Source organism: Sus scrofa, chromosome 3 (genome assembly GCF_054392235.1).
Source record: "Sus scrofa isolate SSC_HxYL_T2T_F1_AM1 chromosome 3, Sscrofa_HxYL_maternal_Yorkshire_Landrace_v2.0, whole genome shotgun sequence".
Classification (NCBI taxonomy): Eukaryota; Metazoa; Chordata; class Mammalia; order Artiodactyla; family Suidae; genus Sus; species Sus scrofa.
In genome coordinates, this window is record NC_139385.1 from 3,733,582 (window position 1) to 3,802,069 (window position 68,488).

A 68,488-nucleotide genomic window follows, 5' to 3' on the forward strand; every position below is an offset into this window, starting at 1 on the left:
GATTTTTAAAATTATAGTTTATTTATATCTTCTAGCAGCTTTATTGTTTTACCTTTCATGTTAAGGTCTATGCTCCATCTAAAATTAATGCTCAAGTATGGTATGAGGTTGGGGGGTCAGCATCCTTTATAAAAAAAAAAAAACTATTCTTTCCTCAATGATTTTCTTTCTTTTTTAAATTTTAATTATTATTATTTTTGTTTGTTTGTTTATGGCCACACTGCAGCATATTGAAGTTCCCAGGGATCAGGGTGGAATTGGAGCTGCAGCTGAAGCCTACACCACGGCCACAGCAACATTGGATCTGAGCCACATCTGCAACCTATGCCACAGTTCTCCGCAATGCAGGATACTTAACCCACTGAGCAAGGCCAGGGATCAAACTTGCATCCTCGTGGACACTACATTGGGTTCTTAACCTGCTGAGCCACAAGAGGAACTCATTTTTTTTTTTTAAGATTAAATTTTTTTTCAGGGCGTTCCCGTTGTGGCTCAGTGGTTAATAAACCTAACAAGGATCCAGGAGGATGGGGGTTCGATCCCTGGCCTTGCTCAGTGGGTTAAGGATCTGGTGTTGCTGTGAGCTGTGGTGTAGGTCACAGACGTGGCTCAGATCCTGTGTTGCTATGGCTGTGGCATAGGCCAGCGGCTACAGCTCGGATTCGACCTACACCACAGCTCACGGCAATGCCGGATCCTTAACCCACTGAGCAAGGCCAGGGATCAAACCCGTAATCTCATGGTTCCTAGTCGGATTCGCTAACCACTGCGCCACGACAGGAACTCCATGTTTTGCTTTCTTTTAATTGATGTACTTTCTTCAGTGATTTTCAACGCATTCTTGGCTCCGTGGCTAGAGTTAACAAACTTGATCGCACCATTCTGCGTTTTCAATGGTGGTGCATTACTCTTAGTACAATGACCAGTCTCTTGCTTAAGGTATCTTAACACCCAGCTTGATCGAGTCACCTATTTCGCAAGCCAAATCCTGTGTCTACTGTACCACTCCAAGCACAGACACAGGGCACAGAGTTCCTTGGCCAGATCATACTGTCATCTTAAGAATGAGAGCAGAGTATGACCTCCGCCATACACAATGCGTCCATCCCCTAAGGTGGTTACCTACTACTCAAAACTTCAGTTCTCACCTCCTCCAGGAAGCCTTCTCTGGCTGCACAGTCCCAGTGCCCTAAGTCTAGGTTAAGTGCCTTCCTTACATGCTCTCCTTGCACCCTGGCTTTGTAATTGTGCTTAAGTATTTCTCTCACTGCAGCTTCGCTGAAGGAAAGAAGGAGGCCTATTTAGTTCACACGGAGGCACTCCCTAAATGTTATTGAATGAAGGAATAAATGTAAAGGAGAATCCTCTCCAGGGACCCAGAACACGTGGGCCTTGGAGAAATAACGGGGTTTCCATTCTCAGATCTTATACGTAGCACATAAGTTAATACTCCAGAGCCTCAGTTTTCAAACTCGTAAAGTGGGAAGGCACCACGCTCTCCCAACAGCTGCCACGAGCACCAAGACAAAGCACGTACCGGCACCAGGCTTGGCGCGCAGCGGGCCCTTACAACATCGATAAAAATGACAAGGGCAGGAGACTCGGACCGCCTACTCCTTCCTATGCGCAAGCGCGGCCCTCGACCGCCCGCAAGCCCGGCCCATCGCGCCCTCGTGCGTCCCCACGCGTGCGCGTGTTCGACCGGAACTCGGGCCGGGGCCGGAGGTGCAGGGGCGGGACCTCCGCAGTGCGCCTGCGCCGTGACAGGCTGTGCGCCGAGGGGGCGGGGCTGCGCAGGCGCGCCAGGCGCCCCGGTTCTGGAGCGTAAACAAGAGCGGGGCCGGGATGAGGCGGCGGTTGATGCCCGCGCGACGAGTGGCGGCGAGCGAGGCGGCGAGCGGGGCCCGGCGCCGACCCTGAGCTCCCCCGAGCTGCCCTCGAGCGCGCGAGTCCCCGGCCGGGCCCACCCGCCGCGCGCCCACCATGAACCTGGCGAGTCAGAGCGGCGAGGCCGGCGCCAGCCAGCTGCTCTTCGCCAACTTCAACCAGGACGTCACGTAAGGACGGGCGTGGGCGGGGTCGGGGGCCGGGGCCGGGCCTGGGGGCCTAGAGCCGGCGAGCGCGGAGGCGTCCCCCGGGCGTGCGGGCGGGCCGCGGGGCGCGGGGAGGGGGGGCGTCCTCCCCGGGGTCGCTCGGGTTCGGCCCTGGCGCCTCGGTCTCTGGGTGGGCAAGATGATGGGGATGGGGAGGTGCTTCACCCACCTCGGGGAGGTTTTCTCTTTTCAGGCCTCACGTCTCGCGGAGTTGGGGGCAGAACTTTGGGGCCTGACCTGTTGTCCCAGTCGCTTCTGAGGCGGTGGGAGTAGGTTTCAGCCCTACCCCTCCCTTCTTTACCCTTTTCAGGCCCTTCTCGTCTCTTCCTCATCCTAGCGTTCCTTTGATTTCCTTTTCTTCCTGTCTCCTTCTTTTTGACAGGTAATTGTGATGTCCTCCTGGAGCAAGAACCAAACTTAGCAGTAACCCTGGTCTCTGATCTGGGAGAAACTGAGCGAACGGGGAGGTGACAGGAACACCCGAGGGGGTCTTGGCGCTTCAGGGAATGAGCCATCCTTACAGGGGAAGAGGGGCCCTTAGGGCAGCCCTTGGGTTTGGACCGCTGTTTGTTCACGGCCGATTGGGTGTGGAGCCGATTCTTCAGAGGCTTTCTCCGGTGATGCGAGAGGATAGTTAAGAGATGAGGTTCCTGGAGAAGGAAGGATGAGTTGTGGGCTGGAAGGGAGGAGAGCCATGTTGGGAAGTGAGTAAGAGGAAGTGACCTAAGAGGGGCGAAGGCATAGGTCATGGGCCTCACACTGAAGAGCCAGTTGAGTTGGTCTTGGCCGAATGGAATCAGCAAAGTAGAACACGAGGGTTGTTGGTTTTTTTTTTAATTAAAAGTTAATTGTCGGAAGTTCCCCTTGTGGCTCAGCGGGTTAAGAATCCGGCTAGTATCCAGTGAGGGTTTGGGTTCAATCCCTGGTCTCGCTTAGTGGGTTAAGGATCCAGCCTTGCCGTGAGCTGTCATGTGGGTCACAGAGGAGGCTTGGATCCCACGTGGTTGTGGCGTAGGCTGGCAGCTGTGGTTCCAATTCCACCGCTAGCCTGGGAACTTCCATATGCCACAGGTGTGGCCCTAGAAAGAAAAAGAAAAAGGTAATTGTTGGATGGCAGGCCTCAAGTCAGTGGCATGCACCGAGTGCTCAACAGCCCCTTCCAGATCATGGAAGTAGTGCAGGCAGCTCTGCAGTAGGACCTTCGACACTTGGGAGGAAGCAGATCATCTGCTCCAGCTGCAGGGGAGGAAACCAAAGCTGGGGAAGGTTCGGAGCAGAGCCTCAGTTAGTGGAGTCAGGGCAGGCGTGGGATCTAGGTTTCCTGAATTCTCTTCCAGTGTCCTCTCCAATCTGCCATGCTCTTGTCTCTCCCTACAGAGTAGGGTCTGGAGGACATGCAATTTAGGAAGCAGACTGTAGCAGTCTTTAAAAATGCAAGCTATCCAGCACCATAGCTTTCTGTGCGACCAAAAACCAGTGTTTAACAGAAACACTTTGGACAACCTGTTGCTGGTGGTTATAACTGAGCTGGACTGTGTTGTATTAATCCGGGTAGGGGAGATGACATGTCAAACTGACACATTTGGTTTTTGAGTCCTTTGTACTTTGAGACCGGTAAGAACGGTAGCTTTATGGGTTTTTTTGTCTTGTGTAAGTTAGAGGATTTCCAAAACATTTTTTTCTACCCTTCTTTCAGTCTTTCACTGCTCCTCATTTATATTGAAAGGAAGTCAAATATGAGAAAGCGGGAGTTCCCGTTGTGGCTCAGCGGTAAGGAACCCAACTAGTAACCATGAGGATGTGGTTTCCATCCCTGGCCCCACTCAGTGGGTCGGGGATCTGGCCTTGCCATAAACTGTGGCGTAGGTCACAGACGAGGCTCAGATCTGGCGTGGCTGTGGCTGTGGTGTAGGCCGGCAGCTACAGCTCCGATTCAACACCTAGCCTGGGAACTTCCATAGGCTGTAAAAAGACAAAACAAACAAAAAAACAACCAAACATGAGAAAGCATTCTGTTTTGCTGTTATTTCAAATGGTATTCAACTTCCAGCTTCCCTGCATAGAGAAGGTTGTCCCTCTGGTTTGAAATAAGGTCTTTTTCAGACTTGAAGACCCTCTGCTTTCCCCCTCTTCCCTGAGTCCTGAAGTTACTAGTTCCAGGCAAGATTTGTGTATGTTAGAATTTTGACTTGCCAAAGAGACCTTGCTGGCGTATGAGCATAAATTGTAAGGAATGGTAAGATAGGATCATACAAAAAGTTTATTGACCTTGCAAATCAACTACAGCAAAACTTTAAAAAAATGAAAAAAGAGGAGTTCCTGTCGTGGCGCAGTAGTTAACAAACGACTAGGAACTATGAGGTTGCGGGTTCGATCCCTGACCTTGCTCAGTGGGTTAAGGATCTGGCGTTGCCGTGAGCTGTGGTGTAGGTCACAGATGCGGCTGAGATCCCGCGTTGCTGTGTTTCTGGTGTAGGCTACATCTCTGATTAGACCCCTATCCTGGGAACTTCCATATGCTGCGGGAGCAGCCCAAGAAATGGCAGAAAGACGAAAGTAAAATAAAAATTAAAAATGAATAAAGAAAGTTTACTGGTAAAAGTGACTAATTTGTTTTAAATCTACATCTGCAGGAAAAACAATAGCTCCTGGGAGAGGCTTTACAGTTTCCTCCTTCCTCTTCCTTGTCCATCTCCAACATTAATTTTAAAAGAGGAATACACAGTTTTTCAATAAAGAATATCGGTCTACACCCACTGTATTCAGTGAGAAAATCTGGAGGCCATTTCACTTAATAAAATACATACTGTGTCTTAAGCAGTAGTATTTCTTTCAGACCAATTCTGTCTGTCCTGTCTGTTGGTCCTGGTAATATGGTTTCGAACATGGTAATATTTTTTCTGTGATTCTTACCCTAGAAGGGTGAGTATTTTGTTGTATTATGACTTTATTTTATTTATTTATTTTTTTTAACTAGAATTGGGAACGAGGCATCCAGAAAAACTGGTCCCTGTGGTCTCCTTCCTAGCTGGTTAGTTCCAACCCTAGTTTCTGAAAGTAACCCCTTGGGAAGGTTTGTGTTGGAGGAATTGAAGTTTTAACATGGGAGTTAAAGAAACTCGTCAGGGGCCGAGTCTCACCTGAATCTTAGCTGGAAGTGTCCGGGACTGGGGACTTGCAGGGGACCCCCCTCCGCTGGGGGAGGTCCGAGATTCGGCAGTGTCCGCATCATTGAGCGGCTACGTTTCTAAAAGGGAGAGAAAGAGGGCAGGCGCCTGGCTTCCCTGGCTTCTGTCTGCAGCGTGGATGTTGTTAGTGTCTGCAACTCACGGGCGTAGAGAGGGCACAGCTGACTGCTTTCTCGAACCCGCTTTCCTTCTGCCCGGGTACAGCTCCTTTTCCCTCATCGGTGGATTGAGGGGCTTGGAAGTAGGTGGTTTTGAAAGATCCTTCAACCTTAACGTTGTAGGTTGTTCTGGAGTTGCCGCCATGGCGCAGTGGGTTCAGAATCCGACTGCAGTGGCTCGGGTCGCTGCGGAGGTGCAGGTGTGATTCCCGGCCCAGCACGGTGGGTGAAAAGATTTGGCGTTGCTGCACCCGTGGCGTGGGTGGCCGCTGAGGTTTGGATGCAGGAATTTCCATATGCCACAGGTGCAGCCATAAAAAAAAGAAAAAGAAAAGGTTCTAGGTCCTTCTGCCTGCTGTGTAAAGGGTGTGTTGAGAAGGACAGGACGGTCCCTGAGCAGGCTGTGGCCCCGTGGCCGTGGCCAGCAGAAAGGAGACCGCTGAGTGTGAGGGTTGCTGTGACCCGTGGCACACGCATGATGCGGTTAAGCGAGAAGTTACGTTGCCCCCGAGTCTCCTGCCGGCCTCTAAGTAAGAGGTCCTAGCCCATTGCTGGGGCGCGGGCAGAGGGAGCTCCCGGCTGGGGGAGGATGAGCTCTTCTTTGGCTCTGAGTTTGCAAGGCCTCCGCAGTCCCGGTGGAGGCCTGGGGTGGAGCTGCGCTGAGGGGGGCCCTGCAAGGCCACGCGCTTACGGAGTAGGGCCCCTGGGTGCTGGTGCAGTTGGAGTGGCGTCCTTTTTACGGGTGTGGACTGTGTCCGCTGAACCCTGTCATGACGTGTGGCTCTTTGACGAAGGTGATGAAAGGAGAAACTTTATGGACTTCTCACAGGCAAGAGGGCAGAGAAAAGGGGGTAAGAAAAATGATTTTCTTTTTTTTTAAATGTTTTTAATATCTTTAAAATGTTTTTTAAGAAAACGTTTTTGTTTTTAGTAGAAATCGGTGTCTTTTAGGTACGGAACACGCCAGGTTAAGTTCCGTGACAGAGACCCGCAGTTCAAGGTGGTGGATTTCTTTCTGCTCCCTCTCCAAACTCAAATAAAACATCAACAGTATTTTAAAAGCCTAGACCCATAGAATGCGGAGAACGAGAAAGGAGGCACTAGCCACAGCGTTTTGGCAAGTGGTGAGGGAAGTGGGTCCTGCCTTGCTAGTGGAGAGGCAGAGAACCAGCCAGGCTGCTTGGAGCCACAGGGGGTCAGGTCCGGGGCAGCTCTGCCCGTGGGGCGAAGCGGGCTGTGATCAAGCGTGATCACGTCCAAGGGTTGGCCCAAAGTACGTCTCAGAAGCAGGCACGGTCTCCTGCCCTGATGAAAATACTTTGCAACGCAGCAGTGCCGTGTGTATCTGACGTAGGCACACAACCCTAGCCCCTCGTTAGGGTCCGAGAGGGTCGCCTGATCACAGTGGCTGTTTAAGGGCCTGCGTCCAGGCAGGTGCGGAGGACTTGCCATCCCACGCAGAAGGCTGCATAAGGATGACTGCCTTTTCAGCTGCCCCCGCAGCATGTGGAAGTTCCCAGGCCAGGGATTGACTGCGAGCCAGAGCCGTAACCTACGCCGCAGCTGCAACAACGCTGGATCCGTAACCCACTGCACCAGGCCAGGGATCAAAGCGGCGCCTCCACAGAGACAAGCTGGCTCGTTAACCCACTATGGCCCAGTGGGAACTTCCAAGAATGACTTCTTTAAAAATCAGAGATGGTGGGGAAAAAAGGCTCTGGTGCTTAAAACAGGGGCCCTTAGTTACCCGGAAATCGTTGTCCGGAACATCCGTTTTCCAGAAGTCGGGAATGGTTGAGAGAGTCTTTTATTTTTATCTCCCGTGAATATTCTTGTATTTCTGTGGGTTCCTTTATTGCTTTTCAAAATGCTTACATGTAATGATACCTAATTACTTCATCAGCGTAGTTAATACAGTGAAGTATTTTTGCAGAGAAAAATTACATGAACTGATAGGGTTTCGTTTGTGTTTATACGTCTAGGATAAGCCAATTGCAATTTTAAATTTAAAAATTTTTTCTTTCTTTTTTTTCATTTTTGGCCACCCCTAGGCATATGGAAGTTCCCAGGCCAGGGATCAGATCCGAGCCATAGTTGCAACCTAAACCGCAGCTACAGCAGTGCCGGATCCTTAACCCACTGTACTGGGCCTGGGATCCAGCCTGAGTCCCAGCACTTCCAAGACACTGCCAGTCACATTGCGCCACAGTGGAAACTCCTTGATATTTAAAATTTTTGTTTAATTGCAGTTTAATAGTGCTTATAACGGTTCTGTTGTTGGACTGTGTTTCTTCTACGTAAGTGTAAAAGAGGTGGAAAAATCGCAAGTTTTTAATAGATGAAACGGTCATTAAAATAGCCCTGCCTTTTTTTCCTCTCCCTTTTGGCCTCCCCGCAGCATATGGGATTCCCAGGCCAGGGATCAGATCCCAGCCACAGCTGCCACCTGCTCTGCAGTTCTCAGCCCACTATGCCGGGACTGGGGATGGAACCTGCGACCCAGCGCTGCAGAGACGCTGCCGATTCTGTTGCGCCGTAGCAGGAACTCCAAAGCAGCCCTAATTTTTATCTCTGTGTACACGTTCTCCTGGGAAATGGCCAGTCTTTGCTATCGCCGGTCTTCTGGATTGTCTTCTGCCGCCTCTTCTCCCGAGATGAAATACAGTCCCAGGGTCCTGTTCTTTGTCCTGCTGCTTCTGCTTTGTGCGCCCATCCTCTGCTTCCGAAAGCGGTCCTCCCTTCCTTCTCCCCTTGCTCGGCCCCGTTCTGGAGAGCCCTGATCTTCTGCGAGGCAGCACTTGGCTTCCTGGCTCAGGCTCCTGTGCTAGGCGCCTGCAGAGCTCGGAGGGCCCCAGGCTCCTAGAAGAGCAGACGGGTTGGGTGATGAACATGGGACCTGCCGCACCAGGCTGGCCTCGGCCACCTGTGTCGTCTTCCCATTCCAGATGGTGAGCGAGCTCTTGGGTCTCTTGGGTTTCCATCCTGCTGCTCAGCGGTAGCGTCACGTATGCGACTGGGCCACGTCTGTTACGGCCTCGCTGTGGCGCAGAAAGGCAGAAAGATTGAGCCACCTACCGCGGGCATAAACCTCTCTCTGTCAAACGTGCAGTGTTGTCTCCACCCGTGGGCTCATTGCCCCGCGCGGGTGTGTGCCAGCTCACCTGAGGACCCCCACCGGGTCTCAAGGGCGTCTTTGTCTTAGGGCCGGTCACTTACTTATATGTCAGATTTACCTCCATAAAGTTTTCTAGGTTTTCCCTGAGAAGACTGTCGTCTAGTGTACTGACACCCGCCTTTTCCTGGCTCCGAGGTGTGGCGTCTCCTCTGCCGCTCTCCTCCACTCGCCGCCACCCCTCACCTGGGACCAACTGCGGGAAACTCTTGGTGCTAATTTTGGGTAGAGGTGATGGTGGCTGGTTGGTAACCGGAGCGCGTTTGTGCTTTTTTTTTTTTTATCACTGCCTACACGTATCAGCTCTTATTTCTGAATTTGGCTCTTTTGCAGGTCTCTAGCTGTTGGTAGTAAATCCGGTTATAAATTTTTCTCCCTTTCTTCTGTGGATAAACTGGAACAGATCTATGAATGCAGTAAGTGTTTGCTTTATTTTTCCCCTTCTTACAATAGACAAGTGATGCTTGAATGAGGTTTCGTTCTTAACTGCAGACGTGATGATTGCACTCCAAACACCCCTTGACCAGTAATCTTTGCTCACCTTAGTCTCCCTGGGAGGTGATGAAGTGCGGTCTGTATGTTCCCCCAGGTCTTTTTCTGTGCATTTGCCGATTTAGAAATGTACACATAGAAAATACTTGTCTGTTTCAGTACATGGTATATACTATATGCATTATTCTGTAATTTCTCCCCTTTTTTAAATGCCACTTAAACCATTTAGGTTTCTGTCATAGAGGCTTCTAGAATTTGAAAATTTTACATTCCCTAGGAGTGACTTATTTTCTCCAGATTGGCATTGTATGGCCTTTGAGCAGCTGTGTGTCAGTGGCCCCAGGGGTCACGGTAGGGCTGTGAACTTGGCCACTTTGCTTAGTCATTTACTGTGACTTTAGGTAGATGGCTCCATGGACTTCAGTTGCTTTGGGTTTTTTTGCGGGGGAGGGGGAGGGGGACCCAGTACTTGTTGAACAAATAGTAGATCCAGACCCTCCCCCAGTGAGAATAGCAGGAAAGCTTTGCCTTTATTTTCATTGATATGATGGCAGATGTACCTACAGTTGTAGGAAACAACACAGGTCCCCGCTCCCTCCCCCTCCTCCCCCCGTGGCAGCATCTTGCAGAGCGGCCGTCCAGTCGCACAGCCCGGAAGGCGACCCTGTGTTGGGGTTCCTCCAGCCGGCCTTGCACCCGCGTGTGTGGGTTGACGTCTTCCCACTCGTTCTCGCGTCCACCAGTGAAGCCTGGGGCAGTTCCAACCCCGGGGGATCCTTGTTGGCTTTTCGTGACCACACGTCCCTTCCCTGATCCCTGGCAGCCACGAGGCCGCGCTCTGGTTCTCAAATACGGTCACCGCACGGATGTGACAAACATGGACGGGCATCAGCGTTTGCGATGGGCTTAGCTCGCTCAGCACCATCCTGGCAATTCCCCTGAGCTGCGGTGTCGGCAGCGCCATCCTTTCGGTGGCCGAGGCGGGTTCTCTGTGGGGTGCGGCCCCACTGGTGAACCCTCACCTGGCGAAGCGTGTCTGGGCTGTTAAAGGTGGAGCTGCTGTGAACATGCGTGTGCAGGGGCTGGTGTGGGTGTAGCTTTTCACGTCTCTGAGATGAATGCCTGAGTAGAGTTGCTGGGTTGTGTGTTTGGTTGGTGGAGTGTTTTTGTTATTTAATTTTTTTTTTTAAGCGCTGAGCCGTTTTCCAGCATAGCTGTACCGTTGTTCGTTCCCACCAGTAACGTACGAGGGAGCCCGCGCCTCAGAATCCTTGCCAGCTTCTGATGTTCCCAGTTTTTTGTTTTTTGTTTTTTTCCTTTTTTTAGCTGCCCCACGGCCTGTGGAGCTTCCGGGCCAGGAGTCAGATCTGAGCTGCAGTTGCAACCTAAGCCACAGCTGTGGCAGTGCTGGATCCTTAACCCACCACACCACAAGGGAACTCCTATTTGGGTTTTTTTAATGTTGTGTTTTGAGAGTTCTTTATATATTCTAGGTATTAGTCCTTTGTCACATACGTGGTTGATAATACTTTCTCTGTATATGATGCCCTGAAGTGTGCCCGTGGCCCTGACCTTATTAAGACTTCTTGGGGAGTTCCTGTCATGGCTCAGTGGAAGTGAACCTGACTAGTATCCATGTGACCCCTGGCCTTGCTCAGTGGGTGAAGGATCCGGCGTTGCCGTGAGCTGTGGTGTAGGTCGCAGACTCGGCTCTGATCTGGCGTTGCTATGGCTGTGGTGCAGACTGGCAGCTGTAGCTCCAATTTCACCCCTAGCCTGGGAACTTCCATATGCTGCAAGTGTGGCCCTAGAAAGACCCAAAAAAAGAAGGTTTCTTCTTGGTACAGGAGTTCTGCTGTGATGCAGCGGATTAAGGATCCAACTGCAGCACCTTGGGTGGCTGTGGAGCCTTGGGTTCGATCCTCAGCCCTGTGCAGCAGGTTAAGGATCCAGTGTTACCACAGCATAGGTTTTGTTCCCTGGCCTGGGAACTTCCATGTGCCACTGGTGCAGCCAAAAAAGAACTCCCAGTACAGAGAATCGCCTCCACCAGGGGCATGTGTCCGGCTTCCCCTGAGCCCCCTGTTTGCTGCCCCCGGAGGCCAGTGCCGGGTTCTCTTCAGGGAGATGGCTGGAAGTGGAATTCTCGGAGTCAGTGTCCCTGAGTCATGGCTCCCACCTTCGATTTTTCTCCTTCGTCCTCAAGCTCACCTCCTGGTGCTTACCTAATTTTATTTTATTTTATTTTTTTGTCTTTTTGCCATTTCTCGGGCCTCTCCCGCAGCACATGGAGGTTCCCAGGCTAGGGGTCGAATCGGAGCCATAGCCGCCGGCCTGCACCACAGCCACAGCAACTCGGGATCCGAGCCACATCTGCGACCTACACCACAGCTCACGGCAATGCCAAATCTTTAACCCACTGAGCAAGGCCAGGGATCGAACCCGTAACCTCACAGTTCCTAGTCGGATTCGTTAACCACTGAGCCACATGGGAACTCCCGATGCTTACCTAATCTTGTCAGAAAGCCTTCCTCTTCGTGTGCAGCTGGCAGATGTGACGGAGTCATAACACAGCTCCACTTGAGGTGGTGGGTGCTCATCTCAAGTGGGTGTGTTTCTGAAAATCTCCAAATTGCCTGCCTTCATTTGATCCCCCCGGGATAGTTTCCTATAGAGAATTTCTTCAAAGAGAGGTAGCCTGATCTTTGGAAGAAGGATGCCCTTGGGCTTTTGTGAGTGACTGAAACATTTGTGAAATCGACATCAGCACGAGTGCGCCAGTGGTGCCACTAAGTTGTGGCTGTCGTGGTGAGAGTCACTGGGTTTGAAATCCACAGACTCTCTCTCCCTTGGGAGGCCCGGAAATCATGAATGGCTTTATCTTTGAGCTTGTGCTCCGTGAATGAGGTTTGAGGGTGCAGTGGAGCACGCACTGGACAGCAGGGCGGCGCAAGCGCAGGTAAGCCAGGGCCCGGGAGCTTCGATAGCGTGTAAGGACACCAGAACCTAGTCTTGATACGTCCTCAAATTGAATCAGTTTCCTTCATGTTTCTTAAGGGGTTTTGGGCACCTCGTTTTTCAGAGGTTTTTTTGCGGCACAAGATGTGATGCCTCGCTAGCATCGTGAAGAGTGGGTGTTTGCTGCGAGGGCAACGTGGCGTATAGATGTCTTTGTTCTTGTTAACGTTGGCCCTTAGAAGTAGGTGCTGGCCTGCACAGGGCACTCTTGGACAGTTCGTCCTCGAAACTGAAGCGTTCTTTTGCTTCTAGAACATGATCCATCTTCTTTCTTTCATACCTTTTTCATACCTTTTATTAAGTGGGCAGAAGAGTGTCTCTCAGAGAACAGCTTAGCTACTGGGGTCAAGATCCTTTTCTGGCATTTTTCTACATGTCGTTTCGGAGCAAAGAGTAGTGTTTATGGCCTCCGTGTTCAGCCCAGGCTCCTGTGGCTGGTCGTGTCATGACTTTCGACCTTTCTATCAGAGCATCGGGTCTTTGCTGTGGGTCAGGCTGCTGTTACAGAAGGAATGAGCCGGAGCTCGTCTTGGGAGAAGCAGGTTGGACAACTGCGTGTTCTTTTGGTAAACAAACCAAACCCCCCTGTGCCCAGCAGCAGCAGAAGGTTGTTTTGAGGTCTCTGTTGTCGTCTCACATTTTAAGAAAGTTGTAAGAACTCCTGTGTGTGCTTTGCCCGCTCTCTGCTCCATGTGGTTTTATGGTTCATCGTGTTCCCTTTCCCTCTCCGTATGTCCTTTTTTCCTTTTTTTTTTCCTTTTTTTGGGAAGGTATGTAAAGTGCAAACGTGGTCTCTCTCTTCCCTGAAATGTTACTGCCACACAACCCTGCCTGGTTGGGCCATGTAAATAAAGGTGGTAGACTTGGTGCTTGTAACGTGGCTGGGAAGTTTTGAAGGCGAGGTTGGCCTTTTCACATCCTGCCTCGGGTGTCCTCTCTGCCTCTGCGCTTCTGAGCTGGGGAGACGCGCCTCCCGGAGCACCCGCTTGTGCAGTGACGCGTGAGCAGACTGTCCGCCTGGGTTCCGACTGGGTTCGCTCGCGGGGGGTTTTCAGTGGGGGCGCCGACGGGGGCGAACGCGGCAGCCCCCGGCCGCGTCTGCCGGGTGGAAGGGCCCGGGCCGCCAACAGGCCGCCTGGGCAGCGTGCTGCGTGGTGCCCGGCCCTGCCTCCTCCTCGCTGGCCAGCCCGGCGGCTCCAGCAGAGGCAACGCCGCGCTCCTTCTTCCAGGAAGTAGTTCCTTCAATTACATGTTGGACGCGAAAGCTCAAGGAGGAACGTTTGGCAGGGACCGTGGCCGAGGCCACCTGGCACAGGCTGTGACAGCAAGGCCTGGGCCACTCGCGGTCATCGAGGTCCCCGAGGTCACTCTGGCTGCCTTCTGCCCGCCCCCTCCCGCGGTGGCTGGGCTCCCGTCCCTCCGTCCCCCCCGGGCGGCCTGCGCGCTGGCTTCTCACCGGAGGCGGAGGCGCGTGCGTGCGTGAGTCGCTCGCGGGTCCTTTGGGTGCTGGTGTTTGGAAGCTGTGGGGAGTGAGGTGGAACAGGAATGTTGAAGTGCCTGAAGTGATGCGGCGGCAAGGGAGCCGCCCCGCGGGCCCCCGGTCCCAGGGCCGGCAGGGGTCGGAACCCAATCCTTCCGAGTGGCTTCTTACACACGCGGGGACAGCAGTGGGCTCACTCCAGGCTGCCTGGCAGGCAGTTCATTGCCTTGTGCAGATGGCCTCAGCGGGGTTCTGGTTCCTGGGAAACTGCCGGAAGCTGTGATGCTTCCCAGAGAAAACCTGATATGTAGTCTATGATTCCGGCAGTTCAGCAACCCCGAAGGCTGCTCTGAGGCCCAGGGCCTTGTGGTCCTGGAGGCGGCCGCGGTGACAGTCCCTCCTCCCCGCCTCCAACTCTGCCCTCCGTCGGTCACACTTGTCCTCACGCAGCACAACAGGGTATTTCAAGGCCCTGCTGCCCTGGCAGTCTTACTCCAGAGCTTAATATGTTGGCCCGAATGCTTATCGATGCAGTAGTTGCCTGTATGTGTGGGGTTTTTTAATAGCGCTTTTGAGATGTAATTTAGATGCCACGAAAATTACCTTTTATAGTTCAGTGGGTTTCAGTGTATTTACTGAGTTGTGCAACCTACCTTAGTCTAATTTTTAAACATTTTTTTCTCACTCCCCAAAGAACCCCCAAGTCCATGGGCAGGGCATCTACTCCCCGCTCCCCACCCCCTCAGCCCTGGGCAGCCGCCAGTCTCCTTTCTGCCTCTGTGGATTTGCTGCTCTGGACATTTCAGATAAATGAAAGGGGTTTTTATTTGTTTGATTGTTTGTTTTGCTTTTTAGGGCCGCACCTGCAGCACATGGAAGTTCCCAGGCTAGGGATTGAATCAGAGCTGTAGCTGCCAGCCTACACCACAGCCCCAGCAACGCCAGATCTGAGCCGCGTCTGTGACCTACACCACAGTTTATGGCAACGCTGGATCCTTAACCCACTGAGTGAGGCCAGGGATTGAACCCGTGTCCTCATGGATACTTGTCCAGTTCCTAACCTGCTGAGCCACAGTGGGAACTCCCATTTCAGAGAAACAAAATCACACGCGACAGCTTCCTTCACTTAGCGTATCTTCGAGGTTCCCCGTGTTAGAAGCACGTTTGAGCCCTCCCTTCTTTCTGGTGTCCAGTGACATTGCCCCGCGGGTGTGTTGATGGACACTTGGACTGTGTAACTAGTGCTGCTGTGAACGTCTGTGTGCGGGTTACCCGCCCTGTGGACGTGGTGCCATTTCTCTTGAGTAGGTAGGCGCTGCAGGAGAGGAATTGCTGGGCCAGCATCTTCACTTTGCCCACGTGTGTGGCTCCAAGATCGGCTCCCAGAGGTAGAAAGACAGAGGCAACAGAGAAACGCTTCAATTGATAGATGTTGCCAAGTTGTCTTGGAAGAAGGTAGTAGCGGAGCTCCCGTTGTGGCGCAGTGGGTTAAGGACCCGACGTTGTCTCTGTGAGCATGTGGGTGGGTCCCTGGCCTCACTCGGTGGGATGAGGGTCGGGTGTTGCCGCAAGTTGCAGCGTAGGTTGTAGCCGAGGCTCGGATCTGGTGTTGCCCTGGCTGTGCCCTAGGCCTCAGCTCCGGCTCCGACGTCACCTCCGGCCCAGGAATTTCTATGGGTGCGGCCGTGAAAAGGAGAAAAAAGGGCACCCCCCCCCCCCTTTTAACAGGGGCTGAGTGCCTGTTTCCTCATTTCCACAACACCGGGCATCATCAAACATTTCAATGTTTCTAAGTCAGATTTTTTTTTTCTTTTCCCACTGTACAGCAAGGGGATCAAGTTATCCTTACATGTATACATTACAATTACATTTTTCCCCCCAAGTCAGATTTTTTTAAATGTTCCTCTGTCTTTTTTACATTTCTTGTGACTGAAATGAAACTTTTTCTCACACAGCCGTTTTTCCCCTTTGCCTGTTCTCCCGCTGGATGGCGTGTCCCTAGCCGACGGCAGGTTAGCTAGCCGCGTGGTGTGGGTTGCACGTCTGTCTTCGGGGTTGTCGGCGTTCTGACCTCGTGAACGGCTGTGTGCTCACGTGGGCCGCCTCTCGTGAGGCTCCTGAGCGGGACGAGCTCCTCCCGCGCCCACGATGCCTGAACGCTCTCTTCCGATGTCTTCTCGGCCTTTGGATTTGTGTTTTACCGTAAATACTTGCTCCACCTGGAATCGCTTTTGCTGTAAGAGACGGTGCACGTTTATCCATGAGCTGGAAGACGTTTTTCCTGTGTTTATTCGGAGAGGCTTACCAGGCTATTTAGGGGAGAGGTGTCAGGATGATGAGCCTCTCTCTGAAATTTGACCAGAGAAAGAGATAGTTGAAGCTAAATGGCAGAAAGACAGTATTGGTTAAATCTAGGTGATGGGTATATGGAGGTTCATTATAATGTTCTCTTTTGTGAACATTTGCAGTTAAAAATAGCTTTGCTGACTCCATACTGCACTTACCCTGTTTGTAAAATTCTGAAAGTGTCTTCTGCTTTTTGTCGTTAAAGTTAAAAAAAAACAAAAAAAAACAAAAAAACTAAATACAGAACTACCACATGACCCAGCAGTCCCACTCTTGGACATATATCTGGACAAAACTTTCCTTGAAAAAGACACAGGCAGAGGTCCCGTCATGGTGCAGCGGAAATGAATCCAACTAGGAACCATGAGGTTGTGGTTCAATCCCTGGCCTCACTCAGTGGGTTAAGGATCCAGTGCTTCCGTGAGCTGTGATGTAGGCCAGTGGCTATAGCTTTGATTGGACCCCTAGCCTGGGAACCTCCATATGCCTCGGGTGTGGTCCTGAAAAGAAAAAGAAAAAAAAGAGATACATACACCTGTATGTTCATTGCAGCACCATTCACAACAGCCAAGACATGGAAATAACCTAAATGTCCATTGACAGATGAATGGATTAAGAAGATGTGGTATATACACCTAATGGAATATTACTCAGCCATAAAAAAGAACAAAGTAATGCCATCTGCAGCAACATGGGTGGAACTAGAGATTCTGATACTAAGTGAAGTAAGTCAGAAAGAGAAAGACAAATACCATGTGATATCACTTATATCTGGAATCTAATATACAGCACAAATGAACCTTTCCACAGAAAAGAGACTCATGGACTTGGAGAACAGACTTGCGGTTGCCAAGGGGAAGGATGTGGGATGGACTGGGAATCTGGTGTTAATAGGTGCAAACTGTTGCCTCTGGAATGGACAAGCAATGAGCTCCTGCTGGACAGCACAGGCAGCTATATCCAGTCATGTGTGATGGAACATGAAGGAGGATAATGTGAGAAATAGAATGTATGTGTATGTGTGACTGGGTCCCTTTGCTGTACAGAAGAAATTGGCAGAACACGGTAAACCAGCTCTAATGGAAAACATAAAAGCCATTTTTTGAAAGTCAGACTTAGAGTTAAGTGGGAAAGATGACTATTTCTCTGCTTTCTCTACACTTGGATTCACGCAAATGTATGATGCAGCCTTTTTTCTTTTTCTACCATTTTATTATTGGAAGTTTCCAAACACAGAGGAAAGTCGAAGTGTTTTAGAGTCTCTTGCTAGCACTTCACCCCCCGTCCGTCCGTCCGTCTGTCCGTCCGTCCATCTTACCCCTCGTGCCTTGCATTTCTCTGTACCTTGCAGGCATCCGAACCCACAACCCTGAGCTACTTCAGCAGAGATGTCAGTAACTGCTGTTTGAAGAAGCATTTACATGCAGCCGAATGTGAGGTCTTGAGTAAACATTCCGCGTTTGGACAACACATCCATCTGTGCATCCTGAACTCCTATCAGGGTTCACCGTCACTCCAGAAGGCTCCTTCATACCCCCACCCCCACCACTCCCAGCTTGCTTCCGCCCTCCACAGGAGGCAAGCAGCGTTCTGGGTTTGTGTCCTGTGGTTTAGTTTTGCCTGTCCGACCTCAAAGAGGTGCCGCGTGTGCTCTCTTAACGAGGTTCCTTTTGCTCGGAGTAGTGTTGTAAGATTTGCCCATGTTGTTGTGTCTCCGTTGCCCGGTCTGTGAACGAATGCCAGGTGCTGATGGAAACCTGGGCTGTCCCAGTTGTCAGCTGTTGTGAATAAAGCGGCTCTGCACATTCTTAGAGAAGTCTTCTGGTGGACGCACGTTTTCCCTTGTCTTGGGTGAATGGAAGTGGGATCTGTGTTTCGTTCTGTAAGAGACACCCCGCCCCTCCGAAGGGGGTCCGTGGTGTGTTCCCCGCAGAGCTGTACCGTCTGGCCAGCGCCTGGTGGTCTCGGGCTTGTTCGTGTTAGCCCTTCTGCTGTGTGTGCAGCGATGGCTCAGGGGTTCAGTCTGAATCCCTGGGGGCGGATGACTGCAGACACACTCAGGCCCTCGCCGGCCCTCCGTCAGTTATCTTCCGCCAGTTATCTCCGCAGCGCTTGTGTCCCTTTTTACGTTTGATTGCTTTGTCTCTGTCTTATTGAGTGGTCAGCGTTCTTTACATATTCTGGATACCAGTCCTTTGTCTGATATGTTTGGTGAATATTTTTTCCCAGTCTGTGGCTTGACTTGTCTTTTGAGCAAGTATTTGGAAATTTGGTTTAAAGTCTGATTGACTTTTTTCATTTATGCGCGACGCTTCATGTATCTTTTCTAGGAAACCTTTGCCTGCCAGCAAGTCCTGGAGGTATTTTCCTGGGTTTTCTTTGAAATCTTGTAGTTGCAGCTTTTCTGCTTAGCCCACTGGTCTCTTGCGTTCATCCTGGCGTGTGGTGTGGGGAGGCTCAGGCCGCCTTCGTCCTTATGCGTTTTGGTCCCTACTCCATTTGTCAGCAAGACTTTTCTTCCCCCACTGACGTGCTTTGGTGCCTGAAAGCAGCCCTACTAAGTGTGGCTCCATTACTGCTCTTCATTCTCTTCTACTTGTTTGCTGTTTTTTAACCACGCCTGCGGGGTATGGAAATTCCCAGGCCAGGGATGGAACCCGAGCCACACCTGTGACCTGTGCCACAGCAGCAGCAGCGCCGGATCCCTCACCCACTGCACCAAAGCGGGAGCTTGCGATCCTACTTTTTTCTAGTGGTAGTCTGCTTGCTCTGTGAAGTCTGCTTACTCTGTGAGAGGCTTGTTTCATGCCGTCCTGAGTCGCAACCTTGAGCGACTCCCACCTTTGTGCCCGTCAGAGCCAGGAACCCCTCCGCACGCGTCAGAGAAACTGATGCTTTCCTCAGGGAGTCCATCTTCTCATCTCCCACGTGTTCCGCTGGGAAAACCAGTCCTGCCGGACCGTCCTGCCTTCCAGATTGTCTGTGGTCCGTTCCTTCACTCATTCTGTCTCTACTGCATGGCCAGTCTCTCCATCCGTTCATCTGGGAGCTCATTGGTTTCAGGCCCGAAGCTTCCTCTGAGCGCAGGTGTCCTCCCCGTGACCGCTGTTCACGGGGACCTGGGGCCCGCCCTGCCCCGACTGACTCCCGCAGCTCTTCCGCCGCACCTCCTGCTGGCCGCCCCGGCCCTCTTCCGCTTCCCCACTCACTGCCGCCACCTTTCCTTCTGCCTCCACCTCTCCATCAGGATTCGTCCTGGGTCTCCTGGTAGCGCCCGCGTCAGCAGGTTCAGTGAGGCAGGCAGTGTCAGACCCACTCCTGCCCCTGGAAGCGAGGCCCAGGGCTGGGGACCGCTGCTGAGCCAGGGCCCAGGTTCGCAGGGTAACAGGACAGCTGCGACGGTGAGAAGTAGAGGATGCGTCAGGCCCTCGCGACTCCAGTCCCTCGATCTTGGAGAGAGAGGTGGCCGGAGAGCGGGAGTCCGACAGCATGGAGAGCTTGTCCCCCGCAGGAGTGAGCGTGGCCGGGGGGAGCCTCGCGTAGACACGGCCCTCCCAGCCCCTCCCAGCCCGTGGCGTCCACTGCTCACCCAGAAGGCCCTGGGCGTACTTCGTCCCCACACCCCCGGTCCTGAGGCACAGGGCCTGACGGGAGCACGAGGGTCTGGTCCCTGGTCCCCAGGGAAATTTTACTGCAGACTTCTCGTTCTGGGTGACGTCTCCCCTGACTGGTTGGCCTGACGTGGGAGCGCTGCTGTGCCCGGTGCTGGAGATACATCAGCCTATGAGAACAGGCTGAGCCCTGGCCCCTGTGCTGGCGGTCACTCCTGATTGTGCCCTTCAGTCAAGGGTCAGCAGCTCCCCTGAGATGCTGCCAGGCAGGCAGGCTTGAGACTTGCCTCTGTTCTTCTTCTTCTTCTTTTTTTTTTTTTTTTTTTTTTCTTTTTAGGGCCACACCCGCAGTATGTGGAGGTTCCCAGGCTAGGAGTCGAATCGGAGCTAGCCTGCACCACAGCCACAGCAATGCAGGATCCGAGCCGCGTCTGCAACCTGCACCACAGCTCACAGCAACACCAGATCCTTAACCCACTGAGCAAGGCCAGGGATCAGATCTGCAACCTCATGGTTCCTAGTCGGATTCGTTTCCGCTGAGCCACGACGGGAACTCCTAGTCTTCTAAAGCTTAGTTTGTAGCTGCCAGAGAGAGATGTGATTTTAATTTGTGTAAAAGTGCCTTTGATTAAACTGCTGTGAAGAGCGTAGAACCACGCACTTGATCTTGTCTCCTCTTCCATTCTGCGTAATAGCGAAATCTTGGTTTTTTCCACACATCCGTGCAGCATCACTGTAGATATGCCTGGTGGCTGCTGCCCAGCAGTCGGGACCTGATGCTGATGCTCGTGAGGCTTCAGACCCTTTGTGAGGACTGACGCCGGCATCTCCCTCCCTCCACACAGCCTGTGTCTCAGTACAGGGCCTCGGAGAGCCTTCTCGTTGGCTTTGGTAGTTTGGTTCCTAAACTCACTCAGGCGTGTTTTTAGGTTGAACAAGTGACTTCAGCCCCAGAGCTCCTCCTCTCCTGGAGGAGACTTTTCAGGTAGCTCTGTGCATGGTTGTGGGCGTGGATTTTCACAGACGGGGGTCCTGTTCCCCGGGGGGTCGGACCTCCCAGGTGCCCCGGGCTGACCCGTCTGGCCGGCTCTGTCCTCCGAGCCCCGTTCAGGTCCAGATGGAGTGTGGCTGCAGGTCGTTGTTGGGTTGATCACAGCACATGCTCTGCCCCCGGCTCAGCTGGACTCCCTGTAGCTCAGCTGGAGACAGCCGCACGTGGGAGTCGTGTAGAGTTTGGCTCTGGGACTTTCCTGCCTTCCAGAATTCTCTTTGTTGCTCAATCCGAACTTAGCCAAGCTATTACCGATAAAACAAAGGGGGACTAGGAGAGATTGGGGTGCGGGGGGGCTGTCGGTGGAGACGGGGGTGAGGCAGTAGCCGTGGAGGCACTGTAGCTGCTGTCTCCTCTGCAAGAGGCTCTGCGCACAGTTTATAATACACGGTCTTCTGAGTGGGGGTGTCCCCACCTCCAGCTGGAGCTGCCAGCCTCTCGTTGCTCCTGACAGTAGAGTGGCGGGAGCCCCACTTACAGACAAAGCTAGCCCTCCAGAGATGGAGTCATCCAAGGAGCGCCCGGGGCCCGTCACGGCAGGTGCCGTTCTCGGTGCCAGGGGTGTGGCCGTGAGCCGGCAGCTGAGGCCTCTGTGCTGGGGGGGCTCACGGTCCAGTGGGTTTAGGGAGCTCCCAGCGAGCCAGTGAAGAAGGTGGGCACAGGGGACCCGGGGAAGCAGTGGCAGGGTGACGGGTGTGGAACGGGGGGGGGGGCTTCTCCGTGACGCAGGTAGGGGGGCGGCCTGCACGCGGCTTGTCCGGGCCTGGTGAGCGGGGAGTTGGACCTAGCCTGCCTCCCCACGCCGCGCTGAGCCGCGTGCGCTGAAGCCGTGGGCCCGCTGGGCCTGTTGGAGGCACGCACACCCAGGTGGCTCTTTGCTCCTCTCAGCTGACACGGAGGACGTGTGCATCGTGGAAAGGCTCTTCTCTAGCAGCTTGGTGGCCATCGTCAGCCTCAAAGCTCCCCGCAAGCTGAAGGTCTGCCACTTCAAGAAGGGCACTGAGATCTGCAACTACAGCTACTCCAACACCATCCTGGCCGTGAGGTTGAACAGGCAGGTGAGCGACGCTCTGACCTGGATCCGCTGCCGGCGCCGCGCTGGCCCGCGTCCCCTGTCTTCAGTGGGGCTCGTGGCCGTCGCTGTCACCCCGGCGCCGCTCAGGGCGTTTCTGGTCCCCCCGGCCTTGCGCCGGCTCACCTCACCCCACCCCACTTGACTCTGTTCTCTCGTCTCACACCAGCCCTGTTCCTGGCAGTGCCCTCGCCTCTGCCCATCCCCGTGCTCACGCCTCAAGACCTGAGCCTTCTGGAGTTCTCTTCTGGCTCAGTGGGTTAAGGGTCTGGCGTTGTCACTGCTGTGGCATGAGACTGATCCCTGGCCTGGGAACTTGCGCATGCCACAGGTGCGGCCAAAAAAAGAAAAGAAAAAAGACACGAGCTTTCTTTTTATAAGTGTTACTTTTTAAATAGAAATCGGGCGTCTTTTTCCCTTTTTTTAACTGTTAATTTGACTTTTAATTTAAGGTGAAGGATCTATTACTTTTTTGTGTCCTTCCCCAAAGTTCATAATGCGAGTCTGGCCTGGAATGTGGGCCTGGTGGCTGGCACTTGAGTTTATTTTGTGAGGTGGTCGCGTGGCGTTTGCTTCCTCTCAGAATACAGCCCTGTCCCGAGGGCCTTTGGCACACCCTGGATGCAGGCAGGTGTCCTGTGCAGGCACCGCTCGCCACGCGGCTGACTGTGGGCCCTGCCTGCCACGCAGCCAGTGGTCTGTGAGGTGGGTCGGCCCACGTCTTCACAGTGGCAGCCACCGATGTGCATGAAGCCGGGTCTGTGGACGGCAGAGGTTGGTTAAGGGGGTAAATCATAAGACGTGGCGCGTCGTAACGTGTGCGTGTCCGTTCCCGTATCAGCTCAGGCAGGGACGCAGGTGGGCTGCTTGTCCCGCTTGGGTAAATCACCCTCCTGGCGCAGCAGCTCCGGGTTCCTCTTCTTTAGAATGGAGCAGGAACATAGACACCTGCAAAATAATCTGGGAGCAGAGGGAATTGTTACACTCCCCCACATCCCTGGGTCTGCCTTTCATCCCGCTGTGCTCGAGCAGCCTCAGTCCTGGACGGCAGGCCGCACACCCTCCCAGGCCCGGCCGAGGTTCTGAGAGCCGGACAGACACGCCACGTGTGCCTTGGCTGGAGTGACCGGTTTCTGTGCCGTCGAATGGCATCCCACAGTCAGAGGGCCCGACACAGCCGGCGGCCGAGGCCGCCGTGGGGGAGCCGGCGCCGTGGGGAGGGGGGGCGGCGCCCAGATGCCGGGCTCCGTCTTGGTGCCGGGTTTCTGACCGGGTGCCTCCTCCAGCGGCTGGTCGTGTGCCTCGAGGAGTCTCTGTACATCCACAACATCCGGGACATGAAGGTGCTGCACACCATCCGGGAGACGCCCCCGAACCCCGCAGGTGAGCCGCCGCCCGCCCGCCCGCCCGCCGGGCAGCCCCGCTCCGCCTTTTGAGGGCAGGGCAGGTGAGGGGTCTCTCTCCTTTGAGGTCACAAGTCGTCCCTCTGACGCCGGGCTTGTGACCGCGTACAGTACTTCGTGGATTGCTCAGCCTCCCCGTTGGAGGGGTCAGCATTTCTAACCGGAGACCGTCCGCCTGCGTTGACGGTCCTGCTGCCGCCTCAGCTGGAGGTCTGGGGGTGCGGGACTTAGGAGAACCAGCCCCGCAGCCGCCACGCTGCCTCGGAGCCCTCCTTGGTCTCTGCTGAGAGCAGGCTGACTTCGGCGGCGGGCCTGACCCACCTCTGTTGTCGCGCGTCGCCCGCAGGCCTGTGTGCGCTGTCCATAAACAACGACAACTGCTACCTGGCGTACCCCGGCAGCGCCACCATCGGGGAGGTGCAGGTCTTCGACACCATCAACCTGGTGAGTGCGTCCCCGGGTCGCCCCTCACTGCCCCTCCTCCGCCACGAGCCCCGCGGCGCCCCCCGCCTTCGCGGGTCCTGCTCGGCCCCTCGATTTCCGCCGCCGCCCGCTCAGGCCGAGCAGGTCTGGGGGATGCGGCGCCCCCGTGCTGAGCGCCCGCCTAGCAGCGAGCGTGCTGGCAGCAGTGGAGAAGACTGTCTGGAGAAATTGCTTTGCCTTTTGGTTAAAAGGTTTTGAGCAGCATCTCCTTGGGCCCCCGGCCCCAGTTAATCGGGTGGCCGTGGCACTTGTATTGACTGCGCTCGTGGGTTCGTACCCCTGTGGGTGTTTTCAGCCGGCGTGGTGTCTGTTTCCCCTTCCAGAGAGCTGCGAACATGATCCCGGCTCACGACAGCCCGTTAGCCGCCCTGGCCTTCGACGCCAGTGGAACCAAGCTCGCCACTGCTTCCGAGAAGGTAAGGCCGCTGCGGCCCAGTAGAAACTAGGTCAGAAGTTTCGACACTCTGTAAGACTCTGTTCATGCAGACGAGGCACTGGAGCAGTTTCTGCATCCACCAGCTCACGGCCAAGCACAGGCCACATCCCGCTGTCTGGGCGCGAGTCGGGGAGTCGGGCGGGGCCGTGCTGTATTCGGCCGGGATTCCTTAGCGTCCTTGGCGGGTGTTTGGTTGTTTCTGCCCTTTAGGGTGGGTTTCCCGTATTCCTTGGAGCCATCTGACTAGTGTGCTTAAGTCTCAGTATAAATCCTTTCTGTGCCTCTGCGTGTGAACCTGAGTCTCCAGTGAGAAGACCCCCCGGGTTAAGAGGACGAGGCCTTTTGAAACTCCCTACACGCAGGACAGAATGGCTCTGGCAGCGCCTCCCGCCGGCCCCTCTTCTCTCTTGGCCCCGTGGCACCGGCGGCCTCGTTCTGCGACCCCACTGTGTCTTCTCCCTTCTCCACCTTGTCGCCTGTGCCTTGGCTCGTCCTCTCTCCTCTGCTGCTGCCCAGTTCGGCGTTGACACTTTCTCACCGAAAATCAAAACTAGCCTCCCTCCCCGCGAACCAGCCAAGTGCGGGACAAAACGCCGGCTGGCTTCGCCCGCCTTCCTGCGGGGGGTTGACCCTCACGTCCCCGAACACCGATACCGCTCTTCAAGGGTCGCTCCCTGGGCCCTTGACACGCCTTCGTCTCATGACCCCTCGGCAGGCAACCTTCTCCTGCTTTACGACGAGGACTCGGAGAGTTGAGTCATCGGCCCAGGGCCACCCAGCTGGGCAGCGACAGCGGGACGGGACTCCAAGCCTGGCTGCCTCAGACGCTGGGCTGGACAGTCGCGGTGTCACCCGCCCTTTTCCCTCCGCCGGCAAGATCCCATCCCTTCGTTAATCCGAGCCTTATCTTCATGGTTTTTGCCGGGTCTTAGGAGGCCCTAAAGCACTTTGTGGAATTTCAGGGCTAGTAAAAGAAGACTTTCTCGTCTGGACTCTTTTTTTCTGGCCACACCCAGGGCATGTGGAAGTTCCCGGGCCAGGGATTTAGCCATTGCGGTAACCTTGCCAGACCCTTAACCAGCTGCACCGCAGGGGAGCTCCAGGACCCTTGATTTGCTTTACAGAAGACTCCTGGTTCATGGCATCGGGCCAACAGTGGCTTCTCGGCCCTGCTGTGCCCCGGGTGCCAGGGCTGTGCCGAGGTGTGGGGCTTGATCCTGCTTCCAAGAAACTGCAGTCTCCCTATGACTGACAGCTCTTAGTTAATTAGTTTCAAGCAGTAGGTATGCCATTAAAAGTATGCCTAAATCTGAAAGTTTAGGCTGCACCGGACAAAACTTTTGCCATGGTTCTTTTTGGTCATGGATACACTAGTTACTTCATTCCCCCTAGTTCTCAAGAATTACAAATTTGGTTGACGTCCTTCTATTCAGAGAATCGCTTTTTTTTTTTTTTTTTTTTTTTTTAACATGGCACCTGCAGCACATGTAAGTTCCCCAGCCAAGAGTCACATTGGAGCTGCAGCTGCGGACTGCACCACAGCCGTGGCCACACGGGTCTGAGCCACATGCTTGTGGCAATGCTGGATCCCTGACCCACTTAGTGAGGCCAGGGATTGAACCTGCGTCCTCACTAGAGGTGGTATCAGATCTGTAACCTGCTGAGCCACAGCGGGAACGCCCACGAGAATCACTGCCTTCATCAATATTTTCAAAAGGGGGCCCATTCTATCTTCAGCTTGATTTTTAATGCTGGTTATTATGCCATTGTAGGAATTTACCACCACTTATTTAGACAATTCCTGGTGTTCTACATTTGCGTTTTCTATAGGTTGGGTTTTTCGTTTGTTTTTTATGTTTATAAACACGTGAGATAATCTTTTTTTCTAATTCGAAGCATAGTCGACTTACAGTGTGGTATTCATTGCTGCTGTACCGGAGAGTGATTGAGTCGTGCGCATATGTGGAATCTTCTTTATAGTCTATCATGGCCTGTCCCGGGCCGTGGAGTAGAGTTCTCTGCTGTGTCGTCGTTTATCCCCTCCGTGTATAAAGCTTGCATCTGCTACCCCCTACCTCCCAGTCCCTCCCTCCCCGCTGGCAGCCACAGGTCTGTTCTCCTTTCCCGTGAGTCCACTTCTCTTCTGTCAATTCGCTCGCTTGTGGCATATGTTAGATTCCACGTAGAAGTGGTATCACGTAGTATTTGTCCTCCTCTGACTCATTTCACTTTGTATGAGAATCTCTGGTTGCATCTGTGTTGCTGTACATGGCTTTATTTCATGCTTTTTTATGGCTGAGTAGTATTCCATTGTGTATATGTACCACATCTTTGTTCGCCTGTTGATGGACATGTAGCTTGTTTCCCTGTCTTAGCTATGGCAGCAGTGCTGCTGTGAACACGGGGGTGCATGGATCTTTGTGAATTGTAGTTTTGTCCAGATAGATGCCCAGGAGTGGGGTTGCTGAATCATATGGTATCTCTATTGTCAGTTTTCCCAGGACCCTCCAGACTGTTCTCCACAGCGGTTGCACCAGTTTACATTCCCACCAGCAGTGCAGGAGGGTTCCCTTTTCTCCACAGCCTCTCCAGCCTTTGGTATTTGTAGACTTATCAAGTCCATTCTGACTGATGTGAGGTGGTACCTCGTTGGCATTTTTAGTGGCATTTCTCTGATAAGCCGCCACATTGAGCGTTTTTTCACAGGTCAGCGTGATAGGAAGTTAGCAGCGAGCGGCGAGTGTGAAGGGGTGGGCCTGCGGGGCCCCCGGCGCGGGGCAGCTGCCGTCGCGCTGTCCCTGCAGGGCTGAGTGCGCTCCGCTGAGAGCCCTTTTTCCGTCCTCTCTCCCGGCCGCAGGGGACCGTGATTCGGGTGTTTTCCATTCCAGAAGGACAGAAGCTCTTCGAGTTCCGGAGAGGCGTGAAGAGGTGAGGGGTGTGTCTCCTCGGTGATTCTGGGGCTTCCGTCTTCTCTGTGGCCCACGGTGGAAGCTCAGCCGCTGGGGATCCCGGTTCAGTGACCCGCGTTGCAGCCTGGCCGGGCGGTCCTGTGGGGCTCTGGCGTCGTGGGAGGGAAGGGGACCTTCCTGTAGAAGCAATCTGGGCTTTGTCTGTCCGAGGGTCCCCGTGCGCGCGGGGGCCCTGGCCGGATGGCCCGCGGGCGTGCAAGGAAGAGCTTGCGTGGCTGGACCCGGGGCGGACTGGGGGCTCCCTTCCCGTCAGCAGCCCCCTCCTCCTCTCTGCTCGGAAGACCTGTCACCAGCTCCCCGTCACCCCAGCAGATGGCTTTGGCCCTTTGTCTCTTCTTTTTTTAAGAAACCCCAAACCGCAGTCCCCATGCGGCGCCCCCTCAGCCTCCCCGTCTGACAGCTCCCGTCTCCGGGACCCGCAGCCGCCCTGTGCTGGGCCTGGCGCCCTCTCCTCCCCAAGCCCGCGCCGCCTCGTGTCGCCTCCCTTCCTTCCCCCGGTTCTCCTTCCTCGCTGCTCCTGCTCGTTCCCTCCATCTCTGTCTCGCCCGGGAGCTCCTTCCGGCCCCTCCCTGGGCAGCCCTGTCCCTCCAGAGCCTCGTCTCCCGTCTGCCTGTGGCCCTTGGTCTCTACGAGTGGCCCAGGCCACCTGCTAAGCGGGCCCACATTTCTCCTGCTCGCCGGGTGCCGGGCCCTCCAGCCACCAGCCCAAGTGGGGCCCCGTCTGTCCGGCCCTCACACACGCCGTCTCTGCGTGGACACCCGTCCTTGATGGGGGCCCGAGCCTGAGGGCCTTCCTGTCACCCGTGCACCCAGTCTGGCAGCGGGCAGGTGCTGGCCTCCCCCTGTGCACCCCGGGCCACGTCCCCACCGGCCTCGCCTTCGCCTTGGTCTCGGCTCTTGGCCCCCCGGGCTCCGTCCTTGAGTCTGAGCCCGAGCCTGGTCAGAGCTCGTTTCTCTGACGGGGTGGCCGTGATGCGAGCCCGGCCCTGTCTGGAACCTCCCACTGCCCTCCCCTGCCTGGGGCTCTGCTCCAGACCCCGGATCGCCGTGCCTCCCTTTCCCGTCACCCAGTTCCTCCCACGCTCAGAGGTGGCGCTGTGACCGGCCCAGCCCTTCCCGCCCAGCTCGTGTGGTGGCGCCTTCGCTCACAGGGAGTTTGGTGCCTGCACACACCCTGCTCCGAGCCCCACTAACGGAGTCTCAGCCCTGAGCCTCAGTACAGCGCGGGGCACGTCCTGAGCTCCCAGGAAACATGTTGAATTGACTAAAACCCCTCACTTGACCGGGCTAGATGCACCTTGTATTTCTGGGCTTATGAGGAAATAGGCTTTTATTTGGTGGCTTTGGGATTTAAGGTGATTTTCAAGGTAAACAGTAGTGTCTCAGCGTGTTGACCGTTTGCTGGAGAACGTTGTCAGGGCTGCCAGTTTATCCTCCTCCCCGTTAAGCATTGCGGTGATCGCCGTTACTGGGTCTCTGACTCACCTGACTGCTGTAAGTCCGGCCTAATTCACGAAGATGGTTGAGGTCCCGGTTCCCTTGGTCTCCTGGACGGTCAAGAAAGTCGTCCCAGGAAGGGTCCGTCGCCTTTCGGACGCTCTCCCTGCTTAGAAAGGTGTTTTGAGCCGGTGATGGAAGGGCCTAAGACGCCAGTGGGGCCCATGCGCCTGTCGCGGGGCCTCCCTGCTGCGACCGCCTTCCGCGCCCCCGGGAGGGTTGCGGGGGCCTCGGCCGCGTCCCGGGCGGGCGGCGGCGTGACCCGGCCCCTCCCGCCCGCAGGTGTGTGAGCATCTGCTCCCTGGCCTTCAGCATGGACGGCATGTTCCTGTCCGCGTCCAGCAACACCGAGACTGTGCACATCTTCAAACTCGAGACTGTGAAGGAGAAGTGAGTCGCACACATGCCCCTGTCAGAGGGGCACGAAGCACCTGCCCATGCCCGGGGCTGGCCCGCCAGGGAAGCAGGGAGCGGTGCTCCCTGAGCGGCCGGAGTCCTCGGGGAGCGCACTGCACGCGGGCGGTGGGCTGAGTCCCGGCACGTGGAGCCGCGCGGCTATGAGATGGCCGCCTGGGGGCGCTGGTCTCGCTGCCGTGGATTCGCGTGGTCGGGGGCGGCGTTGTTGCCCGTCTGACTGTAAGGAGCGGTTAGGCTGACCCCCCGTGCACACGAGAGGAGCAGCGTCAGGGCCGGCGGCGGTGGTGGCGGCGGGGCAGCAGCCGACGGGAACAGTGCCCCTGAGGCTCAGGGGCTGCCTGTTGGGAAGGTCGGGGGCCGGGGAGCCTGAATTTGGCCGTCCGTGTCCTCACGTGCTCCAGAGCAGGGGCTACGGTGGGCCGTCATCCCAGGCGGCCCCTACGGAGGCGCTTGAGAGGCCCCTCTCCAGACCCTCGAGGACACACTCTAACGTCCCCAGGGTTCCGAGGGCTCGTCGTCTCCTGTACCCTCTCCGCCCTGGAGTCTAGCAAGTTCCCGGGCTGACACCGGCCTCTGTGTGAGCGGGACGAGCTCGGGCTGAGCCGGCGTCCAGCCCTGCGAGTCTGACGGCGTCTCCTGCTTGCAGACCTCAGGAGGAGCCCACCACCTGGACGGGCTACTTCGGGAAGGTGCTCATGGCTTCCACCAGCTACCTGCCCTCCCAGGTGACAGAAATGTTCAACCAGGGCAGAGCCTTTGCCACGGTGCGCCTGCCTTTCTGTGGCCACAAGAACATCTGCGCGCTGGCCACGTGAGTAGAGCGGGTCCCCCCGCCCCGTGCAGCCAGCCCGGGGGCCGGCTTCCCCCCGATGAGCTGCGGGCTCAGACCTCAGGTCGAGGCAGGAGTCAGAAGGGCAGCGTGAGGTGCGCCTTTGCTGGCAGGAGACGCGGCGCTGTCTCTGCATCTTCTGCTTTCTTTCTGCTTTTGTTGAGGATGCGTAACACGTTCATGAGACGATGTCAGGGTCAAAGCCACGGGAGCGAGCCAGTGCTTAGTCCTGCCTTGGGGCCTCCGGCACCAGCAGCCTCGCCTGGCTGGAGGCCCCCTCACCGAGTCCGCTCAGGACACTTCCCCCGAGCACAAGAGGCTGGCTCGAAAATTCAGTGACAGCACATCTGTGATTCTGCGCATCTTAGGAACATTATTCTGCATGCTTTTTATCCAACTAGCATAGTCGAAAGCTTATGAAAACATCTGCCCTTAGTAAAATCAGAGAAGCCACGATCTGCCCTTGATAAAATCAGAGAAGCCACGACACCGATTTTGTTTGCACCTGCTGCGTGGTCGGCAGTGTGTGTTCACACTGAGTGCCCTGGCCCTGATGTCTCGGCCTCGAGGAGCAAAGTGGACGCAGCTTTTATGCTCTTAGACGTGGACGTAGGTCGAGCGCTCCGAACCGAAGTGTGCTTGTTTGGGGGTGCTCCCCTGGGCAGGGTGAAGGCCAGGCTGCCGGTTGAATAAGCACTTTGTGGAAGTTCTGGTCCTAGAATTTGGTTGCATTGTATTCTCACTAGAATCCAGAAGATTCCGAGACTGCTGGTGGGAGCCTCTGACGGGTACTTGTACATGTACAACCTGGACCCCCAGGAGGGCGGCGAGTGCACCCTGATGAAACAGCACAAGTAAGGCCCCGCCCCGGCCACGCCTCCCGCGCGACGGGCTGCTGGCAGGCGGGGTTGGAGGTTTGCCCTGGGACGCAGGGGGGCCCGGCGCTGTGCGCGCCCGCCCTCCGCACCTCTGCCCCTTGGCCGGCGCGCTGTTCCTCCTGTGGGGGCCTCGGGCCTCTGCTTCCGCAGGTCGTGCAATGACCGCGTGCGTGCCCGCATCAGGAGCCTGGCGCTGCTGCGGGCGTACACCCGACAGCTGCTCCCTCTCCTCCCCCAGGCTGGACGGCAGCATGGAGACCACCAACGAGATCCTGGACTCCACGTCTCACGACTGCCCCCTGGTGGCGCAGGCCTACGGCACGGCTGCGGCCAAGGGTGCGCCGGTGCCTTCATCCCCGACCGCACTTGGTAAGGGCGGCGGCCGGAGCCTGGAGGGTCCGCCCCGCTGGCCCCGCGCGGCTCTCGGCTTCCTGCTCTTCCCCTTCCCCAGGGTGGGGGCCTGCGGGGCGCAGGCAGGCAGGGACCCACTGTCGTAACACACCGTTTTCAGGGCCTCTTGAGGCAGAATTCACTGTCTTCATCTTTGAAGACAAAGCGGCCCTCAGGGTTTTGGGTGCACGTGAATTGTCTGTCCCCCGACAGGCGACTCTCCGCCAAGATCCCCCCCACCCCGGTGTCTGTCCTCGGTCCTTCCGGTCTGCCTCTGCGGGGGTTCCGCTCGCAGGCCTGGCCGCTCCTGGCGCCGGGCCCCTGTCCCCTTCCGGGGCTGGGCGCGGCCGTGTGCAGTCGGCCCCCCGTGTGCGGGTGGCCGTTGGGCCCCTTGGGAGCCGCCTCCCCCCGCGGCTCCCCTGACGCATTCAGCGAGGCTGCAGGTGGCTCGGAGGTGAGGTTCTCCGGCTCACAGTGACTCTCCTTTCCAGTTGGAGGCGCTTTGAGTGTCCATCCCCCGTCCACTAAGGACGGTGCCTCCCGTCCCCCGGGGCCCTGTCGCTGTAGCTCCTGACGCTCTGGGTCTTCACCGGAGTCTGACCTAGAGCTCACCCGTCCAGAGTGTCACTGTGACCCCCGCTGCCCCACATCCAGACCCGGGCGCCACCTCGGGGTCCTCGTGCCGGCCCGGCCCTGAGGCTCCCGCCTCTCTCCGCAGCCTACACGGACGAGCTGGGCGCGGCGGGCGGCGCGGGTCTGGAGGACGAGGCCAGCGCCCTGCGGCTGGAGGAGGACAGCGAGCAGCCTCCCATGATTCTGCGGACGGACTGACCTTGACCTGTGAACCCTTCAGAGCCCTGAGGCAGAGGACACTGACTGACAGAGGACTTCATGTGATGCTGCTATGAACTTTGACCCGAGATGGGGCGAGGACGGCAGAGACTTCAAGAGGAAAACAAAGCTTGTAGCTGTGGTCTCATCCCACGCTGTTGAGAAATACATCATTTTCACTTCAGTGGCTTTTAATCTGGCTCTTAAGTTTTAGCTTTTTGTTTCTTTTCTCTTTTTGCCAAAATTAACTGTCTGGTGGAGCCCTCGAAACCTCCTTGCTTTGCATGTATTCCTGTGCCAAGCCCGCCTGGGGGAGCTAGCGCCGCTTGGTAAGAAGCGCAGGTGGTGGGGTGTGACTCTGCTCAGCGTGTGGCGCGCCCGAGGTGGCGGGCAGCGCGGGTCTGGTTCTGCTCAGGCGGGGCCGGCGTGGGGGGGCTCGCTCCCCAGAGCCCCTCCGGGACCACTTTCCCCGTTTTATTTTGTTAATTAAATTTTTTCCAAATTGGATTCTTCTGGGATTTCTTCCGTGGTGGATGTTTGTTTCTGATCTTGTTTTCCGTGTGGTTATTAGAAGAGGGAGGTTCTCCCTGACGGCGAAAACTTTTCCTGCTAACAGCACACGAACTTGAAAGAGCACCTAGGAGTCCTGCAGGAGAGAGCATGTTGGGTCATTAGATTTTCTGGTCTTGCCTTTAATCTTCCTGTTGAGCAGCTGTGCGTGTGTATTTGGTTGTGGGGTTTTTTTTTTCTCTTTTTTTCAAGGACCCTTTGTAGCTGTTTCTGTGCCCATAAAGCACAGAATTAAGACGTGGTGGGCCCTCAGGTTAGGCTCTTACCTCGAGCTCCACGTCCACAGGGACGCTCCTCGCCCGGCTCGGGAGTGGGGAGGAAGCCGGCTGGGAAGGCCTCCCTACGGGGTGATCTGTGCCTGCTTCCACCTTAAAGCTTGTTCAGAGTCCTGAGAGATTGTGGTCACGGGTTCCAGGACTTGCCTGCTTTCCCTTCTCATTTTTGTAGAATTCAAACAACTTCCAGTACCTCGAGCTCTCCATTCCAAGCCAAGACACTTAGCAGTTGAAGTTTTGAGAGGTGTGGTTTTTTTTGTTTGTTTGTTTTCCCTTTTTAGGGCCACAGTCTCAGCATATGGAGGTTCCCAGGCCCAGGGTCAAATCGGAGATAGAGCTGCCAGCCTACACCACAGCCATAGAACACAGGTTCCGAGTCGCATCTGTCACCCATACCACAGCTCACGGCAACGCCGGCTTGTCACCCACAGGAACTGGGAGTTGTCCTTGAGCTGACCGTCCACTCTCACCGCTCGGCTCCAAGGTCAGTCCCCGTGCCTCAGGCTGCCTGTCCAGTGGTTGGCTTTGAGGTGCCCAGGGCATGCCTGGCTTGGGCAGAGATCTCTAGAAAGGCTGGTTATGGCTGCGACGTGCAGTGCTGTGGGTCGGGGGGAAGGCGGGAACGTAGTTGACTTTCCCCGCGGCCCCTGGCACGTCTGACTTGGGTCTCTGGAGCCCCAGTGGCGGGTCTGGTACCCAGGCACCAGCCGAGCCAAACAAGGGTGGCGGGGCCCGGACAGCAGGTGGTGTCTCTCTGTCTCTGGAACCAGGCCCGGGGAGAACCGCTCCCCTGTTCCCCGGCGCTGGGCCTGCTCGGTGGCTCCGCACAGGTGGTGGGAAGCAGCGGCTCTGCGTCGCCAGGTCTCTCCCGTCGGAGGCACCTGGTTTCGTCCGCCCTCAGCATCGGTCATCCCCTCAGCTTCCTCCCCGGCCCAGCCGGCCCCCCAGGCACTGTCTTCTGGGGTCTTTGCTGCAACCCGTCTGCTGCCGAGATGGGGGTCCGAGGATTGCGGGGCGTCGCGGACCTGCCCTCGGGGGGTGAGTGCCCCACCTCTTCCATCACCACGGGCAACACTCCGTCTGAGCTCCCTGCTCCTGCTGGGGGCTGGGAGCGGGCACGGGCTGCTGCATGGCGGATGGCAGGACTCTTTTTGCCACGTGGACGAGAAAGGGCTCGGCGGGACTGAACAGGACACGTGCCCCGATTGGCTGAACCGCGGCTGTACACCGATGTTAATTTTTTATGTCATATTTTTCCAAACTTAAGAAAAGACCATTCGTCGCTGCCAGGAAACTCACCTAGTGGACCTGTGGCTCTGGAACAGACCTTTTGTGCTTTCCGGCGTGACGGAGCCCAAGTCGGCTTGAACTTGGAGTTGGAAAGGGCTGAGAGCAGCCCCGACTCCACCCCATACTGCGGCGGGGCCTGGGCTCGGGGCTGCGCAGACGGGGCCACGCCTGCCCCATGGCGGCTTCAGGGCACCTCTCGGAGGGGACCGCAGGTGCCCGGCTCCACGCCTGGCCTGCGGCGAGCGTCTAGCACACACTGAGGCAGAAACTGGTCCTGCAGACCTGAACCGCCGTCATCTCCGTTCTGGCCCCTGGAGCGCGGAGCTGGTGGGAGGCGGTATGAGCCACATTCACGCACAGGGTTCTCCGTGGCTCTCCTTGTCCCTGGCCTTCCCACTGCTGGACCCCAAGAGCAGTGCTCAGACTTGGGCGTCGGTCTGGGGGCCTGGGGACTTGCTGAGTCCTGGACACCGGGTCCTGCCCTGCGGCTCCAGGTCACCACCACCTCCAGAGCGCACACCTGCTCTGGCCAAGACGGGACACGAACCCCTGCCTCCCTGGTGTTAACCTGCAGCACCCAGCCCTGCCCTCTGTCAGGGCTCCGGGAGCTCACGCCGCATGGACCAAGCCTAACCTGCTCACGGGCTCACTTGCGGAGGAGAGGCGAGAATCTCTCGCCTTGCCTGGGCCCAGCAGGGACCACTTGCCGAGGACCCCGGAAGCCTGGGCTCACCGGGCAGCGCTGGCGGCGTCTCCCCAGGCCTTTCCCGCCGTCACCTCTGATGCTCGGGTGCAGAGCTGCCCACGGGCTGCGCCTGGACGGGTGTTTGTCCCCCACCCACCCCCGGTCTCTGTGGCTCCTCTTTGCATGTGGGGACGGCGGGGCCCCTGGTTTAAAACGTCCGTGTGACACTGCGGGTAACACCGCTGGAGACCCAAAGTCGTCATTTCACAAGTGTCCTTGGTCTTCCTTCGGCTCGAGGTGGGTGATTGGATTTGTGGCGTCAGAAACGCAGAAACAAAGTGCACGCAAGCCTTTGGCGCTGTGCCCGGAGAGCACTTTCTACAGGATTCTCCTCGCCCGTCGCTCCTCCGCGGACAGTGTGGTGAGCGCTGACCCCCAGGCGGAGAGATTTCCCTGCTGTGTATTTTCGTTCTTACCCTGGTCAAAGTCCTTGGCCCACGTGGTACCTTTCTGTTCTGAATTTTGTCAAGCACAAAAAAAAATTGCAATTTTGAGGTGTGATCAGCCCAGCCCTTACCGTTCCCTGGCATCTGACCAGGAGAGTCTTTAATACGGGAGAATTAAATCTTTTTGAAGGTCAGAATTTAAAAAGACTTCTTTCATTCCTCACCTCTGTCTTCCTTCTTTACTGCGTTGCAATGTAGTTATTCCTTCTTAGGTGTTCTTTATAGGGGAGCCTGTTGTATGTGTTGCCAGTATGTTTGAGGTGCGGGGAGGGTGTGTGTGTGTGTGTGTGTGTGTGTCTAAGCCCTGAGCCCTGAGCAGTGTGCTTACTGATTACAGACCACACCAAAGCCTGTATATAACGTCACTTAAGGGACTTCCCGTTGTGGCTCAGCAGGATAAGAATCCAACTAGTATCCATGAGGACGTGGGTTCGATCCCTGGCCTCGCTCAGTGGGTTGAAGGTCCGGCGTTGTCCTGAGCTGTAGGTCGCAGATGGGGCTCAGATCCCTCATTGCTGTGGCCATGGCATGGGTCAGACTCTCCAGCTCTGATTAGACCCCTGGCCTGGGAACTTTTATGCTGCAGGGCCAGCCCTAAAAAGAAATAAAGGAAAATTAAAACCTGTGCTGGTTTTGGTTTTGTTTTGCTTATTTTCCTTGTTGTTGAGTTGGGTTTTTTTTTTTTTTTCTTTTTGTCTTTTTGTCTCTTTAGGGCCGCACCCGTGGCATATGGAGGTTCCCAGGCTAGGGGTCCATTCGGAGCTGTAGCTGCCGGCCTACACCACAGCCACAGCAACGTGGGATCCGAGCCGCGTCTGCAACATACACCACAGCTCATGGCAACGCCGGATTGCTAACCCACTGAGCAAGGGCAGGGATCGAACTTGAAACCTCATGGTTCCTAGTCGGATTCGTTAACCACTGCGCCACGACGGGAACTCCTCCTTTGTACCCTAGTTAAATGCAATGTAATTCCACCTAGAATATTACATACAGCCAAGAATCAGAATCCTGCAGCCTGGCCGAAGTCGAATCAAGGTGTTCCTCCAGAATTGCGTTTTGTCCGTTGTGAAAGAGGTTTTATGCTTCTTGCTACTGGCATTCAAGGCATATGGGGAGTCCCCGTCGTGGTTCAGTGGTTAACAAATCTGACTAGGAGCCATGAGGTTTCGGGTTCGATCCCTGGCCTCACTCAGTGGATTAAGGATCCGGCGTTGCCGTGAGCTGTGGTGTAGACCGGCAGCTACAGCTCTGATTCGACCCCTAGCCTGGGAACCTCCATGTGCCATAGGTGCAGCCCGAGAAAATATTAAAAAGATAAATAAAAATCAGAAGGCATATGGAGGTTCCCAGGCTAGCAGCCGGCCTACGCCACAGCCCCAGCAATGTGAGATCCGAGCCGTGTCTGTGACCCACACCACAGCTGGCTGCTTTCCCAGGGGTTCCCACTGCCGCTCTGGGACCTGGGCACCTGGGGGAGGGGGCGCAGGGCCTGGAGAAGGAAGCCAGCTCCTGGTCTGAGGTGCCTTCCCCACCCCACCCATCTGGGGTTCCCTGAGCGCCTTCTGGTGTGCAGCCTTGGAGCTGTGATGGCTGCCTACCCCCACCCTGCCGTCCCCCACAGCCGCCTGCACCCAATCCTGGGGCAGGGCCTCCTCCTCCCAGCCAGCCCTGTGCTGCCTCCCACCGCCGACAGAGGCCCCTAGGAGGCAACTTGGCCCCCAGGAGCCTCGTGCCAGCTTCTCGCCAGCTCGGTGCTAATTTCCATCCTGGGTTCCACAAGCAGGTGCATCCTGGGAAACTCCATTCCATCCTAGAAGCGCTAGAGGTGTCGCCTATGCTAGTGCCAGTGAATCGGGCACGCAAACGGGCGGGGAGGTCGCTGAGGCTGCAGCCTGGCCCATGGAGCAGAGAAATGCTTTGTGCCAAGCACGCTTTGCTCAAAGGCTGTGGTTCATTTTCTCTTAGTCAGCTTAGTCCTGATTGGTTTGGGTCAGTGGCTGCTCCTAACGCCCATGGTTGAAGTGTGCGATCAGCTCCCTCCCATCCCCAGCAGGTGGCAGGAGGCCCTCGGGAAGACCACCATGGTGCTGTTTCAGACGTGAAGACTGACAATCTCGGGCGGAGGGACCCATGAGGACCCGGAGGACAGATCCCCTCGTCGTCGTGAGGAATGTAGACGCTGGTGCCTCCGTTCACCAGCTTCAGGGCTGGTCGGAACCCCCGGCACCCGCCCCAAGAGCACGGAGAAGAAGGGAACGTGCAGAGCCTTCCCCCAGGGCCAGGGCGGTGCGCACACCTCGAAGCTGAGTCTCCCGGGCGGGCCAGCACCGCAGCTGCCGTGGACAGTCACTGAGTCCCGCCTGGGCGGAGGGCGTGCGCTGCCCACCCCGAGCGGAGGCCCCTGCAGCCCAGCCCTGGCTGCCCGTCCCAGGACCTTCCCTGCCCCCGGCCGGGCTGCTGTCCCGACACCAGTAAGACTGCAGACTGAGCATGGCGACACCCCAGTGACACTAGCCTCCACCTAATGAGCACCTACTCTGTGCAGGACACTTCCCAGCATCGGGTGTGTCCTCATTCACACCTGTGTCTGCACGGGCCGCTTGCAAACAGGACACAAGCCCTGAGGGTGGCGAGGGAACTGGAACTCGGCCGTGAGGTGGACGCAGCTGAGAGGGGCCTGCACCCCGCCCCCCAGGCCCAAAAGGCTGTCCCAGGAGGACACCCCCCTCCTGCCACCGTTACCCCGCCGGCAGAACAAGGCTCAGGGAGCCGTCACTTTTCTCATCCATTCTGGAATGTTAGCACTTGGACCTGTTTAAAAACAACCACTTCACTCCCATCGGGAGGGCAGGTATCACAACAGTGACAGTGACCGGTGCTGGCCAGGATGCAGGGACAGGAACCCCCCGTGCGGGGCTGGTGGGGGGATCGTCACCCACTGTGGAAACAGCCTGGAGGCTCCTGCACACGCGCAGCACAGGCTCACCCCCTTGGCCCGGCAGTCCCGCTCCTGCGTTGGTACCCAGAGCAGCAGGAACGGGGACTCAGAGGCCGGGACGTGGTGTTAGGAGCATTTTCACCGAGTTCAAAAGGGTGAGACAACCCAGGTGGTCTGTCAGCAGGTGGCGGGATCGAAATAGAGCTCGTCCATGGGATGGAATATTATTCAGCCCTGAAAACAATACTGACAATCTGGACGCACCCCGAAAATGTGGTGCTGCCTTTCCCACTGTGGCTCTGCGGGGGTGTCTCTGTGCACCCCTGTGAGTCTGACTCGTGTGTGCAAACATGTGTGCGTGTGTCTATGGCTCAGTCCATTCAGGCTGCTATTTTAAAAGTACCTGAGCTTGCAACACAGCAATGGGAGAAAAAATTATGTATACATGTGTGTGTAACTTGGTCCCCATGCTGTACAGTGGGAAAAAAACATTAAAAAAAGTACCAGAGGGTGAAGAAAAAAAAATAAAAATTTAAAAAAAGGTTCCAGAGGGTGAGTGGAGCTCCCGCTGTGACACAGTGGGTTAAGGACCCAGCTTGTTTCTGTGGCAGTTCCAGTTCCATCCCCCGGCCCAGTGCAGCGGGTGACGGATCCAGCTGCCGCTGCGGTGTAGGGCGAGCTGATAGGGATGGAGGAGGCACAGGTGGGTGTGGTCCCAACGGGGGATCAGAGAGAAAGAGGGCACCCGGGGGGAGGCGGGGAGGCCACGGTCAGTTCAAGAAAGCCGTCAGCACGGGCAGGCTTGCCTGATGGGCAGGCTTGCCTGACGGGCAGCCTGGCTTGACTGCAAGAGTGGAGGTGCGAGAATGGCCTCAGGTGCTTGGGCGGGAGATGGGGTGGGGCCTGCATTCCCACGCAGACCAGGGGCCAGACTTTGAGGACCGCCCTTCAGCTGATCTGAATACTAACTAAGGAGGAGCTGCTACGCCCAGAGAGGAAGAGGCGGGCCTTTGCAACCCCCACGCCCCTTGGAGGATAAAACCGTGGCCCACTGGCTCCTGGGGGCAGAGTTTCCGTGCCTGCCCGCCTGCGTCTCTCCCAAGCGTCCTCTCCTAATACATCTGTTTCTTTTTTTTTTTTTTTTTTGTCTTTTTTGCCATTTCTCAGGCTGCTCCCGTGGCATATGGAGGTTCCCAGGCTAGGGCTCTAATCAGAGCTATAGCCGCCGGCCTACACCACAGCCACAGCAACGTGGGATCTGAGCCTCCTCTGGGACCTACACCACAGCCCACGCCAATGCTGGATCCTTAACCCACTGCGCGGGGCCAGAGATCGAACCCGCAACCTCGTGGTTCCTAGCCGGATTCGCTAACCTCTGCGCCACGACGGGAGCTCCGATACATCCATGTCTTGCCCATCACTTTGTCTCTCGCTCAATTCCTTTTGTGCGGAGGCGAGAAGAACCCGAACCTCAGTGAGTCCAGACACAGGGTGAGTAGCTCGAATTTAAAACCATGGGTTCAACTCCCAGTCTGGGTTTAGTTTGGGTTTGAGTGCCGGGACGTGGGTTCAAGTCCCAGTCTGTGATCCGGTTTGGGTCTGGCCGTTAGTGCTGTCAGTTTCACGGCTGCAGCTTGGATTCAGCCCCTGGCCCGGGAACGTCCCCATGCCGCAGGTGCAGCCAAAAAGAATAAAGCCATAAGGTACCAGAGACCAGGCAGCTCCTACACAACACACCTGATTGCTCACGGCCCTGGAGGCTGGAAGGGGCAGGCAGCTTCCAAGCCTGGCGAGGACTCTCGTCCTGGTGTTCCCTGCGCCCGGGGGTCGGGGGGAGCCCCCTGGTGTCTCTCTCATTAGGGCACGAATCCCCACGATGAGGGTTCAGCCCACGTGACCTCATCCCCTCCCAGGGCCCCCAGCTATGTGGGGTTCGGATTCAACACAGGAATGTGGGGCGCACTCAGCCCACCGCAGTGTGTGGCATCTGTGCCTTTGTGTGGGCGCCGTTGGAAGGACCCCTGCCTTGACCCGGCCACCAGGACGCTGGTCTGGCCTCCCCGTGGCCGTGTGGCCGGGGTCACAGTTCCCAAAGTCAGGAGGGCCCTCCCAGCAGGTTTCAGGGCTAACGGAGGGTTTGGGGGCCACATCTGCTGTCTGTTCCCGCCAACTTCTGGCCTCGTGCCCACGTCCCTGGCTCAGCCCCCCCACCCCACCCCCGCAGGCTGCAGATGCCTTGAGAAAGGATGTGCCTTTATGGGCCTCAATATGCGACAGGTTCTGCAAAAGGATGAGGGGATTAAGGGGCTTTGTGTTGCGTTTGGCCGACACAGTCACACTGTCTCAGAGGATAAATGTAGAAAATGCCATCTAAATACATTTTTAACTCGGGCTTTTCAGAGAAGTTCTATAATCCGCCACGTAGCACCTTATAAACTCAATCTGCGTATAATCTCTCCCCTCCATTTGCTCAGGCAAACTCCCAATTTGCTGTTCTCCTTGCCTTTCCAGGCCTCGCCTTAGCCAGCCCCCTCTCCTCTCTTCTGACCAAGGTTGTTTGTTTTAATCTTTTTATTATTATTATTATTTTGTCTTTTTGCCTTTTCTTGAGCCACTCCCGCGGCATATGGAGGTTCCCAGGCTAGGGGATCGAATCGGAGCTGTAGCCACGGGCCTATGCCAGAGCCACAGCAACGCAGGATCCGAGCTGCGTCTGCAACCTACACCACAGCTCACAGCAACGCCGGATCCTTAACCCACTGAGCAAGGGCAGGGACCGAACCCGAAACCTCGTGGTTCCTAGTCGGATTCGTTAACCACTGCGCCACGACAGGAACTCATGTTTGTTTTATTTTGAACGCAGTAGCTTCCCAAGGACCCCAGCCATTTTCAGCCTCTTCTGCTTGGGCCAAACGGAAAATAGGGGACCCTTGACCCGGGCGTGGGTCCCACCTTATTTAACAGTAAATCGTCGGGGAGCACACCTGGTTCGAGCTTCTCGTGATCTCCAGACTTAGCTTCTCCGAATCCACGGCCTCCTGCCCCTTGATGGGGAAGGTGTGTGAGCAAAGAAAAAGCCACAGCTCCTCTGTCCTGTGCACACGAATCCCCGAGGGTGAACAAGGAGAGACGGTGAAGGTGACAAGAGAGAAAAGCCGAGGAGTTCCCGTCATGGCTCAGTGGTTGATGTATCGGACTAGGAACCATGAGGTGGCGGGTTCGATCCCTGGCCTTGCTCAGTGGGTTAAGGATCCTGTGTTGCCGTGAGCTGTGGTGTAGGTTGCAGACGAGGCTTGGATCTGGTGTTGCTGTGGCTGTGGTGTAGGCCGGCGGCTACATCTCCGACTAGACCCCTAGCCTGGGAACCTCCATATGCCGCGGGAGCAGCCCAAGAAATGGCAGAAAAAAAAAGACAAAAAAAAAAAAAAAGAGTGAAAAGCCGAATACTGTGGATCTAGCCATTTCTGGACGCCACGCAGCAAACTGTTCACGAGGCCCAAAAGCATTTCCCACGCCAGGCAGCCAGGAGTCCCAGAGCTCTCAGCCCGAAGAGGTCGGTGCCAGCCGGGATCGCTGGGGAAGAGCCACAGACTGACAGCGTAAACCACAGGCACGTACTCCCTCGGTTCTGGAGGCTGGAGTCCAATCCAGGGGGTCAGCAGGGCCTCGCTCCCAACCCAGGCTCCAAGGAGGAGCCCTCCCTGCTTCTTCCGGCTGCTGGTGGCCCACGCATCCCTGGCTTGTGGCCCCAGCCCTCCAGCCTCTGCCGCCCTCGTCACATGGCTTCTGTGTCTGTGTCCTCTTTCTTACAGGGACACCAGCCATCGGATAGAGGGCCCACCCCAAATCCAGGGCAATACGCTCATGGGATCCTTAATTCCATCTGCAGTGACCCTTTCTCCAAGTCATGTCACACCCATGTTCCAGAAGGACATGGAATTGGGCCAGGAGGGGGACGCTATTCAAACCATCTCCATGGGTTGCTGGGGAGTCTGTGACCGCCCCCCCCCGCCCCAGCCTTGGTTTCCCCACAGGTGAAATGGGGGTGGTAGCCCTGCTTCCCACCTGTAGCTCATTCATGAAGCGGAATAATTCATGGAATGCACCTGGCCTGACCCTCGGCTTTCAGCAAATGTCACTTTCCTTTTCCAGGAAATCTTCCCAAATCAAAACTGGCTGTGTTTTCCCTTTTCTCGGCGTGACCCCCAAGACCGGCCCCAGCAGGTGAAGACGGGACCGCTGCCCGGAGGCTCTGATGCAGTGGCCCCGGGTGGCGCAACGAGGCACGTCTAAGTTCCTGGTGATGCTGATGCCACTGGCATGGGGGCCACACTGAGAACATCTGTCCTAAGGGCCAGAGAGGGAGCCTTAAACACGACCCCGCAAAAAAGTGAGGGAGCAGGACCCCCTTTTGGACACAGCCAGTTGTCAGCCCGGCTTGGGTGCCAGGGAGGATCTCACTGTGGCTCTAACTCTGCAGGATGGACACTTTTTTTTTTGCCTTTTCTAGGGCTGCACCTGCGGCACATGGAGGTTCCCAGGCTAGGGGTTTAATCGGAGCTGTAGCTACCCGCCTACACCACAGCCACAGCGACACCAGATCCTTAACCCACTGAGTGAGGCCAGGGATCGAACCCACAACCTCATGGTTCCTTGTTGGATTCGTGAACCGCTGAGCCACGACGGGAACTCCAGGGTAGACACTTTCACCCTGGCGCCAGCGAGCTCCTCCCTGGTGCTCCACGAGGGGGCGGGGCGGGGGCAGGAAGTCCCGCCCACGGGGAGTGATGGACAGGCTCCCCCTGGCCAACCATCCACTCTCCTGGGTATTGCAGAGGCTTCCAGGGGGCCTCCCTGCCTCCACGCTGCCCCCTGCTCCGTGAGGAATGGTGTCCGCTTGCTAGACACTGAGACCCCACCCCACGCTCTCGTGTCTGGCTCTTTCTCTGGGGCGTCGCATCTGCCAGGCCCATCCTGCTGTGTGGCAGGAGCTTGCGGGTTCTCGCTGCCATGCATTTCTCCATCCTGTTAAAAGTAGCATCACTCGTCCTTTGGACAGACAGGTGGGTTTTTTTCAATGTGGGGCTTGTTACAAACGGTGTCCTGCAAACGTTCTTGTGTGCCTCTTTCGGGGCCTTCCCGTGGGCTTAATACCTAGGAGTGGGGTGTCTCAGGCGTGCAGTATGCAAATAGCCGCTTTAGAAGGTGTAGCCAAACTATTTTCCAAAACGGTTGTTGCAGAGAGCCCCCGCTGCACCACAGATCATCCCAAACTTGGCCTAAAACTAATTTCTTGGGGGTTCCCGTCGTGGCTTAGTGGTTAACGAATCCCACTAGGAACCATGAGGCTGCGGGTTCGATCCCTGGCCTTGCTCAGTGGGTCAAGGATCTGGCATTGTCGTGAGCGGTGGTGTAGGTCACAGACGTGGCTCGGATCCCGCGTTGCTGTGGCTCTGGCGTAGGCCAGGCGGCTACAGCTCCAGTTGGACCCCTAGCCTGGGAACCTCCATGTGCCAAGGGAGCGGCCCAAGAAATGGCAAAACAAAAACAAAAACAAAAACAAAAAACAAAAAACCTGCAATTTCTTTTGTCTGTGCAATCCGGCTGGCCCCTACTCTTCTCCATCGGCTGGAACATCCCAGAAGCATCTTGCCTCCTTTAGCTGGGGTAGCTGGGAGTTGCCCCACCACCACCACGTGGCTGCTTGGGCCCCCTCATGGCATGGCTGGCGGCACCCAGGCAGTAAGGCGTCGGACCTGGTGGCTGACTTCCAGAGGAGAAGTGGACGCTGCAGGGCTAAGGGTCCTGCATCGCCGTGGCTATGGCGTAGACCGGCAGCTGCAGCTCAGATGCGACCCCTAGCCTGGAAACTGCCATATGCTGCAGGTGTGACCATTAAAAAGAAAAAAGAAAAAAAAAAAAAAGGAGGCTGCCAGGTTTCTTTAAAAAATAATAAGACAGGAGTTCCCATCGTGGCGCAGTGGTTAACGAATCCGACTAGGAACCATGAGGTTGCGGGTTCAGTCCCTGGCCTTGCTCAGTGGGTTAAGGATCCGGCGTTGCCATGAGCTGTGGTGTAGGTTGCAGACGCGGCTCAGATCCTGCGTTGCTGTGGCTCTGGCGTAGGCTGGCGGCCACAGCTCCAATGAGACCCCTAGCCTGGGAACCTCCATATGCCGCAGGAGCGGCCCAAGAAATAGCAAAAAGGCAAAAAAAAAATTAATAATAATAATAAGACAATAGCTGGCAGTGTCACCTGGACCTCATTCTCTGGGCCAAAACAAGTCAGGCGATCAGGGCGGGTTTAAGGGAGGGAAGTCCATTCTACCTCCTGACCAAGGCAGGGGGCAGGAGGGGAGGGGCTGGCAGCTGCCACGCTGGGCGTCTGCCCAGGACTGTGCCACGCCCTTGCAAAGCACGTGACCATTCTGGTCGCTTTTCCATCTTCCCCAACCCCGTACTACGCTGAACATCTGCGATACATTCATATTTTTAAAACACAAGACAGGGAGTATTTCACAGCACCCCTGATGCACCAGCTCAGCTGGTGGAAAAGCAGCCTGCCCCATCTACCGACCTCCAGGCCCCTTGGCGCCTGATGGCCGAGAAACCCAGAAAACTTGGTGGAACATGCTGTCTCTGTCACTTGCAGCCGCGTGGGGGCTGCCTTCTGGGGGATTTATATTTGCATAAGCCGGGGGAGGGCTTGGCTGCGAAAGAGCTCTGAGCCCGAGTTCGCAATAGCAACACACATGCTCTGAAACGCTTAAAATAAACCCCGGTAAAGACACAGGCTGGCCAAGGGAAGACGTGGTTACCCAGCCACCATCTAGAATTCATGTTCAGCCCTCGAATCCTCTTCAGGGTTTGCCTTATTTTATGCTTAAGCTGCTCGTTGAATGGATGCGCTGCGCTCTTGTCCAAGGAGAAGCCAGAGAGCCTGTCCTGGGGGCGGGGCTTGGGCTCCAGCAAAGGGAGGCCGCGTGGGCGCCTGGAGGGTTTTAGCAATGGGAATGAACTTGGCAGACACAGACAGCCCTGCCCTGGGCTGTAAACACGTGTCCCTAACTGGGCTCCGAAGAAAGAAGGAGAGACTCTCAGGTTGAGACAGTCAAGGGCAAAGCAGTGACAGGGGTTTCTGGCCCAGGGGCCTGGGAGTGTGGGTCCCAGACAGAGACCCCCGCTTGAGGCTGGACCTAGAGTCTGTCTGAGATGCAGTCAGGGCCCGAGACCGCTCCAAACACAAGTCAATGGCACCTGCCCGGGGATAAGAGGCAAGACAGCCCTGGACGCCTGCACCGTCCAGGGGGCCTGGGGCAGGTGCCAGGCCTGGGGAGGGGCCCAGGGAGCCATTGTGTAAGGGGGACGGAGTTTCTCTTTAGAGTGAGAAAAAGGCACTGGAAAGAGATCATGCTTGTGGCTACACATGTGAAGGTACTTAATGGCACAGAGCTGTACACTTAAAATGGCTAAAGTAGGAAATTTTAAAAAAAAAAAATTTAGGGGGAGTTCCCGTCATAGCTCAGTGGTTAACGAATCCAACTAGGAGCCATGGGGTCATGGGTTCGATCCCTGGCCTTGCTCCGTGGGTTAAGGATCCGATGTTGCCGTGAGCTGTGGTGTAGGTCGCAGACGCAGCTCGGATCCCGCGTTGCTGTGGCTCTGGCGTAGGCCGGTGGCTACAGCTCCGATTCGACCCCTAGCCTGGGAACCTCCATATGCCGCGGGTGCGGCCCTAGAAAAGGCAGAAAGACAAAAAAAAAAAAAAAAAATTTAGGGAGCTCCCATTGTGGCTCAGCAGTAATGAATCTGACTGATATCCATGAGGATGCAGGTTCGATCCCAGGCCTCACTCAGTGGGTTAAGGATCCAGCATGGCCGTGAACTTCAGTGTACAGTGCAGGTGAGGCTCGGATCCCGTGTGGCTGTGGCTGTGGTGTAGGCTGGCAGCTACAGCTCCGATACGACCCCTAGCCTGGGAACCTCCAGATGCAAACGGGTGCAGCCCTAGAAAAGACAAAAAAAAAAAAGAAACAGAGAAATTAGTGGTTTCCTACATATGAGCAAAGCTTACTTAGAAAACAGAAGAGTGACAGAAAGCCCTCGCAGTAGCCATAGGCTGTTACAATGGCAGCAAAGATATAAAACGCTGAGTAATTTCCACGAAAAAGGCTACAAGGGCTAAGGTGACTGGAGCTGCTCGAGAAATACTGTTGAATGAGTGAATGATGACGCATTTCTCCAGAGAGATATTAAAAAAAAAAATAAGAGAAAAAAATATATCCTGTTTTTTTTAAAAAGGGAACGATGAGCAAAGACATTGAAAAGCCTGATGGTGGATATACAGACATACCAATGATTATAAAAAATAAAATAGTAACAGTGACTCTGGGGGATGGTTTACTATGGTGTCTACCCCTTTCTAGGTAAAGAGTCTGTAGGTTTTCTTTGCCCTGTTTTTTGTTTGTTTGTTTGTTTGTTTTTTGTCTTTTGCCTTTTTAGGGCTGCACCCGTGGCGTATGGAGGTTCCCAGGCTAGGGGTTCAAGCAGAGCTATAGTGGCAGGTCTACGCCACAGCCACAGCGACGCCAGATCCAAGCCGCGTCTGCGACCTGCACCACAGCTCACGACAATGCTGGATCCTGAACCCACTGAACGGGGCCAGGGATTGAACCCACATCCTTGTGGATACTAGTCGGGGTCTTAACACACTGAGCCACAGCGGGAACTCCTCCTTGCCTTGTTCTTTCAGCATTTGTAAGAACAGCATGGGGCTTGTCTTGGGCTGCATGGGTCCCAGAGGCAGATGAGAAGGCCAGTTCCAGGGACCTCAGCCCAGGGGGTCTCCGAGCCGTCCCACTCCAGGGACAAGGAAGCTGGGAGGTTCATCCACCAAGTGCCACCCATCATGGACCAGGGTCCCTCCCAGGGCCTGTGGCTCCTGGGACAGCAGGTTCTCCTGCATGTCTGGACCGGGAGCGCCCTCAGGTGGAGGACACGGGTGTTTGCAGGTAGACTGGTAACTAAGACGTGGGCTTGTCCCGGCAGCTGGAGGGGCTGGGGGAAGATAGGTGAGAGAGATGGGGGGGAGACAGGAGAGAGTGACCCAGGCCCTCAAAGCACACCCCGGCTCGGACCCTCGCTCTGGTCAATGCTCCCTGCTACCCCATCATCCCTGACAGCCCCTGAGTTTTTTACTCTCCTTGTGGTTTGGCCTTTTCCAGAAGGTCACACCCTGGGAATGGTACCATCTTTTCAGATTGGCGTCTTAGTCATACGCGTTTAAGTCTCTTCCATGTCTTTTCATGGCTTGATCGCTCACTTCTTTTTAGTGCTGAGTAATATTCCACTGCCTGGATGGACCACAGTTGGCTTATCCATCACCTCCTGAAGGACGTCTTGGTTGCTTCCGGATTTGGGCATTTTTTGAACCAACCTGCTGTCGTCATCCGTGTGCAGGTGTGCGTCTGTGCAGGTGTGCATCATTTTTGTGGACATCAGTTTTCACCTCCTCTGGGTAAATACCAAGGAGCGTGACCTTGGGATCGCGCTGTAAGCGGATGTTTAGTTTAGTTTTGTTTTGTTTTGCTATTTCTTGGGCCGCTCCCGCGGCATATGGAGGTTCCCAGGCTAGGGGTCTAACCGGAGCTGTAGCTGCCAAGCCTACGCCAGAGCCACAGCAATGGGGGATCTGAGCCGCCTCTTCGACCTACACCACAGCTCATGGCAATGGCAACGGCGGATCCTGAAACCCACGGAGCAAGGCCAGGGACCGAACCCACAACCTCATGGTTCCTAGTCAGATTCATTAACCACTGCGCCACGACAGGAACTCCAAGGGTGTTTAGTTTTGTAACAAACCGCCTCACTGTCTTCCAAAGTGGCAGCACCATTTTGCATCCGGCTTCCTGAGATTTTTTTTTGGTCAAAATATGCTAAAGTTACCCATCTCGAGGTTGTGTTGGTCACTCCTGATCTTAATGCCACAGACAGTTTGGCAGGAGTTCAGGTCCATTTGGGCAAATGTCCACATGCTTCTGGGAAGCGAGGCTGCAGTCTGGATCCTCCATCACCCGGGGCAGCTGGAGGCGTCAGGGTGTAGCTCTGGGCGCTGGAGATGCCAGCTGCCAAGACGCCTGTGGCTTCCTCTGGCCATCGCACCAGAGCTGGGCCCAGCGCAGGGCTCCCCAAAAGCCCGGGGGTGCAGCCGGCAGAGCCTGGTCACAAGCCGTGGCTCCTCCAGCTGATGCCCCTGGACCCGCTGACCCAAGGCAGGTGTCAGAGATTGACCCCCAGGAGGAGGAGCAGAGGACAGCGCTTTGACGGTCCAGAAAGAGGAGAGCGAGCAGGTGGAGGGCCAGCCTCTGCAAGGCTCGAGGCACACATCACTGGTGTGTGGGCTGCTCTGGGGAGCGGGGGATGGGGGGACGGGGCTTCAGGGTCTGGCAAGTCTCCAAATGGCACCCCTTGATGTACCCCAAGTCCTACTCAGAAGCCGAGATCCTCAGCCCAAGCCACCAAGGGGCTGCTGGGCACACACCCGGTGTGGCCCTGCTGGGACTGTGTCAGCTGGACAGATGTCTGCCCTGGCCCGGGACTCCAGGAGCACGCAGACTGCATAGAGCTCTCTTCCTGGCAAGGCCGAGCCCTGCTTTTCCCCAGCACCCACCTCCTACCATGTTCCGTGTGGGCCGTTCCCAAGTGGCCCCTGGTCCTTCTATCAGTACTGGATGTGTTTTTACCGTTTTACAAGACGTCTGGCGCTCAGGGAGCTTGAGAAGTGTGATCCAAGACACACAGAAGAGGAGTTCCCGTCGTGGCTCAGTGGTTAACGAATCCGACTAGGAACCATGAGGTTGCGGGTTCAATCCCTGACCTCGCTCAGTGGGTTAAGGTTCCAGCGTTGCCGTGCGCTGGGGTGTAGGTTGCAGACGCGGCTCGGATCCCACATGGCTGTGGCTGTGGCGTAGGCCGGCGGCTACATCTCCGACTAGACCCCTAGCCTGGGAACCTCCATGTGCCACAGGAGCGGCCCAAGAAATGGCAAAACGAAAAAAAAAAAAAAAAGGCACGTAGAAGAGCTAAAGTTTGAACCTAGGATTGCCTGGACACCAGCATGGAGAGACTGGCCAGCAGAGAGATGGAGGGGTGTGTGTGTGGTGGTCCATCAGTGTCACAGCTGATTGCCCTCTTCCCAGCTCCACGTTCAGTGGCATCACAGGGGCAGCTGGGCACCAGCCGTGATGGGAGCATTTACACCAGAGGCATTGGCAACAGCTGCCAATCCGAGCTGGTTGTTGGCTATTCACCTGCCGGCTGTTGACATGTGCGTGTGTGTCTGGGTGTGTTTATGTGTGGCTGTATTCGTAGGTGAGTCTGGCTGTGTGTCTGTGTGCATGTATATGTGTGTGTGTATCATCTGTGCGTAGGTCAGAGTGTTATGTGCATTTTTTGGTTGGAGGTGTCCACACGTGTGTCTGTGTGTGCTGTGTGTCTGCGTCATCGTGTGTGTCATCCTGCGTCATCTGTGTCACTGTGCATGGCCTCTCGAGCTGAAGCTTGCAGTGTCAAGTGAAATCCAGTCTGAGCGGAGGAGATGTCACTCTCCAATTTGCTTGCAAATGTCCTTGAAGAGGCAAAGGACGCACAGCTGGGCTGCAGCCAGGAGGCGGGACGGGGGAGGGGCTCGGGAGCCAGACAGACGCAGCAGCCAACAGAGGATGCCCCAGCCCCGGGACCACCGTGGGCCCCCACGACCCTCCCAGCCCGACCCTAGCCCTTGTGAACGCACTCCTAGAAGAGGCTTCGTAGAGATGAAAATATAAACCTGGTTGCTTCCAAAACTCACCGGAGGCTTAACAGCATCCGTCTCCCCTTTGTTGTCTCCCTGTTGTCATGGAACTGACGATACCGATAAGGATCAAAGGGACCAGAATAGACTCCACGGGCTCTGTTTCCCGCTTAACTCTGAGAATCTTCTGCCCCCTAAACTTCAGGCTCTCGGCTCCCTCCACAGAATATTCTAGATGCTGTAGGGCAACCCCCGTCCCTCTGAATGCTGGTACCCTCTGCTGTCCTGAAACAGCACGTCTTCCTAGGAAGAGCCCCAGCAACCCCCGCCTTGTGTCTGACCATCGGACCAACCCCCTCCCAGGCACCTGTGCCCGTGTCATTTGCACGGGGCCAAACAGAATTCTTCCCTGGACGGTTCACAGTGGGCCTGAGCGGGGGGAGACGTGTTGGTGGCTGTGAGCCAGGAGCTGTGGGTGGCCGGAGACAGAGGGCTCCCCAGCCCCACCCATCCCCTCTACCAACTTACACCCCCCCCTGCACCCCCACACCCCCACTGCCAGTATTCTAGTCCCTGACTCCAGCTGCCTCGGAAGCCCGGCCTCCACCTCCGCCCTGGCCTGTTTGGTTAAATGCGCCAGGCCTGTGACCCCCACAACTTCCCAAGCCCTGACAGTGCCCCCACCCAGCCCCGCCCACACCATGCAGCCAGAGGTGAGCTGCCCCTTCCGCACACTGACCCCCCCCCAGTTTTCTGGCTTCACTGTCACCTCTTTGGGGAGCTCCCTGACCTCCTGTCTATGAACCCTGCCCGCCCCCCCAGGGTATCCTCCAGCCAGCACACCTGGCTGGCAGAGAGTTGGCCCAGAAGGCACCATGGACCGAATGTCTGGGCTCCCCAAATTCCTGGGCTGAAACCTAACCCCGCAGTGTGAGAGCGTCAGGAGGCGGGGCCTGGGGTGATGAGGTCAGGAGGGTGGAGCCTCATGCATGGGGCCAGCGCCCTTATAAAAGGGACCCCCCCAGAGCTCTCGCCCCCTCCACCCGGGAGGATGCAGCACGAGGACTGTGAACCAGGAAGCAGACCCAGCAGTGAATCTGCCGTCAGCCTGACCTTGGGCTTCCAGCTGCCAGGACTGCGAGACACACAGCTGTGGTTTAAGCCGCCCAGCCCAGCCTGGTTCCGATACAGCCGCCAGTGTTTGCGATTCACCGAGAGGCTAATAAAGGAGGAAGTGCAAGAGTTCCCGTCGTGGCTCAGCGGTTAGCAAACCCGACCAGTATCCATGAGGACGCAGGTTCAATCCCTGGCCTCTCTCAGTGGGTTAAGGATCCGGCGTTGCCATGAGCTGTGGAGTAGGTCGCAGATGCAGCTTGGATCCTGTGTGGCTGTGACTGTGGTGTAAGCTGGCAGCTGTAGCTCCAGTTTGACCCCTAGCCCGGGAACCTCCATATGCCTGGGGTGGGGCCCCGAAAAGACCAAATAAATAAATAAATAAAAGAACAGCAGCCCTGGCTCCCAGGACTGCAAACCCGCTCCATCCAGACCAGGGAGGGGACACAAAAAGAGGCCCGTGATCAGCTGACTCCACCCCCTCTTTTCAGCCACAGACCGCACCCCCGCTCAGGCCTGGGGACCTGAAGTCAGGTCCGGACTCTAAGGGCCCCCCGCCCCACACACATCCCCGGAGCTCCGAGCGTGGCCAGCCTCAAGGGGACTTCAGTGTCGTGACACGCAGGGGGTCACAGGGAGCTCTCACGAGAGGAAGGTGTCCTATGAGGGTCGGTGGAGGAGGGGGACCAGTAAACTGCCCGAGGAGCAAGGCGAGTGCTTGGCAGAGAGGCCCCAAGCAGGCCTGGCAGAGGCGTCTGGGGACCAGGAACCGTGGGTGGCAGGCACCCAGGCACGCACGGGCCGGGCCTGCTGGGAGAAAATTGACTGTGGCCTTGCCTGGAGGGGAATCCACCTTGCACAGGAGTCTGGCTTTGGTAAGATGTCCCTGGCTGGCTCCACCTGTCCTGGCCCAACAGCAGTCCCCTCACGCAGACATGATGACCAAGGCCCAAGGTCACCAGCGAGCGTGCCGGGAGACAGGGTCCCAGACCAGCTTCTGGGGCGCCTGCCACTCCCCCCTCCTCCCTCGGCTCTCAGGGGCTCAGAAGGCGGCCACGCCATCAATTATTAAATAGCCCTTAAAAGCCCAAGAACCCTGAGATGGGGCTGGGCTGGAAGCCATCAGACTCTTCACAGCCTTGGGCTAAAAAGGGAAAATTAGTTTGGGTGGGGGCAGGGTGTCCACCCGGCCACCTCCGAGCGCACCCAGCTCGCAGCCTCTCAGGGGGAAGGACAAAGCCACCGAGAAGGGGATTTTGCGAAGCACGGGCGGGTCCTCAAGTGGGCTTTGTCCCTGTGATGTCATCTTGGGGACAGGGCCCTGTGACGCGTGACTCTATGTCACCACCTCCAAGCGAGCTGTCAAAAGTTCAGGAGCCCAGAGGCGAACCTTAGCCCAAGAACAGACTTCTCCGTTTCCCCCGGGAATATTTAGCAAGTGCCACAAAGCGTGGCTGACGCGGATGTCAAAGGCACCGTGCCTTCCGTGTTTCGCTGGATGTTCTGTCGTGTGTGTTGTTTCCTTTTGATAGGGATGGAGGAGGCACAGGTGGGTGTGGTCCCAACGGGGGATCAGAGAGAAAGAGGGCACCCGGGGGGAGGCGGGGAGGCCACGGTCAGTTCAAGAAAGCCGTCAGCACGGGCAGGCTTGCCTGATGGGCAGGCTTGCCTGACGGGCAGCCTGGCTTGACTGCAAGAGTGGAGGTGCGAGAATGGCCTCAGGTGCTTGGGCGGGAGATGGGGTGGGGCCTGCATTCCCACGCAGACCAGGGGCCAGACTTTGAGGACCGCCCTTCAGCTGATCTGAATACTAACTAAGGAGGAGCTGCTACGCCCAGAGAGGAAGAGGCGGGCCTTTGCAACCCCCACGCCCCTTGGAGGATAAAACCGTGGCCCACTGGCTCCTGGGGGCAGAGTTTCCGTGCCTGCCCGCCTGCGTCTCTCCCAAGCGTCCTCTCCTAATACATCTGTTCCTTCCCCATCGCTTTGTCTCTCGCTGAGCTCCTCCTGCGCAGAGGCATGAAGATCCCGAATCTCAGTGAGTTCAGACATAGGGTGAGTAATTCGAATTTTAAACCGTGGGTCTGGAGTTCCCGTCGTGGCGCAGTGGTTAACGAATCCCATTGCGGGTTCGATCCCCGGCCTTGCTCAGTGGGTTAAGGACCCAGCATTGCCGTGAGCTGGGGTGTAGGTTGCACATGGGGCTCGGATCCCACGTTGCTGTGGCTGCGGTGTAGGCCGGCAGCTTCAGCTCCGATTGGACGCCTAGCCTGGGAACCTCCATAGGCCGCGGGAGCGGGCCTAGAAAAGGTAAAAAGACAAAAGAATAAAAATAAATAAAATAAAATAATAAAAGCGTGGGTTTAAGTCCCAATCGGGCTTTAGGTTGGGTTTTAGTGCCGGCACATGGATTCAAGTCCCAGTCTGGGTCCTGGCTTTGTTCAGGCTGTTAGGGCTGTCAGTTTCACTTTTACTACAATTTTTTTCCCCCCCGGGCCCTGTGGCATAATGGAAGTTGCCAGGCTAGGGACTGAATCGGAGCTACAGCTGCTGGCCTACATCACAGCCGCAGCAACATCAGATCCCAGCCGCGTCTGCAGCCTACACCACAGCTTACAGCAACACCGGATTGTTAACCCGCTGAGCAAGGCCAGGGATCGAACCCACGTCCTCATGGATGCTAGTCGGGTTCTTAACCTGCTGAGCCACAACGGGAACTTCATTATAGCCTTTCTTTTAATCACCTTCTTTCTCCCTCTTTTCTTTCTCACCACCACCTTTTTCTCCCACCTCAGCCACCCGCCGTGGGGGTCCAGTGGCATCTGAAAGTTCTCTGCCCTTTACTCGTCAGGAGGTGGCATCCCTGTCCCCTCCCCTTGAGCCTGGGCGACTCTTCGTGATGCCACCCAGAACGGAAAGAGGCAGAGTGATGACCACAGAGGCTGGATCAGAAAAGGCCACACCGGAGTTCCCGTCGTGGCGCAGTGGTTAACGAACCCGACTAGGAACCACGAGGTCGCGGGTTCGATCCCTGCCCTTGCTCAGTGGGTCAACGATCCGGCGTTGCCGTGAGCTGTGGTGTAGGTTGCAGACGCGGCTCGGATCCAGCGTTGCTGTGGCTCTGGCGTAGGCCGGTGGCTACAGCTCCGATTCGACCCCTAGCCTGAGAACCTCCATATGCCGCGAGAGCGGCCCAAGAAATAGCAAAAAGACCAAAAAAAAAAAAAAAAAAAAAAAAAAAAAAAGACCACACAGGGTCTTTGGAGAATCCTGGTCTGTGAGCCCTGAGCTGACAAGTGAACGCTCTGTGTCTTCTAGAACAAAGTGCCCTAAACCGAGGGACTTAACACAACTTCCTGTGGGCTGAATCGTGTCCCCTCAGAGTCATGTTGAAGCCTTCACCCCCAGGACCTCATAATATTTGGAGACAGGCCCTTAAAAGGGGTAATTACGGCAAAACGAGTTCCCCAATGCAATAAGATAGAGGTCCTTCTAGAAAGAGGAGGTGAGGACACAGACACAGAGGGACGCCCACATGAGAACACAGGGAGCGGGTGGCCGTCTCCGGAGACCCTGCCCTGCAGACCCCTTGCTCTGGGACGGCAGCCTCCAGACCGTCAGAGAATAGGTTTCTGGAATTTAAGCCGCCTGGGCTGTAGGACTTGGCTACAGCAGCCCCAGCAAACTAATATACAGCTGACGTTTGTCGTCTGTTCTAAGGAAAACCCTGGAGGCCCGACACGAGCCACAGGTCCATCCCCGACCAACCACCTGTCCCAGTGGGCGCTGTCCCACGACTGGCTTCCCACCTCCCCGACAGGGCGACGGGACACGGAAGCTTCCAGAACCAGCCCACCCCCTTAGACACACACCCTTTCAGGGACCGCGGGCCACCACCAGCCCCTCTTCTTTCCAGGCGGAGGAATGGGGCCCGGATCAAGGTCACAGAGAGTCAAGAACAAAGACGTCTGGGCTTTCTCTGGAAAAGTCTGAAGCCTATTAAATCCTTAAAGGCTTTATCAAGGGACGGTGCGTTGAGTTTCCTTAATCCTGCGAGAGGATTAGCAGAATTCTGCCAAGATAAGCTGCTTCCAGGGGCCAAACAGCCGCCTCCCCCAGCACCTGCTTCTCCTGCACTGGGACCAGCCCTGGAGGAAAGCTGGGGGCCCTGCTGCCAATGCCTTGGGATGCCCACCATCTCCTGATGCCACAGCCCGTAGTGACAGCGACCGCAAACCTCAGCGCTGTGGACCCCTCTGGACACCTTCCCAGGGGCCGGGCTTCCGGGCTGGGAAAGCCACGCTAAAGAGGGTTTGGAGTCTGGAGCCTGCGGTCAGGGCCCCAGGGCAAGGGTCAGCTGGGGAAAGGCCCGCACGCTGCAGGTCTAAATGGTTGAATTAAAACCAGAGTTCCTGCCGTGGCACAGTGGGTTAAGAATCCACCTGCAGCCGCTCTGGTTGCTGCAGAGGAGCAGGTTCAATCCCGGGCCCAGCTAGTGGGTTAAAGGATCCCGCGTTATTGCAGCTGCGGTGTAGGTCACAGCTGTGGCTCAGATTCAATCCCTGGCTGGGAACACCCTCTGCCCCCCGGGTGTGGCCATTTGTGGTTTATCTTTCTATGGCATATATATCTGGATCGGCGAAGCATCCTCTTTATAATCAGAGGACACAACAAAGCTATTTTCAGCTCGGGGACAAATGAGTGCACTGCTAAATCAAACCCCAAAGCCCCGTGCTGGGGAGGCCAGCCTTGTCTTGCCAGTGGTTGGTGGCTTCCCTCTGCAGGGTGGGGCTCTGTCTACACAGTCAGGGGGAGCCATGAGGATGAAGGAGGCAGGCAGGGAGTTCTGGAGTCACAAGTCTGGATAGGAGCAGCTCCCGAGGCTCAGAGAGGGTGAGGGCCCCGCCCCAGGCCACACAGCCCGCGGGCCGGTGGCGCTCCCCGCAGCTCTCCTGGGGCTGGGGCACCGGCGGCTGCTCGGGTGTTTTCTCAGCACTTGGGAACAGATGGCTCCAACTCCCACCCACGGAAGCCAAACATTTTCCCTGGTTACCCCGCTAATTTGCTCACAAGCCTCCTCTTGTAAACAGAGAGTACAAAGGCTCCTCCACGCAGCGTGTCTGACGAGCATATTCTGACTCCACTGGCAGAGGCCTCAGAGAGGGCACAGGAGGGTTCAGGTAAGCCTTGGGCAAGGCCCAGGTGTGGCCAGTCTGGGCTCCAGTCCTGGGTCTGCCACTCCTTCCCCGGGGCAGCCTGGCGGGGAAACCTTGGGCCAGCCTCTAGCATCCGGTCTTCTCACCTGCGAAATGGGCTCGCGAACTGCCAAGGAGGGGGATGTGAGCCGTCGCCAGGGCGCTCCTGGGATCGGAGTATCTGTAAGAGTCTGGTCCCCCTGCCTGCCTTCCTCTGGGCTCACTATGGTGGCCCTGGGCTCTGGTGCCCCTCTGCCCCTGACCTGGTGGGTAGCTGGTTCACCCAGCCCTTCTCACTGACGGACACCACGTCCAGGCCCCCAGAGGCTTCTTAGCAAATGCCTTCACTCCCCTGGGCTTCATGGTTGTCTATAAAGTGGGGTGTCCTCAGGCCTCCCTCCTGGTCACCCCTCCAATGGGAGCGTCTGCAGCGGATCCCTGGGGAGGGGGCAGGGGGCTGAGACTTTTCAGGTGTGTAGGAGTTGGGAGGTTGAGGGACCCGTGTGGATAAAGCCTGGGGAAAGGGCCGCCTCATTGTAGAGGGAGGGGAAGCCGCAGGGTGTTGGGTGTGGCTGGTGCCTCAAGGGAGGGGCGGGGGGGGGCAGTCCCGGGAGGCTTTGGAGCATTTGGGGAGATCAGAGCTCCAGCAGCAGCGCCCGTCCCCCGAGGCTCCCGTCCCCACCCCCACGCTCGTCCTCAGCAGCCCTAATGAAGAGCTCTTCCAGCTAAAAGCGCCTGGAGCTGGTCCAGCAGCTCCTGCCGTCCTGGCCGGCCTCCAGCAGCCGCCCCTGGGAGCCTTCATCCCCGCTCCCTGGCCGGCCTGGGCTGTCCTGAGGGGCAGAGGCCCGAGATGCCACATACGGCTCGGTTCCGAGTCCTGGAAACCTGGCCTGGGCTTGACTCCCTCTCCTCTCCCGGCCTAGGGGGCTGGGGGCGCTGGGGGGGCAGCCTGACCTGCAGCACAGAAGGGGCGACTGAGGAGGGCCCAGCCTCGCTGTGTGGCTCGGCCCCCACCCCCACCCCCGAGTCCCTGTGAGAATTGGAGCAGAAGCTGTGCTTGGCCATGACCTGGCTCCTAGCTGGTGCCCGGAAGCGCCAGTCCCCGGCCCGTCCCGCTCAGCACCACACCCGCTGCATCTGTCCTCTTAGGAGAGAATCCTGGGGTTTTATTTCTACCATTTGCCTGTTTGCTCGGGAGGCTGCATCTCTTTTTCTCCAGAGTTTGTCACAGGGGCACAGGCGGGGAGGGGAGCCTGCGAGGCCAGCAGGGCCTTCTTCCCAGGCCCGGGGCCTTTCTGTCCAAGTCAGAAGGCGAGATCCAATAACTGGGGTCACTGGGAGCATGAAATCCGGCTCATGTACGGCTATGACCGTGATGGGTCACCAAGGTCACGGTCACAAGACCCACCGTCCCCAGAGGGAATCCCAGCCTCACCCCCCGGGCGCTAGCTTCCTGGGCTCTAATAGGGAGCTCCTGGGGTCCCTGGAGGGGTTGGAGGACGTGATGCCGATAAAGGCGGCTCCCTGCACGGGGGCGGCGGGGAGACCCCATCCCTCTGCCATCGGCCAGGCCCGGCCTGCGCACCACGTCCAGCGGGCCAGCCCTGGACAGCGCCCCTCCGAGGCCTCCCCAGTCTGCCCGCTCCCTCTCCCTCCCTGGCTGTGTCCTGAGCACAGCCTCCCTCCGGTCTCCGCCTGGGTCTGGCTCTTGGCTGCCTGTCCAGGTTGATGGGAAGATTCTAATGGGCTTTAAGTTAATAAGTTGGGAATAAATTAGGTTTGAGCTCCGCGGGAAGCAGATGGCAGAGCTGCTGTGGCCTGGAACAGCCCCCTTGGACAGCGGTGGAGGCGGGGCGGGGGAGGGGGCGCGCACCCCTGGGCGCTCTTTCTTCCCTCCCCCGACCCCCAACATTTTATTGTGAACATTTTCAACCTAAAGAAGAGTCAGGAAACCCCCAGAAGTCTCCTGCCTGCATTTCATTCTGGGTCTGAGAAAGCTGTCCATGTCCGCCCCGCCCCCATCCATCTTCCCACCCACCTTCCTTTTGTTTCTCTTTTTAGGGCCGCACCCGAGGCATATGGAGGTTCCCAGGCTAGGGGTCGAATCAGAACTGCAGCCACCGGCCTACACCACAGCTCACGGCAACGCCCGATCCTTAACCCACTGAGCAAGGCCAGGGATCGAACCCTCAACCTCATGGTTCCTAGTTGGATTCGTTAACCTCTGAGCCACAACAGGAACTCCATTTTTCTTTGTTTTTTTTTTTTTGTTTTTGTTTTTTTGTTTTTTTGCTAAGCTTCCTTTTTTTAATGCACTTCAGAATCAATTGCACCCCTAAACCTGCACAGCGTTGGCCAAGTTGTGGCAGATGGACAGTTTTGTCTGGTGGACACATTGGATTAGCCAGATCTGCATCAAAATCTGGAGCGTATCACCCCAGACAGCCCCTTTATGTCTCCCACCCTCCCCGGTCACCTTCTCTGATTATCTCTGATTCATCCTGCCTCTTCTAGAAGGTCACGTGCATGGAAACGTGCATGTGGTATGTATTCTATGTTTGTCTTTTCCACCCAGGATAATGCACTTGACTTTCATCCTGTTATTGGGGGGACCAGCAGTATGTTCCTTTTCATTGCTGAGTAGTATTCCATGGTAAGGAAGGACCACAGTCTGTTTAACCATCTCCCCTTGAAAGGCCCTGCCAGGCTGTTCCCAGGTTTCTACTGTTGTCTATAAAACCCGAATATGCCCTTATGTGGACATTTAGTTTTGTTTTTTTGCTTTTTAGGACTGCACGCGCAGCATATGGGGGTTCCCAGGCTAGGGGTTGAATCGGAGCTACAGCTGCCGGCCTACACCACAGCAACAGCAACGCCAGATCCAAGCCACATCTGTGACCTACACCACAGCTCATGGCAACACCTTAACCCACTGAGCAAGGCCAGGGATACTTAACCCATATCCTCATGGATACTGGTAGGATTTGTTTCTGCTGAGCCACGACAGACACTCTCATTTAGTTTATTTTTGAGATTATTTCGAGTCCCTCCCTCCCCTCAAACCAAGCCCGCTCTGTGGCTGGTGGGGACAGAAAAGTACCTCAATACATCTGCTGGTCTTTGGGCGGGCACACTGCCCTGCACTGAGTCACCCTGGTGGGCCAAGATGGGACATAGTGGTTTGGGGTGGCGTCTACTCCTTGGGGAGGGATGGACAGTGGCTGGGCAGGCTGGTGGCTGTTGTCATGGCAAGAGTGGGAGTTATTCTTAAAAGTCCACCTTGGGAGTTCCTGTTGTGGCACTGGGACCAGGGCGTGTTGGGAGCGCTGGGACACAGGATCAATCCACATCCTAGCACATTGGGTTAAGGATCTGGTGGTGCTGCAGATGCAGCGTTGGTTGCAATTATGGCTCAGATCTGATCCTTGGTCTGGGAACTGCATATGCCTCGGGGTGGCCAAAATAAATACATATAAAATGAAAATCCACCTTAGCCCAAAGTGTCACCTCTGAGATTTGTACCTGAGGGCACCCACCTGGAGGGCTGGTTATGGGCCCTCAGGAGGAATAAACCCAAGAGCCCCCAAGAAAGGAGTCACCCTGGGCAAAGATGAAATGAGCAATATTGCCATAAAACATCATCTCAGGTCAAGCGAAACCTCAAGGTGCCAATATCAGGCATAAAAGACATGGGTAACAAACATTTCAGGTGGTGCCTTGAAACGCTCTCAACTAGATGAAAAGGTTTCTAAGAACCCGAAAAGCATGCATCTTAGACTCTCTGTTAGACTAGGGAGCTTCTAAAAAGGGCCTTGTCCCACAGCCCAGCACAGAGCGGATATCTCAGAGATGTGTGAGGGTGGTTTTTACCTAGTGGAGTGTATTTAATCTGATACATGGGAAGCCCACAAAGTTTTTAAAGCAATTATAACGGCATAGACTGGGCAGCTCAGCCAGATCCCTGTTGGTAGGACCTGAGGCACAGAAACCCATTAGCCTTCCCGTCCATTCCTCAAAATTGAGTGTGTGGGAGAAAATGGGGAGAGGTCTGAGGGGGTCAGAACATTCTGGGCTTTGGGTGATATCCCTGGAGATGCTGAGGAATCATGGAAATGAGCTAGCAGGAGAAGGACACCTTTTAGAAAACTCACTGTCCGCCGAGGGAGCAGGGCTGGGGGGCAGAGTCGGGGAGCCAAGAGATCATCGACAAAGCTCTGGTAGCCACTCCACTGAAAGATGATTTTGGGGGGGGGTGCGTCTGAGCCATTTAGCGCAGCACTCAGGACCTGCCAAGGGAGGACCGAGCAGGGGCTTTGGTCCCTGGTGGTGGCGGTTCCCTGGTCACTCCATCCACGATGCAGGACCCACCCCAGCCTCTCTCTGCACCCACCTGGCAGCCTCCATGAGCCCAGATGACAGAACGGGGATGGCTGCGGGCCCCTCCTTCAATGCCTGCCACAGCCCATCCCCTGCTCCTTCCACGGGGCCTTAACTGGCTGCCTTTTTCATCTTGGCAGATGGCTTTTCTCCAAGGCAAGGAAGTTGCTAACAGGGGCGGGAGGACAGGCATTGACTAGCAGCATTCTTGCTGCTGTCAGCGAGGCTTGGGTGTCATCAGCAGTGACGGCAGGTCTGGCCCCGAGCCTGGTGTCCCCTGGCACCCCCAGAGAGGTCCCCGGGCCTAGCCACAGACCTCTGAAACCCCCTCCCCCATCTCCCCGTCTTAGCAGGTGGTGTCGAGACTGGAAGGAGAGTCACTCCCAAGCCCTCCTATAACTTGGGGCCATGGGGAGCCAGGGCGTGCGGAGAGCGTGGGCCCGTGACAGCGAGGTAGACGAGATGTCTCTCTCCCCACACAAATGCATTTTTAGTTTTTCATGAAAACCACGTGTGTGCTGAAAAGCACCACAAACAAACTGATAAGGGCTTTCTGTAGAAAAGACAGAAAAACAGAGAAGAAAATAATGCCTCCCATCCCCACATTCAATGACAACCACCGTTGCATATTTTGCTACCTTTTTCTTTTAGTATTTTCTCTACGTGGCGTGAAATTATCTTGTGTGCAGAATTGCGCATCGTGCTTGTCCACTTGATGATAAAAAATTCAAAGTGTTCAAAAGGCTGCAGTAAAAAAAAAAAAAAAAGTGTGTCCTTTCTCTGACCCCATCTCCTCAATCTCCGTTCTCAGAAGCCATCACTATTTGCGAATGTTTTGTGCAGGGTTTTCTACCGATGTTCACAGATGAGACTGGTCTCTCTCGTTTTCTCGGAGAAACTTTTGTCAGATGTGGGTGGTTCTCTTTTGTCCTGTGCTCTGGAATGACGAGGTTGCGCTTTAAAAGTTGAGTAGAAATCTGTTAATTCTGCGAAACGACCCACAGCCAGGGTGCTTCTTTAGTGAAATTCTCTTCCCTCTGCAGTAAGTGCTCTATGGAGCTGGATTTCTTATCTGATTACAACGTGTCTTCTCATTTTGATTTTCCCAGAAAATCATCTTTTTCCCGGTGTTTCCAATTTTGGGGCACAAAGCATCATGTATCTTTTGTATTTCTTCCCATTACCTGTTTCCCATTACGCTGCCAGTTTTCCATGCTATGATCAATTCTTCATGGAGTTCCCATTGCGGCTCAGTGGTTAACGAATCCGACTAGGAACCATGAGGTTGCGAGTTCGATCCCTGCCCTTGCTCAGTGGGTTAAGGATCCGGCGTTGCTGTGACCTGTGGTGTAGGTTACAGACGCGGCTCGGATCCTGCATGGCTGTGGCTGGGGCGTACGCTGGTGGCTACAGCTCTGATTCGACCCCTAACCTGGGAACCTCCATATGCCGCGGGAGCGGCCCAAGAAATGGCAAAAAGACAAAACAGCAACAACAAAAAAGCTTCATAACTGTACATCCTAGTGGTGGCTTACATGTTCCTCCAATAGTTTTCCTGTTTGTTTCTTTCAAATGTAACAATCGTGTCACCTGTTCCCCACCCCGCTGACTATTCCTTATTTGCTCTTCTTGGGTAATCAGGCTATTTGCAATGTTTGGATAGTATGAAGAGCATTTTTGTATATCAAGGCTTTTCTGTATTTAGCATCATTTCCTTAGGCTAGATTTTCTGCATCAAAGTCAGGTTTTTTAAGCCAATTTACCTTCCAGACGGGTTGTTCCAATTTGCACTCCCACCAGGAACATAGGTTTAAAAACCTAGGTCAGGAGTTTCCCGGTGGCTCAGCAGGTTAAGGATCTGGCCTGGTCACTGCTGCGGCTCGGGTTGCTGCTGTGGCGCAGCTTCCATCCCTGGCCAGGGAACTCCCGCATGCCATGGGCGTGGCCAAAACCAAAAACCACCCAAAAAACCCAGGTCAGAGTATGTTCCCTACTCTGGCTGAAACACTCCAGGGGCTCCAGTAAGACCCCCTTAGTCTGGTTCCTGCCCTTCCCCCACTTCTTCTCCCTCAGAACGACTCCTCCTTCCTCTGTTCCAGATACACTGGCCTTCTTTCTGAATAGAATGAGCTTCTTCTGGCCTCAGGACTCTGCACTGGCTGTTCCTTCTGCCCTGAACACCCTTCCCACAAACCTCCCCACCAGGGGCAAGTCTCACAGGTCCAGCATCACCTTCTCAGGGTGGCCTTCCCTGACCACAATGATGCCCATCCATTCCCACAGACACGTGCCACTGCCTATCCCACCAGGTCTCACAATCTTCTAGGCATCTGATGCTTCCCGAAATGATTATGCCTGTTTATTGCCTGTGAAACCCCACGGGGCAGAGACCTGACCTGTCCCCTGCGTCTAGAACAGTGTCTCACATGCACCAGATACATTTTATTTACACGGAGGACAGCTGGGCATGGCTTCCTGCATCAGCCCTTTCCAAGTTCTAGAGCCAGGGAAGGCATCAGGCTCATAACTTTAATTACTTTGAACAACCGGCCGTGTCCCCGACACCTCCCCCCCCCCCGCCCCCCACACAGCAGACGAAGGGAGGATAGGGGGCTTCCCATCGGTTCCTGGTTCCTATCCTTGAGGCTGAACCCCTTTCCCGGCATCAGACTCCCCCCACCCAAACCCCTGCCAGGGCGGTGTGCGAACTGTAAACCGAGGCTCAGAGAGGAGGGCGTGCTGGGATTAACAGCCCCCGGAGGGTGACCATTCCGTCTCCTAGGAGAAAACTGAGGCTCCGTGAGGGGAAGCGATCCCGAGAGCAGGGGGGCCCAGCCAGGCAAGGGTGGGGACGAGACGAGGGGGTGGCACGGGGCGGGGGTGGGGGGCGGCTGCCGAGGCTCCTAGACCTGTCTGGGATTCACACTTTTTCCTGCCCGCGAAATCCTACTCATCTTCAAAACTTGAATCGGATCACTGGGTGACCTGTCCCCCCGCCCCCCAAGCGCTGTTGGCTTCCCCCGCGAGGGGACCCGGTTTGGGGAGGGGTAGATGGGAGGAGGGGGGGCAATAAGCCTGGGCACCCCGGCGGGGAGGTGGGCCTGGAGGGGTGGCGGCTCGATCAGCCACAGGTCACCCCGGGGTCACCGGAGCAGGCACGTCCCCGGGGCGTCGGGGACGCAGACTTGAGCCTCCGCCCCTCCCCCGCCCCTGCGGGCACTGCGGGCGGGGCAGGGCGGAGGGGGGCGGAGAAGGAGGAGGGCAGACGGGGCGGGGCTTCGCGCGGGGGGCGGGCCGGGGCGGAGCGCGGGGCCCCCCGCTGAGCTCGCCGCAGCTGCTGCGCCCCCCGGACGCTCTCGCCCGACCCGGGGGCCGGCCGACCGGGGACCGGCGGAGGGCGGAGGGCGGAGGACGCCGGCCGCGCCTGGCCGGAGGCGGGGTGCGGGGAGTGGAGCGCAGCGGGCCGGGGCGCGGGCGCCCAGGGGTCCCGGCGCGGGGGCGTTGGGCGCAGGCAGGGCCAGGCGCGCCGAGGACCCCGGGACCCGGCCGGGCTGAGGTAAGCGGTCACCGCGGGGGTGGCAGGCGCGGGCGGGGACGGGCTGGGACGCGGGGGACCTGTCGGAGCCTTTGTCTGAGGCGCGCGCGGCCCGGCTCCGCGCCTCTCCCCCCTCGGCGCCGGCTCCAGCTGCCCAGTCCTTTGGCGGGGACACGTGACCCCGGGGACCCCGAGTCCCCCACCCCCATCCCAGAATGAGAGGGCCCCCACCCCAACCCTGTCCAGCATCCGGACCGGGCCAGCTCCCTACCAGCCCATCTGCGAGTGCAGGACGCAGACCCGGAAAGGGGAGAGTGGCCGGTGGCCCCAGGCCCTCTCAGGGCGAGGTGCCACCTCCTTCTCCGGGCACAGCCTGAGCCTCCTTCCACCTCAAGTTCCCCCCGAACCTCCTCCGCCCCACCTCACCCTTTCCCGCAGCCACCCCGTCCCAGCTCTCCGGGAGGTGGCTGGAAGAGGTGGGGCCTGCACCCAGAGGTCACCTCAGGGTGGTCCCCGAGGCTCCGTTGCCTCGGAGCACAGGCCTGGGAACCAACTTTGTTGCTGATGGGGCTGGTCTGCGGAAGGAGCCTGGGGTCTGAGGGCAACGGAGGCACCAAGGCCAGGGGCCGGGGACTGGAGCTGGGCATCCCAGGAGCCGGCAGGCACCTGAGGCCAGTGCATTCATGCATCCTCCCTGGACTCCAGGGAGGGGGTGGCCCAAGCAGGTGGAAAGGCACTTTCCCGTGGGCAGAACTGACAGGGGGGCGTTGGGGCAGCCCGGAACGCTTGGCTGGGACAGAGCAGGAGAGAACTCATGCGCTGGCCCAGGCGTGGGGACCACGGCCATCCAAGGGCATCCAGCCAGCCAGGGCTTGGGGCTCCCGAGGAGCCTGAGGCCCAAGGAGGACCAGCGGGCTGGCTTTGCTCGTAGAATTCAGGCTCCCTTGTGCGCTCTGGCCGGAGATGGGGCATGGCCCCTTAGAGAAGTGGCCTGGCCTTGGGGTCCAGACACCCAGCAGTTCAGGGTGCTGGGGGCAGTCAGAACCTACGTGAACTCAGTCGCAAATGAAAAGGTGGAGCCAAAGGTGGTCGGGCTGCCGAGGCTCTGATACGTGCTGTGTGACCCCAGGCTTGGCTCTCTCTTCTCACTCTCCCTTTCGGCAAAGTGGGGGCATGAGTGGGGCTGCCAGGTCTGCTGGGGTCCGGAGCCCTCTGGGGCCCACAGCTGGGCCCCGGAGCAGAGGCTGGACCGCCGAGCACCTCCTCTGGGCAGCCAGCCTTCCCTCCTCACCCCCCCACCCCCGCCAGACTTGGGGAGTACTTTCTCACCCTCTCCATCCACAGGGAAACTGAGGCCCAGAGGGTGTGGCAGTGATTGGGGTGTGACTGAGGCAGTGATTGGGGTCCCTGCAGTGGGGGAGCAGAGAAGATCTCTGTTTCTGTCTTTAAATTTTAGTTAATGGGGGACCCAGGAGGAGGAGCAGGTGGGGGGCAGAGCTGAGGCTCCCGGCTGCTGGGGTGTGTTGCGGGGGGGGGGGCGTTATGCGGTGGCAGGTGGAAGCCTGCAGCCCAGGAGAGGCGAGAGGAGGGGGGGAGCCTCGCGTGCCCCTGCCCTGCCTCCGTGAGAGGTCATATTAGGGGTCACGGGGCCGTGGCCTGGGGAGACAGGGCACCTTCCAGCAGGGGCCTGGAGGAGCACGTGGGGACAGTAGCTGAGGGTGGCAGCTGCCCGCCTCACCCATCAAGGGAGGGAGCAGTAGGGCTGCCTCCCGGTTTGATGCCAAGCACGTCTGCCCTCCCGGATGCCGTGGCCTCCCGGCTGGGTAGAAACCTCAGCGTGTGGCCAGGCGTGTCCCGGGCTCTGCATCTGTGTCGGGAACCTCTGCTGAACACAGGCCAGGGGGTCGGGGTGGCCGTCCTCCAGGGCTGGAGGGAAGACCCCTTCTCTACGGCCGGCCCCTTCCTGGTTCCTCCTGTCTTGGATGGAGGCTGGATCGGCGGGGCCGGCGGGTGTCCAAGCCTCCAGCACAGGGCCCTGCCCGAGGCCACAGTCATTCAAACTGGCTGGGCTCCGTGCTAAATCCTCTTCGTCCTCCCAGCTCCAGGTATGGCAGGCGGCCCAGGGCTGGGGGCTCCAGGATGAGCGCTGAGCCTGGTGCGGGGACTCACACCTGACTCCCCAGCCTCCAGGAGAAGCCTCTTCTCTGCTGCTCCTGGGTGCTGACCCCCAGCAGGCAGGGGTAGAACTCCCCAGCCCCAGGACCCACCTGGAAGCAGGGATAGCGCCCCACCTAAACCTCTCTGTGGGGCGCGAGGAAGTGAGGAAGGCTTGGGGAGCACTGGGGAACTGGTCAGCATGCCCCCGTCTGGAGTCGGGGGGGGGTAAACTGAGGCAGGGTTGCTGGAGGAAAGGTGGTGAAAGAAGCAGAAGTGGGAGGAGGGAGTTCCTATTGTGGCACAGCGGAAACGAATCCAACTAGGAACCATGAGGTTGTGGGTTCGATCCCTGGCCTCGCTCACTGGGTTGAGGATTTGGCGTTGCTATGGCTGTGGTGTAGGTAGCAGATGCAGCTCGGATCTGGCCTTGCTGTGGCTGTGGTGTAGGCTGGCAGCTGTAGCTCTGATTTGACCCCTCACCTGGGAACCTTCATGTGCTTGGCCCTAAAAAGAGAAGAAAAAAAAAAAGAGGAAGAAGCAGTAGGAGCAGAAGTGGGGGAGATGGACATGATTGAGAGAAAATCAGAATAGCTTCCTAGCACGAGGGGTCCCTGGGGAAGCATCCTTCTTCCAGCTTCTCCTGTGGGCTCCGTACATCTGCCCAGGACGGGTGGGGACACAGAGGTGCCACACTCAGAGGCCAATGCCGCTGTGCCCCATCTCTCTCAAATTCCCTCTGATGAGCGTGGCTCCTTTTTGCAAGCAGGTGAATGAAGGTTGTTAGGAAAACAAGTGGATCCATGTTTGAAGGAAAACGCTAGACGCGCCCCCTGCCCCAGCCCCTACAGGGTTACCTACGCCCTGCGGGGGTCTCTCCATCGAGACTCCAGCAGCTCCTTCCTTCCCTCCAAAGATAAGAGCTGACTGGGAGCCAGAGAAGCAGGAAGACCAAGGCAAGTCCCTCCTGCCCCTGCAGGACCGAGGGCTCTGGTGGCTCAGGGTCCCACCGACCCGGGCCCGGGTCCTGGCTCTGCCATTTACTGCCCGTGAGGCCCGGGTGACGGACAGAGAGGGCGGTCACCCTCACTTCGCGCTACTGTCACATGCGTGAATATGGGAATCTCCTCGCAGAGGAAGGTGGCTCACGGGACACTCCGGCACACAGTGTTCAGAGTGTTTCTCCCCCATCTCTTTCTCTCCAGGCCCCCTGCTGCCGCCCCCAGGCAGGCCTCTGTGCTTGCTTGCTCAGCTTAAGACACAAGTCACGTGGCACCGCTCTTCCTCGGAGGTTTGTGTGCTCCAGCACGCTGTTTCAGAAGAGAGAGGCCGGCACCCCGGGGGAGCAGGCTTGGCAGCGTGGCAGCGGGGTAGGGGACCTCTCCTGGCCCCCCCAGCCTGCTTCCTCTGCTTTCTCTGCAGCAGCACAGGCTGCCATGGGCTCCGTGGGCAGCCAGCGCCTCCAGGAGCCCAGCACGGCGGGCACACCGCACGGGAGCATGGTGATGAGCTTCAGCTTCGACAGCGGGCAGCTGGAGGAGGCGGCAGCTCGGGCCCAGGGCGGCAGGGCCAGGGGTATCCCCATCGTCACGGAGTCTGGTGAGTGAGGGTATGGCTGGGTCTACGTGCCCAAAGCAGGGATGGCCGTGGGAGCACGGCCCACGGAATCCAGGAGGCAGCATTGGTGAGGAGGGGTTCGATCCGCTGCAGTGACAGACAAGCCCAGGGTCCCAGTGCCTTCCCTGATGCCGTATCCAGGGAGGGCTGCATCTTAACATGTGCTTCCATGAGTGCCGGGCAGGCGGAGGGGCACGTGGCGAGTCACGCACTGCCCTGAGCATACCCTTCTACATGCAAGCGACACATAGTGTGTGGGTCACATTCTTGGGCCAGAGGAAGCCAGGCCTCGCTTCATTGGAGACGAGAAAGTGCCTGGAAAGAGGAGGGTTGATGTGAGGTTCGAAGACCTGGTTTTCCACCTGGCTGTGTGTCCTCGGCCAAGAGCCTCAACCTCTCTGAGCCTCAGGTGCCCTACGTGGAGGAAATAGGCCAGTTGCCTGTGCGATCAGACTTGTCGTGTAGGCAGCATGCGGGTCTGAAGGCAGGCAGGTTTGGGTTCGATCCAGCTCCTGTCTCAGGCCACTCCGGGCACTCCGGGACCTTGGTCAAGTCACTGCTGCCTGGGTCTCCGTTTCTCATCTGGAAAAGGGGAATAATCCTGGGGCCGCCCTAATGTGCTTGC

At 56.8% G+C, this 68,488-nt stretch overlaps 2 protein-coding genes and 1 long non-coding RNA gene across 18 annotated transcripts in view; all 3 read left to right on the forward strand.

The window, feature by feature from the left end:
• Nucleotides 1-1,804: 1,804 nt before the first annotated feature.
• Nucleotides 1,805-35,285, forward strand: WIPI2 (WD repeat domain, phosphoinositide interacting 2). Of its 11 annotated transcripts, XR_014839340.1 has the most exons (14): nt 1,805-2,057; nt 8,945-9,027; nt 21,498-21,667; nt 22,968-23,064; nt 23,431-23,528; nt 23,891-23,983; nt 26,861-26,931; nt 28,752-28,859; nt 29,533-29,697; nt 30,462-30,569; nt 30,832-30,962; nt 31,702-33,143; nt 33,430-33,697; nt 33,927-35,285. XR_014839340.1 is itself a non-coding variant. In NM_001190295.1 (12 exon segments), coding segments are annotated over 12 exon segments (1,311 nt in total). In that variant the 5' UTR covers nt 1,833-1,983; the 3' UTR covers nt 31,815-32,321.
• LOC146404336 (uncharacterized) lies at nt 2,359-5,124 on the forward strand. The gene is made up of 3 exons (XR_014840039.1): nt 2,359-2,475; nt 3,790-3,863; nt 5,071-5,124. It is a non-coding gene; the product is annotated as an uncharacterized LOC146404336 (long non-coding RNA).
• Nucleotides 35,286-56,053: 20,768 nt separating the features above from the next.
• SLC29A4 (solute carrier family 29 member 4) overlaps nt 56,054-68,488 on the forward strand; it is a 23,376-nt gene continuing 10,941 nt past the window's right edge. Inside the window, exons 1-3 of one of the 6 annotated variants that reach the window (XM_021086037.2) lie at nt 56,054-56,165; nt 67,452-67,537; nt 67,669-67,845. In XM_021086037.2, the coding sequence (XP_020941696.1) occupies nt 67,683-67,845 (163 nt within the window). In that variant the 5' untranslated portion in view covers nt 56,054-56,165; nt 67,452-67,537; nt 67,669-67,682. Of the gene's footprint in view, nt 56,166-63,979; nt 64,114-67,451; nt 67,538-67,668; nt 67,846-68,488 lie in introns of those variants that run through there. The other 5 variants (XM_021086040.2, XM_021086038.2, XM_085016389.1 and 2 more) reach the window with 5 other exon arrangements.

Excerpts from the sequence above, each read along its gene's own strand:
- WIPI2 (XM_085015457.1), top strand. The coding sequence starts at position 23,019 with ATGAAGGTGCTGCACACCATCCGGGAGACGCCCCCGAACCCCGCAG. Across the intron at positions 23,065-23,430 it reads GACGCCCCCGAACCCCGCAG|GCCTGTGTGCGCTGTCCATA; the intron begins GTGAGCCGCCGC and ends CGTCGCCCGCAG. Across the intron at positions 23,529-23,890 it reads TCTTCGACACCATCAACCTG|AGAGCTGCGAACATGATCCC; the intron begins GTGAGTGCGTCC and ends TTCCCCTTCCAG.